The sequence below is a fragment of the Dryobates pubescens genome, chromosome 6, assembly GCF_014839835.1.
Source record: "Dryobates pubescens isolate bDryPub1 chromosome 6, bDryPub1.pri, whole genome shotgun sequence".
Taxonomy (NCBI): Eukaryota; Metazoa; Chordata; class Aves; order Piciformes; family Picidae; genus Dryobates; species Dryobates pubescens.
The window spans coordinates 9,322,421-9,394,509 of NC_071617.1; the positions used below are offsets into that span (position 1 = coordinate 9,322,421).

Below are 72,089 nucleotides of genomic sequence, written 5' to 3' on the forward strand. Positions count from 1 at the left end.
GAACAAATGCAGCAGACAGTGCCAGTATGCTGGGGTTTGGCTGTCCCCTCCTGAATTCAGTTGTGTTCGCTGAAACATCGCGAGACGCTCTGGCATTAATCTATCTTTTTGTTTGCTTGTTTGTGCCTTTTTCTTTTTCTTTCTTTCTTTTTTTTTTTGTTTTTAAAGAGAATTTGGCCCTATTTCTCAAGCCAAGTAGGCCACAGTTCTCTCAAAAAGATGGGCCTCCAGGGAGCCAAGAGAGCTAAGTCAAGAGACTAGGGAAAGTTATTACTTTGTAGAACCTTGAAGGGTTTTCTTGAGGTAGAAGAGAAACATGCATTTATTTAATTTGTTTGCTCTCTCCCTGGTGTCACCAGAAAGTAATGCATTTTTGTTTGTGGGTTTGCACTTACTGCTGGATTCGTAAAAGGAAGATGATCTTGCATTTCCTGTGTTCTAAATGTTCTTCTCGCCACTGCTGTACAGAAGAAAGAATTTGAGCCTGGTGAGAAATTATTTCTTATGAGCACTGCATGGGGAGATACAGCTTTCGGCACATTCTTTCCTAACTGCACAGCATTTGAATGTAATTAAACACAATCACTTGTGAGGAAGTGAAATGTCTGATATAAATAGCTCTCTGTTAATGTCTTACTTCAACAACAACAAAAAGAAGATATCACAAGTGAAAAATGGGTTTGCAGAATTTTTAGCAAGGCACAGTGTGCTTGGCTTACAATATTTTACTCTCGCCCTGAAATACGAAGTTCTTTCGGGCATTACCACAAAGTTATCTGTTAGGTTGGTTTATGTCATTAACAGTTACAACCCTGAGCGAGATTAAGCAGCTTCAGCTAGTCTGTGGCAAGCCCCAAACCCAGGGTCTTTCATTAAAAGCTTTTAGAGGTAGGAGACTCGTTATCTCATATTAAGATGCAATTTCATCACCCCGCTATGCATATCCAAAAGATTCATTCATTGCTATCCCACTTTCACAACAACAGCTGACCTGGTTTGTAATTGGTTTACTTCCACGTGTATCAGCCTAATCAACTTAGCTGCAAACAGCAGTGAAAAATAATAACAATAAAAATGTACCCAATCCTTGCTAAATAAAAAGATGCCAAGCATGCTCGAGCAGCTTTCCTGAATTGCACTGCTTAACTGATACTTAATTAGGGACAGAAGCACTGGAGCCCACTATATAAATTGCTAGATGGACAGGCAAGAAACTTGAATCTTATTCCCAACTTAGGTTTGGACCTTCTGGAAGGTCAGCTATGCTCCCTTGGGTCTCTATTTTCCTGTAACTGTGCTTTTTTGGAAAGCATTTTGAAGCCTTCATATGAGAAATACTCTACAAGTGGTCTGTATCTGTAATAAAAGTAGGCCTAATAATCACATCTTTTTCCCCGAAAGGCTTCCTATGGGGCCAGTATCACCCGTGGAGACTTCTGCAGCATTTTTCTCCCCCCTCTATGAATTGCTGCAAGATGAGCTCCAGTTCCTGGTTTATCATGATAAGCTTGTGCTGAGACTAATTGTGCATCTAACTACTGGTGAAAATGCAATCGCTGCTGTAGATTTTCTTATTGTCTGTTCTCTGTACATTGCCAAACAAGCTCCTGGCTCCTGGTTGCTGCAGTGCCATTTTTTACAAGACACTGCTGTCTGTGAGACCAGATTACAGTGTTAATGACCCATGTCCTTGTTCTTTGCTTCCCTTGCTTCTGCCTCTTGTTTCTCCACACTCAATTAAGGAAAGGAATTGAGGTTAATATTCCCGTCCTTGAAATTAAATCTATCCTTGCCCCACAGTGCAACTAATGAAAACAATTCGGATACAGAGCCTTTCATCTCTAGGTCACTGGTTTATTTAGCAGGAGTTGACAATGACTCACACCATTAATTTGTTTTGTCTGCTGGGTGGCAAACACAGAGCAATGTTAGCCTAGATTAGAGGCTTTCACCTTGCAAGACCAATGCCACAACTTAATACCTCTGACGCTCTTTGAGGTGAAGAGTTGTGGTGGCTACAAGACTTTTCCTCCTATCACAGGTCCTCCTGCAGCCTGCCTGTAGTCACAGAAAAGATACATATGGCTTATGCTGCTCTTGATATTACTAATTCTAGGGTTAACTAGGCAAGCCTGGCTGTTACATATCAAATATTAGCCTTGGTCCAAATAAAAGGGAGAGTTATACTACACACTTCTAGGGTGAAAACTGCAGGTTAAATATGTATTTGGATATTAAATGATTTTAAAGTCCAGAAAATGTTCAGCACAATCCAAACAGTACAGATGGGTCAAAATGGGTGTAGGAATCATTTCAGGTTTTCCTCATTGGCGGATGCTGACATGTGTGGACTCTTGGGGCATTCACAAATGCTAAAGGTATCTGAGAGTACTCTTGCCCACATCTACCTCTGTGTAGTCTATGCTGGGGGGGAAGTGGGCTGATTTGCCAGGCAGGACAGATGTAGGCCTGTGTTATCCATTTCAGGAGCCTGAACTAGGCTTGACATATTGCAGAGGAAAACATCTCTCTCTTGCCTTTAAAGCAAGTGGGAGAAAAGCATCTTTGTGAATAGTTCTACCACCACTACAGTTTGAGCTCTGACAAAATGGTCAGTACGGGAAGAATAGGCATATACAGAAGAGAGACAGCATCACCCCTTTATAGCCCTGATCCTTGGCACAGAGAAAGCTGCTTAAGATCACAGCAACAGGGAAGTCATTCATTCACTGCAGCCCTGATACACTGGGGCAGGTTTTCCAACCCTGGCAAGCATGCCTAGCCTGTGAAAACACAGAGAAAGCTGTCTTCTTTCCCACATCTTTTCAAAGTAAAACAAGAATGATCTCCAGAGTCGTGGCTTGATTACAGTCACACTGAAAATTTTTGAACTCTGCTGTGCCTGAAAGGAAAGGGGAGCCAGCATTAGGGCACTATCACTACTCACAGAACAACAATTAGGTATGAAGAGATACCGTGGGGAACATCAGTCCAAGTAAATACCAGCCACAGGATCATAACGGTTCAGGAGTGCTCAGAGTGCTTAGTGTTCATCATCTGATTCTTAAGGGATTTGTATCTATGCCAAGTTAGTAAGTGAACATCATAGCTTGTGATTCATTGCCATACTGTACAACAATATTTCTATGCAAGCAATTGAACACCGCTGATGCTGCATTCAATTTTTGACTGGCTTGTGGAGGTGGCCACTTTTCTTTTCTTGGCATGCTCAGGCTGGACCACAGGGCAGACAATGGAGGTGATAGCACTGAGATTTGAGAAATCTGTTGTGATGACCTTGCAAAATTCTTCACAATGCTGCTGTGGTGGCTTGAATACAGATGAATCAATGACTTGCCTGAACGCTTCTGTATTTCAAGGCGCTTTTTAGAGGTACTGCACACTTGTCCATTACACAGCAGGAAGGACGCTGAACCAGAACATAATCAGTCAGCACTTTTAAACTTCTTTAAAGCACTTTGTAAAACATTCAGCTTATTCATCCTGCAAACAAAAAGGGCTCTTGAGACTTGGCAGCACCATCTGACAGAGAGCTACTACAGATGATTTTACATTACACTGCCAGGGTGGACAGTTCTTTTGCTTTAACAAGTGATCTCAACCTCAGATTTCCAAAATTTTAGTTTATAGACAGCCTTTTAATTTATTCCAATGTTTTCTTTGGAGTGCAATAGGTAATTATGGGAAATGCTTTTAGGGCAAGAAGCCAGCTGAAACAAAGCAACCTTCAGCAGCAAACTGCTTATCACTATAAGCCATTTGGAAGAAACTTGGACGTTGCAGCTACTGCTATAGTCTTAGTGAGACTTGCCTGGGAAATGAAGAACATACCCTCTTCCTAGCCCTGCACACTGATTACCTATCAAGGACTGCACTGTCTTGGGAACCTGATGTTAAAGAACAAAGAATATGATACTGTTTGCACTTGTGATAGTGAAAAGGTTTCACCCAGGCATGGTTTGCTAGAAGAGTAACTACCTCTCAGACCAACTGATAGAGCTGGAAAAAGCAAAGATTTTGGAACACTGTCTCTCTCCTGCAGGTGTGAAGGTAATACATCATTTGCTTCCCTGCCCAGTTTTAGATATTTGCCAGTTTGCTTGCAAATCCATTTTTCTCACTTGCATTTCCCTTCATTTTTCTTCCAAAGTTTTGAGATTTCAACATTTGGTTTGATTTCAGAAATGGACTTTGCAAATTCACTTTCTGTGAACCCAAAGTTCTGTTTTCCCCCAGCCTGAGGTCCCAGATGACTGGAGCTTGGCCAATGTGATGCTCATCCACTAAAAGGGCCAAAAGGAGGATCTGGGGAACTACAGGCCTGTCAGCCTGACCTCAGTGCCTGGCAAGGTATGCAGCAGCTCATCCCAAGTGCCATCAAGCACTGGGATCAGGCCCAGCCAACATGGGCTTAGGAAAGGAAGGTCCTGCCTAACCAATCTGATCTCACCATGTGAGTGGGTGACCCACCTGGTAGATGAAGGGAGGGCTGTGGATGTGGTCTACCTAGACCTAGACTTCAGCAAAACAATTTCCCACAGCATCCTCCTGGAAAAGCTGGCAGCCCATGGCTTGGACAGGTGCAGCCTCTGCTGGGTTAAAAACTGGCACAGAGAGTGGTTGTGAATGGTGCAGCATCCAGTTGGTGTCTGGTGACCAGTGGTGAGCCCCAGGGATCAGTACTGGGCCCAGTTCTATTCAATATCTTTACTGGTGACTTGGATGAGGGGATCGAGTCTAGTGTTAGTAAATTCTCAGATGGCACCAAGTTGGGGTGAGTGTGGATCTGCTGGAAGGTAGGAAGACACTTCAGGAGAGACCTGGGCAGGCTGAGTTGATGGGCTGTGGCCAATGGTATGAGGTGTAACAAGGCCAATTGCAGGGTCCTACACTTCGGCCACAATAACCCCACGCAGTGCTACAGACTGGGGGATGAGTGGCTGGAGAGCAGCCTGGCTGAGAGGGACCTGGAAGTGCTTTTTGACAACCAACTGAACATGAGCCAGCACTGTGCCCAGCTGGCACAGAAGGCCTGTGGCATCTTGGCTTGTATCAGGAATAGTGTGGCCAGCAGGGCTAGGGATGGAATTCTGCCCCTGCACTCCCCCTGCACTGCTAAGGCCTCACCTCGAGTACTGTGTGCAGGTCTGGGTCCCTCGCTTCAAGAAAGATACTGAGGTGCTGGAGCAGGTCCTGAGGAGAGCAATGAGACTGGGGAAAGGACTGGAAGGAAAGTCTTATGAGGAGAGGCTGAGGGAGCTGGGGCTGTCTAGCCTGGAGAAGGATTTGGTGGGGGGAACCTTATCACACTCTAAAACTATCTGAAGGGAAGCTGTAGTAAGGTGGGGGTCTGCCTCTCCTCCCAGGCAACTTGTGACAGGACAAGAGGGCATGGCCTGAAGCCACACCATGGGAGGTTTAGGTTGGATGTTAGGAAGCACTTCCTCATGGAAAGGGTAATTAGAAACTGGAATGGACTACCCAGGGAGGTGTTGGAGTCACTGTCCCTGGAAGTGTTTAAAGAAAGATTGGATGTGGTACGTAGTGGCATGGTCTAGTCGATGTGGTGGTGTTAGGTCATAGGCTGGACTTCAGGATCTCAGAGGTCTGTTCCAGCCTCAATACTTCTGTGATTCAACTTCAATACCCAGACTGCAAGTAACCACTCAGGTAAAAATAGACAATGCTACTAAAAAACTTGTAACATCACCACCTGCCATTAGACTGATGTTCTTCCTACTAAAGATATCCTGAAAATTACTCATTTCATTGTTCCTAAGTCTGCTCCTGATTAAATCAAGTAAAGGCTAAACTTCTCTAGAGTCATTTTCTGTGTAATGAAGATTTTATGACCTTCTTTATCAAGTCTCTAATCTCTGTACATGGGTCTCACTGTCAGAGACTAAATTCGGAGGAGCTGAATAGAATACAGAAAATCTGTGTGCCCCTGGTTATATCAGCTAGTTCCTCTTCTAGCTCTGAGTCTGGGCACCAGGGAAGGAAAACCATTCCCAATATTTGAGCCCTCAGACACTTAAAGCCAAACCAGATTCTTAATGCTCATCCCTTTTCATCTTTCATGATTTATCACAGCAGGATTATATTAAAAAGAGATGCTCCAGTAGTAGTTAGACAAAAGCTTACGCTTTATGGAGGGGCAAATTCCTCTGCTCTTCTCACTTTGGCTCAAGTCCTGGAGAAAAGAAGTTGCTGCTGCTAGTGGCTCTGAGTATGCTGTCTCCTTCCACTTTTGAAAAGGAATAGCCTTCAGCTGTACCTGTTCAAAGCCAGTGAAAGCTGAGGCTTGCCCAGGAGGTGCAGGTTATGTGGCTCTAAAACCACAGAAGTAAAGCATTTGAGATTGACAACTCAGGTTGACTAATAGCACTTTTTTTTGGGTGGGGCATGCCTTAATATGCAAAATAAGAAGCCAGCCACACTTGGGTTCCCAGCTGTGTTGTTAAAGCTTTGTCCTCTTTCTCCTTTCAAGTCTGAGAAGATAGAGCACACAGAAAAGCAACCATGAAGCCTCTACCACACCACTTGTTTCACCACATGGTTCTTTTGGTAGTGCACTCGGGCAGGACTTGCGCTAAGGATATGGGTTCATTTCCCTGTTCCAGTGTGTGCTCAGTGACCCTCACCCTCATTTATTTTTGGGTTGTGTTGTCTTGTGGGTTTTTTTTTGTTTTTCAAAACAAATGAAACCAATCTCACCTCAGCCATCTCCTGGTTATCTATTTGATGAGCATAAAAAGATCACCATAAATCTCACCCTTTGCTACAGCTTCAGTGTCTGCCAGCATTCAAGGGACACCTGGAGTGGTGGCTGAAGACCTCTGGTGAAAACCAGCAGCATGGCTCTTATGGGCAGGCCTGCTACCATTCAGCTGCAGCACTGTGCTGATGTAAGGCACAGGTGCTCTGACCAAAACGGCTCCTTGCGCCGTCTCTGCCTCTTAGGTCCTGTCCAAGCACGTTACTGACAGAAGCAGTTTGTGCCCAGCAGACCCACACCCCAGGCAACCCTCAGAGGGCAAGCTAAATTAGCTTCACCTACCTCACGAACAATTCCCGGCTATGCTCTTGCCATGTTGCTAATGATGATGTAAGGAACTTAAATAAGAGTCTGATTTGCACGTACCAGGTTTAACTTTTTGGAGACAGCTGTTCGAGTCCTCCTCTGGTGATGGGCACAGGCAGGCTCTTCTGAAGCCTTGGAGAACAAAGATGTTCATGGCAACTCTTCTGTGGTGGCAGCTTGGCAAATACAGACATCCTCAGATGGCAGGAAAATGAATTTCCTCTCAGACCAAACTTTGTCCGTGTTTGGAGAGGAGTCTGCATAGTCTATCGTATTGGCACCAGCAATGCTGCATGAGAGGCTAATTGCAAACAACTCTCCTCATTTTCTTAAGCACCTTTTTGGCCACCCCTCTTTTCACATTGCAGGAACTACCAGGACAGTCATAGTAGCTTTGCAAGTAACTTGAAGTGGCCCAGTAGGCAAAGGACAACCTTACTGCTTCCTGTGAAAAAGGAGAGGCACAGACCCAGAGCTCTTAGGCTTGTCCACCTCATGTCATCATAAAAGTCTCTTACAAATAGGTATTTTTTCCTAAGTTCCTGCTGTAAGTTAAAATTGTGTCCCAACCCGCATCCTAAGCACCCAGGCTGTATAAGTACATGTCACTCCTTGGTCCTCTGCCTAAACATCACAGAAAAGCAGCCCATGTGCAGCTGCTCCATAGCCTGTCCTACTCAGCACCAGTGGGAGGGAAAAGCATGGCCAGGAAAAGAGGAGTGCATTTCCACCAGTCTGCACATCAGGGTTAGTGGGTTTGTGTTTACAAAGGGAGGACCCACTGTTAAAGGACACAAAAGAGGTCTGAGGGAAGCCACAACTCACAGAATCACAGAAACATTCAGGTTGGAAAAGACCCTCAGGATCACCAACTCACAGCTGCAGCCTGAGCATTGCTGCTGGGGAGCCACAGTTGGAGTGCACAATGTCACATCCATCTCCCCCAGCACTGGTGAAAAGCTCTAGTCTCACAGCAAGGAGGTAGGGACTCCCTTCTGCTTGTTTCCAGGTCTGCCTTTCCCAGTGCCTTTTGCTTCACAGGGCTGAGTATGTTTTTAACATCGCATAAGGCAGCGATTCGCTCCTCCCTATCCGTAAAAGGCAACAGCTGCCAAGCACAAGAGTAATTGGGCTGCCTTTATCCAAGTTACCAGGGGGGAACAGGCAAAGCATGTGTAATTATGTGAACACAAACCTATTCTATCCCTTGAGTATTTCAAATTTTTACTACTCAGTGCAAAGCACAAGGCTATAAAAAAAAAAAGGTTTCTTCATTAATGCTTGTTTGAAGTTCTAGCATGAGCAGTGCTTTTAAAGTACTTTAAGACAGTATTTCGCTGATAATCAAAAATGTAAAGTATTTGGTCTAAATTCCCTTTTGCTCTTTCATGAAGTACTCCTCCACAAGCAGAGTCAGGATACAGGTTCAAAATCTAAATGCTTGTAGCAACTCTGAATTGTCCCTGCAAGAAGCAGAAAAGGGTTAGATGGGCACGAAAATGTAACTGATGCACTCACATACCTCTACCTGTCTCTACAGAGCTTGATCCTCACAGGCCTAAAGCACCCCTCATCTAGTGATGTTATTGAAGGAAATAAAAACTAACTAGAGAAGGCTCAGATTTTGGAAATAAAAAGGGCATCATTCTCAGTTTTGATTTGCTGTATGCAGCTCTCCACACTTACACACCTAACTGTGTGTATACATACGAGCATACACATGCACAGGCTTACTTTCATCAGAACCTGCCCTTCAACCAGCTCACCACAGGGAAATCTGTATTTTGAGGAGCTGAGTGTGCTGCATCTTTTTTTTTTTTAAATTTCCCCTTAACCCTTCAAACTTTTCTGTAGCTTTGAGCACCTAAAACAGCTGAGTTGTTCGAAGCAGCTCAGGACAGATCTGAAGCACAATTTTGTGTTCTTCACAGGCAAGGAGACAGTTAAGAGCTGTCTCTGCCTGCGGTATGGCAGCAGAAACTCAAGCAGTAAAATCCATTATGAACAACATAGAAAAGTTCCAGGGATCCCTTTCCAGAATAACCCAATGAAAGATGTGGCATTCTTAAAACATCTTGACGCTCAGTTATGAGTGAGACTATTTATCCTACACCCTACTTCTGCACACAGGAAGGGAAGAGCTAATAGCAGAAGAATTTTCTTTCAGCGGTGGGAACAACTGCATGATGATCTATCCCCCACCCCATGTGGGATTCCATCAGGGATCAAGGATGCCCTGGCAGGCGCTGGGGCATTGCTACATATTTGTGGAAATCTCTCAGCTTTTATTCATTAGATTCCTGACAATGCAATAAAACCCTGTAGCAGAAAGCCACACTGCTCATTCCCAAATCACATGAAATCATTGTTTATGTACAACATTTGAATTACAATCTTCTACTTCTCCTCAGAAAAAAAAAAAACCCAAACAAACCACAAAACACCAAAAAAAGCCTAAAAATGGCATTTTTGGCAGAAGTGTACAGAAGCATACTTTCAATGACAATCTTTTACAGAACACGTACTTTAACAAAAAGCAGAGCCCGCTACCTTTTCTGAGAAGGCAGCGCCCAGACGAAAGTAGATGCTTCACCTCTGTTATTAGAGGAACAGCTTTAACTGGACAAAAGAGTACATGAAAAAAAATTCCTGAACACTCCAGATACTTTAACAGAAAAATAAAAGTACATTTGTAAACAACTTTAAAACAAGAGCCTTATGAAGATGCTAAAGGTCACTGAAAATTAAGCTGTTAAACTCTTCTTAGCCCAAACCACTATATTCTACCCATTACAGGGGGGTTTTGTTTTATGTTATACAGATTTTGCCACACAGAACACTTCACTGAGGAATCTGGGAAAATACTTCTAAACTTTGTGGTGGTTTAAGAAAGGGGCAATTTGAAGGCAAAAGGTTGAACTCTGAATTCCCTTTGAGAATTACAAAAGCAATATAACCTAACTACCGACTGGAGCCGAGTTCAGCAGCGCATGGTAGCACAGTACTTTACAATTTGAGACCCTATGCAATGTAAACCCTGGAAAGTCATAAGCAACTACTAGAACAGACTTCTACCATGTACCATTAAGTTAGCACTGCCTTCACTTCCATTATTCCAACTTTGCCACAAAGTGACTTCTCACATTCAATGCTGATTTACCTTTAGTGTTTCTATTCTATGACAAGGCGAACTTTCAAAAGCTGTCCTGGGAAATGATTTTGTGCATGTAATCATCAGCCATGCACCTGAAGTTGAGCATTAGTATTTATGTTGCTCTACTTCGTGCTTCAGTACATGCTAAGGAAGCTGCTGATCACTGAGCACGTCCATTTTGGTAGATGGACAGATGTATGTGAATGGCAACGCTCTGGATAACTTGTGCTATTCCTAATACTACAGTTATTTTCTCTGCCAATTACATTTTGCTATAAATATGTGTGCCCTTAAGCTGATCCCAATATCAGTTTCAGCTAACTAATCAAATTATCTGCTAAGGTTTTGGGAATGATAACCTTTCATTTATTTAAATAAAATGAGGGAAGGTTTTTTTTAACTCCCAGAGGTTTGCCACAAATAGATTTATTTTCCAGACAGGATGACACTGTTCAGTAAACTGTTTGTCACCTTTGTTCTGACAGATAAGCACAACAGTACTAATGCTTTTTATCAGGTAGGCAGGAAGAGGAAGAGAGAAGACTGGAAAGTTTTTGCCCTTACTGTTTTTTCACGCTCTGCTCATGGGCTCTTATGAATAATTATTCATTTGAAGTAAGTGCACACCAAATTCCAGACGATTCCTCTTGTATTTTGAGGGCTCAGCAGCAAAACTTCTTTTTTTTTTTTAATTTTCCTTCTGCAACAGAGTGTTATTAAAAACCCTGCCCACAAATGAGCACACCAAAAGCTTGTGTCAAGAACAAGTTCTCATTGTATTTAGAAATGCCTCGTTTTTGTACCAGTTAAAAAGTTAAGTCACAATCCATCAACAATGTAAACAAGTAGTTATTTTCTCCCACGTAATAATGGTAAGTAATGACACCAAACATTACATATTCTGCTTGAGTTCATGAAATGCAACTCTTCAGCCACAAAGGGAGCAACCATTCTGTGATGGACTTCCTTTGAACTGTGTTCAAGCGAGTGGAATAACTGAGAGTCCTGATGGAGGTCTAAGCCATTTCCCTAATTTTCTTAATAGTTTCCACTATTTGCATACTCAACTCCATTTCTTAATTTGCTATTTAAAGTAAGTTCATTTCCCCAAATCCTTCTCTCCCAATCTAAGCCAAACGTATTTGAATTTATGGTAAATGCTTCTCTGCAAATAAATTGTAAGGAAAAAAAAATAATAATCCAAGAAGTGGTATAAAGGGAGCAAGTATTTAAAGTTTTGTATCAATATGCTTCTGAATTTCCTTCCAAAGATACTACAGGGACAAAAGCTTCAGAGGTTTAAAACACACATTCACACATTTTTGATTCTCTCTTATATAAGGCATCAACCTTACCCAGTGAATCACTTTCATAAATTTTGCAGGAAACTGTATGTCATTCCCCCCACCCCCCAAGAAAGAAAATACAGCTTTTTACTTCAAATATTTTATGAATGCAAGATTACAAGAAATATATTAGTCAAAATGCAGGGCTATCAAGCACTGAACCAAGGATGCTGGCATCAGTTTGCATACCATTTTGCACGTGGAAAAAATACACTATGTCTACAGGTAAAAGGCATCCCTAATGCATCATGAATTGCTCTGGTCAGCCAGCATCACCTCTGCAGCTTGGTGCATGTTTAAGTCCTGAAAAGTAACCATCATATTAATAATTTGAGATGAGACACTGGAACAAAATCATTCTTAAACAGGAAAGTTTTTGTTTTGCTCGTTATCGAGGTAATACCAAAAACTAAACCCAAGATCTTACAACTTAGCAGCTGTTTGAACACGTGTTAGGCTAGCCTTCACACAAGGAGCATGCACACAGCCTCTGGGGGCTTGCTTTAAACTGAGGGCTGTTGGTTAATTCAAGTCACTGTTTTCTCACCTTCTTCGATTAACCTGTTGAACCGGATGTCCACCATTAGGAAAAAGAAAATTAAATGATGTTAAGTGTAGCAGACAAATACAGATCACACCAAGAAGCTAACACTCATGAGTTGTCATAATAAGGGATAGTAGTAACAATAAAAAAAAAATAATCAGTCTTTTTTTGTGCATATTTTTAATGTCAAAGGTCCCAGGAAATCATGATGTGCCTGGCCGTTTCTGTTGCTGATTTCTGATGACCTCTAATTGTTTTTTGCATTGCTGATAGTAAGTTGAGAGACTTTTGTTTTCGTCTAACAGCTTTTTATGCTCTTGTACCAGACGGGATGTGTTTTGCTGGTCTTTTTCATCCTGGTCCAGTTCTGCTATTAGCTCTTGTCTAAAATAGTAACAACAACAACAAAAGGTAATTGTCATTTATAATCTACTTCCATTTGTCTGCAAATGACTTCACACATTTCAAGTCAGTATTTGATTGTCAGTCTGATCCCATGGCTGAGGGTATTTTGTGAGGAAAATAAATAATCCTATTATTTACTGTAGTCTAGGGAAAAATTCTCTTCCAAATCTACATTTAAACTTTAAAATAGCTGCAAGTCTCCATCTCCCTAAAACTGTCCTTTGTATAACGTCCTTCAGACATAGTTTTACATGCCACAGTAAAACGTCTAAGAATCAACAAAGAATTTCAGAGACGTATTCAACTCCAATTTTGCTTAACTGTGTACATTTTAAAGCTCAAAAAACCGGGACAAAAATCACAACAATTCTGGTAATTTTTTTGGGGAAGTGCTGTTTTCTGTTTGGACTTGAACTTCTTAAACCAGTGGAAGAATCAAGCAACTTATTTTTGTAACTGTCATTTCACTTAATGTATGCCATAAGCATTCAAAACATGCTTTTTTAGCAACCGCTTTAGCGGAACAAACACACTGATAAACTTGCTATAAATTATCCTGCAAAACTGATGTGGCAGTTTGTTTTACTATTTGTTTATGAGGTGACAAGAAGGCAAGCTGCCAGCAACATTCTAGCAACAAAACAGTAGAGGAGGAAGTTCATGCTAATTGTGCCATATGTTTTTTAATTACAGTTTAAGAAAAACTTAATAATTCTATAGAGGATAAACTTTAACCGGCGTTAAATTCATCAATCACAACACTGTATTTTAATATCTATGGGGAGTTATGTTTTGACTGAAAAAAAAAACAATTTGGGAGAAATGGGTATTCATGCTTCCTAGATAAAAAGATAAAGTAGGAAGCTAAAGGTACAGATTTAGCAGTTTTGAAACACAAATTCACATAATTTATTTGCTGTTTGGGACAACAGAAATCAAATAAAAATGAAGATCTTCACACTAGCTTCAGTATCTCCTCATGAAAAACAGCTGCTTTTAGGATGCTAAGCCAAAAGCAAATAGATGATAGGAGGTTGATCTTAGAGCAGCATTGTTCTCCAGTCTGTATGCTACTTGTAATCTAGAAGAGGTAAATTTACGTACACTCTTTTCCCACTACCTTGCTCACCAAGGCAAGTTCCTCATTATCAACTACTTGCCTGCAGTGGGTCAGATGCTGGTGGCTAGGTAACAAGCTGGTTACTTGGTTGAGCATGGGAGTATATATGACCTCTCAGAATTCTACCCACCATGAGGAAACAGAAATTATGAGAAGCACAACACAACAGAATGCATTGCAAACTGAAGCTCTGAATCAGCAGTAACTTTGGCCCTAATTGAACAATACACTCAGTTGCTTCATTTATTTGTGCCCGCATGTAGCAGTTTGGGCTGGATGCCCTCTGCTGTGTCCACACATGGAGTGCTTCCTGCGTCCAAAAGTCCAGCCCAGTGGGTGGACACAGGAAACCAGGTATTTTGTACCATAATTCCCTGTGCCACCATAAGATCCAGTGCAGGGTCTGGCACTTCCTCTTTCTCCCCTCTCCACCACTTGGTAACTTGGGGAAGATGTCTCCCGGCCTTGGGCCTCACTAGGCCCAAGGCCAGGGGGACGGGCAGTCTCAGATCTGGCCAGCTGAGACTAGCCTAGCAGTGGGGGGGGAGGTGGGGAAGAAGGAGCCCTGGGTGTACCCTCAGGTGGGAATGGGATGTTTCTGGGTCTGCTTTGGGATTTTTTTGTCACTGCTCTTCTGTCTCTCTGTAAACGTTCACCGCTTTCATTTAAACTTTCCATCACTTTTGCAATCCGTTTGCCTGAGTCGTCATTTTTGGCCGGTGGTGGGGAGGGGATCTGCCTCAACCCATCACGCCACAATATGTGAGGAAAGAACTTATTTCCAGACCTCAAGGATAAGGAGGCACAAAATAACTTTTAAGTCCTAAACTCCTGATAGAAAACCAGAAGATCTAAAGTACAAACCAAGTTAAAAATGAGTAACACTGACATATTACTTAAAATTCTATAACCTATTATCCAAGAGATTACCTACAAATTACATCTTTTACTGGACATCGTTGGAAATAAGATTCCAAGGTTCGTCAACAGTCCAGATCTTTCATTTGAGATGACATACATTACATAAACAGATGTGCCACACTTTGAAGTAGAACCTGTCCAGAAGAAGAGCCTTGATATTGATTAAAACTTTCAATTACCTGCTTTATGTATCTGACCTGTCCTAAGCAGCTCAGTACTTCTGAGATTAAGGCTGGAAAATGATTATACCTTATGAAATGTTACTTCCTAAAGACAGAAATAATAGTCACAGAAGAACAGAAAAGGTTATAAAAATTTCTACTTACTTCCTCTGCAATAGCAATGCAATTTCTGTCTGAACTTTCATATATTCTTGTGCCATTTTGCAGTGCTGTTCAAACACAGCCATAGATTCTTTGGAGTTTGGGCATGGTGCTAGAGGCTGAAAATAAATCAGACATGTTAAAAACTAATGAACTGATATCTTAGTATATAGACTGTTAGAATGTCTCTGCAGTGTATTTATAACATCTTTTAAAAACCAGTAAGCTTTTAAAAATAAGTGCCCTGGAAAATGTTACAGCACTGTTGTCAAAGTTGACTGAAACATCAAATCTGCAGTTACTCTGTCACCAAAATCAAAGCAGTGTTTAATGTCAAACACAAAAAATGAAGTGTATGCAACAGTTTAATTCAGTAACACTCAAGTAAATACTCTATTACTTTGACAGTCAAACTCCGCTTACATTTGTTTTTAGGGATCATGTTTCTCAGGGTTTGTTTTTAATAGCTTCATCAAATCTGAGTCAACCAGTCTCATATTACATAATATGTTTTTTTAGCCTTGGTCAAAAGTTAAGACAGAATATAAACTCAGGTAAATATGTGACACTACATTTTTGCAGCCCCAAATTTACACAGTAGAATTAAAAGCATGATACATAATCTAATACAGCATATATTTATTACCTGTAACTGATGATCTAGTGTAAGATATGCCATTGGGATAGAGTTATCTGACCCATTGGTCTCTGTAACAATAAACAAGAGAAAATGTTAATGCATTTTCAGAGTTAGTTCTAATCTTACAGAACAAAACCAAGAATTCTAAATCATTCCACAGTACATCATCTGAATGTGGAAAGGCAAATGGAAACAGCACCATTCCAATTCCAAGGCAGATGCATCATTTTGCCTTTCTGATGAGAGGCCTCGAGCACAAGCCCTATGAGGAGAGGCTGACGGAGCTGGGATTGTTTAGCCTGGAGAAGAGGAGACCTTATTGCTGGCTACAACTACCTGAAGGGTGGTTGTAGCCAGGAGGGGATTAGTCTCTTCTCCCAGGCAGCCAGCACCAGAACTAGAACAGTCTCAAGCTGCGCCAGTGGAGGTTTAGGCTCGAGGTGAGGAGAAAGTTCTTCACTGAGAGGGTTGTTAGGCATTGGAATAGGCTGCCTAGGGAGGTGGTGGAGTCACCATCCCTGGAAGTGTTCAAGAGGGGACTGGACGTGGCACTTGGTGCCATGGTTTAGTCATGAGGTCTGTGGTGATGGGTTGAACTTGGTGGTCTGTGGTGATGAGTTGGACTTGGTGGTCTGTTCCAACCTTGGTGATTCTGTGAAAAGTAAGGTCTAGCACACCAAGAAGAAATATAGGTTAAGGTTAGCATCCTACACTTCGAGAAGCCATGTAAAAACAGAGATTTTTAAAATACTCTTTTTTTTTTCCAGTTTGCAATTCAGTTCTTGGTTAAAAAAAAAAAATAATTTGCCATTTCATTCTTGTTTATGAAGGATCAGCCAGCCTGCACATGCATCTAAGGATTTTAAAATTAGAAGCTGTGCAAACAACCTCTGCCAAAATAAAACAAGCACAACCTCCTGCTCAGTTTTGAAACCTGCTCCCAGTGAGGTCTATAAGTATCTTCCTCACAGCATGCTCTAGGACATCTTCTCTGCTCTGTAGAAATACTTTGTGGGTAGTGAGGAACCTGATAATCAATTTATCTCCTGGGCCTGGCTGCTCTCTTCTTACACTGTAGTTAGTCTGGATTTCTCTAGTGCTTTCATTCCAGATTTAACACGGTTCTGAATTCTTACAGATTCTGTCTTTTGGTAGCCCACAATCTGGGGATCACAAGGTTACTGTAAAGCTTTAAGAGATGTTGGAGTAAAAGATGCATGGAGAGACTACTGATTTTCTATCTGTATCATTGCTACTAGAGGATTACACAGAGGAGGGTAGGTGGGAAAAAAAACAACGGGGGTGCTGCTTACCCATACCTCAAAAGCACCTACCACAGAGTAGTTGTGGTAGAGAGACTAAGGTGTTGCTCTCAAAGACTAGGCTCGAGGTGAGGAGAAAGTTCTTCACTGAGAGAGTCCTTTGCCATTGGAATGGGCTGCCCAGGGAGGTGGTGGAGTCACCCTCCCTGGAAGTGTTCAAGAGGGGATTGGACGTGGCACTTGGTGCCATGGTTTAGTCATGTGGTCTGTGGTGACAGGTTGGACTTGATGATCTTTGAGGTCTCTTACAACCTTGGTGATTCTGTGATAAGGTAAAGGATTTCTGTGGGGCAGAAAATGGACCGGGCCTTTAGCTCTAGTGCTGTGCTGCATTTAAGGCCAAAGACCAGGGACAAACTGCCTTTGCACTGGCATATGACCAACAACTTTCAGTTCCCAATGAACTATCAACTGGGTAAGCACTTGTTTCTGTGTGAAACAGCCAACTCCCTTAAATGCTCACTGCCTAAAGCAACTCAGGACCCATGTTACACAAAAGAATGGGCTGCTCTTTGGGAGTGGGAAAAGGTTTTGGGAAATTATGAGAGACAAGGCATAGAGTGTGATCAGCCAAAGTGACAAGGGACAGAAAGAAGAAAGTACAAAAGCAAAGCACAGGAGTATGTTGTCCCTTCCCACTTAAATGAGGGGGAACCCCTTCCATCTCCATCTCATATACAGGATCATGTGCACAGACACACACACACACACAAATCTATAGGTACATATATACGCTTGTTCAAGAGTCAGTCCACAGGTGAGTTTCCAGTTTGCAGCTTGCTACAGGAAAAGAATGAGAGGCCTACCAGCCAAAGATGAAATGGACCACATGAAAAAGACTTCAGAATTTGAGGCACTATGAAGTACCAGCTTGAGACGAAGTTTAAGATTTAATGTGTATATTTTGGTAACAAAAGCGTACTTCTTATTTATAGTCTAAAGAGGAATTTGTAGGCATCCATTGTTTTCATGGTTCTTTTCATAATGGAGTGTAATACAGCCTCTAAAATGGAATTAAACTATTGTATTATGTTAGTTCTTAATCCTGTTTCACAACAAAAGAACAGTGATGTCACAGCAGAAGTGTATACAACACTTCTGAAGACGTGGTAGTTCATTTAAGAAAAGGAAGCCTGTGTGCACATGTGCATACTGCACAAAAAGCAAAATTACAGCAGATAAAAAAAATAGAATTGCTGTATTCCAGCTGATACCCACCTACCTAGCATTTTATTGCAGAAGTCAGAGCAATGAAGGCTGTAATACAAATGCACAAGACTAGAGCACTCTAAGATGTCTGTTTCCCTAATATCCTCAAACTACACCACAGTTAAAAACTGGTGCTAAAAGATATGCATTAAATGCTACTACCGTTGCATGTGTACAATAATTTCTTGCAAGCAAAATGCTTACAAGTTTATGTAACAAGGCAATGTGAAAAAAACAGTTCTTAAAGCCAGTGTGCGAAAGAAAACAATAATGACTTTATTTCAGCAGAACTAAAAAGGACTGACTTTCACTGCTTGCTTTTGTTAATGTCTGGGCACACACCCGGCACCATAACCAAACATTTGGGTTTTTTTCACTAGCACAAAGTTAACCAATGAATTAATCTTTTGATTACCTGCATCATCAGGTGTCCATGGATTACGAGTTGGCTTTTCAGAGGTTGGTCCCGAGGTAGTGATCATTCTCACACTAGGACTAGATGATCTACTGCTGTTTCTACTCTCCTGAAATGATAAAAAGATAATAACAAGAAAAGTTTACAAGATTTTTTTGAAGGCTTCATTTCGAAATACATCACTAAAAAGAAAAATATATGTGAAGAAATCTGAGCCTGTAATCCTCCCAAAACCTCTTTTTCTTGCTTTTATCCCCAAAGCTCTCCATCTAGTTTGCTAAACTTTACATGCACTGCAGGGGATAATCTCATCTCCATTTCTACTCCATTTCTCATCTCTGCCATATAAAGAGATGGATATAATTTGACTAAATAGCAACATAAAAAGATGCACTGAACAGTGTGCTCAAGACCTTTATAGAAAAGCATGACACTATATCTAGTAATATTCACACCAATATCCAGTGAAATCTAGCAGCTCCATAACACAAGGAAGAAATAAAGCTTATTTCCAATGTTTAACCAATAAATGGAGCTACCTTCAACTAAAGAAATGCAGCCTAGTAGCTGCACTAGACTGAGGTATATTAATCTACAGTTATCTTACAGTTCTTATGTTAGCTCACAAGACTATGAGATTCATCTTCAGAAAACATGAAAAAATGTGGTTCATCAGAAAGGATCAATTAAATAGCAAATGAGTACATTCTCTCTCACAAAGCAAATTAAGAACTGAAACAAAATTCTGTTCCTTTACATACAGCTTAAGGCCTCTGATCCTTTCGTTCATCAAAACACAAAACCGTAACACAATCTTCATTATTCCACTGAGGGCTTTTTTCAGAGTTATTATTTACAATGTATATTCTTGTATTTCATACACACACCCCCCACCTCAATGACAAGATTAACACAGTAAAGGACTTGAGACTATAAACCTCAGGGAGTTTTGCAAGACAAAAAAGAAAAGATGCTATTAAAAAGACAACTATTTTCAACAGGGTGCACTTACTATATAATTAATTTTTCAGAAGCACTCAAATGCACATTACTTGGACACTGTATTTCTTCATGACTCTAATTTCCAAATAACCTATCACAATTTTTAAAAGCTATGATTTCAGTCAAGTAAAATAAACCCCAAAACCTCCAAGATTCTACACACTGAAACATCCATTGCTGCAACTGCATTATGCTTCTCCTGTAATTTTTATTACCCACTTAGAGGCTTATGTTAGTAGCCAGAAATAGGGCAATAAACTGTTGCAGAAGTAATCTGACAGATGATATCATCAGGATGATGGCCTCAGACATTTTGAAAAATCTGTTGTGTTGGGAGTCTCTGCTGACATTAAGCAAAGTTTAAGTTGTTCAGCTTCGTGGTTTCTGTCAGTGTCCTCAGATACTAATCATGAACACAGCTTGCTTATGTGAAAGGTCAAAAGACAGAATAAGCACTTTTAACAATGTGTGTGTAAGTCATTTAAGCAAAGAGATTTATCAGGTATCTACAGCTGATAGCAAAAGGTGCCCGAGAAGCACTCCAGTTACAGTAACTTCTCAGTGCTGTACCAGACTGCTTGCTGTACCAGATTGTTTTCATCCATCAAGAGGAAAAGACACATTTCCTTTGTAACACTATTTAGACAAAAATTACTAAAGACAGAAATGAATTGTTTATATCTGAAGCCCATCTAAAAAGCATTGTGAAGTCCAAGGGAAATTCCCCAAATTGAACATATTTGATTGTAGTGTTTGAGCATGTGTTGAGAGATGCTTTAGGCTTCCTTTACGCCAGCCCTCTGACAAGTGAGCTAGTGACTACTAAACAGTTTCTGCTACTCTTTAACGAGTACCCATTTGTCCTTGTTTCCCTTAGGTGTCTCAAACAACTCTAAACCACATTACTCTCAAACCATCTTTTCCAAGTGGCCAAACCCTCATGATGTTGTTACCCTCTTAGCTTCCATTTCTCAAAGACTTGCAGCCTTGAAAAGCTGGCATGCTCTCAGGAATAATCCCCAACCCACATTTAATTTCGACAAGCAACACAGTTTAAAGAAATTGTCCTTTCTAGCCTTGTCTCCTCATCTGTGGATTTTATCTCTCTGTGAAAGGGGAGGAAAAAGAATTGTTATCTGTGACCAATTTCACAATCTCATGGGCAGGATGATTCATCTGTATATCAGATCTTCTAAATTATCACACTTCGTTTGCATGCACATGGGCATGCACATCCTGCCCCTACTCATCTGGTCAATATGGTACATACTTTCCTTTAATACAAGTATTTTTTTTCTCACTTCAATGTACTTGTACATGTCATGAAGGCCTAGGAACAGTTACTAACCAAAACTCAAAGGTTTAATAGAGGTAGCTTTGATATTACAATAGCATTGTGAAGGATGGTGTACCAAAACAACCAACTCAGCGAAAGATAAACAGGCAAGGACAGGGATACCTACTGCAGACCGCAGTTCTGCAGTGACTATGCCAAACACATTTCTTAGTACCTGTATGAAATATCAAATTCTGTAAAGATTCTATCCAGTAAACATAGCAGATTCTCTGTGTCCCTTGAAGCCCACAGAGGTTTTTGTGGCTGCAGTTCAGAGTCTGCACATCTTGTTTCTGTGTTGCAAAGGTGTTTAGGCAAGAGCAGTAGTGTGGGACAGAAGACACAACACAACATTTTAAAATGCATGTACAGGGAAATGGAAAAGCAGAAGGAACAATTGTTCAGTGCAAAAAAAGAAATTATGTGGAAAACTTAATACAGCATCACAGGACATGATTGGAAACAAACAGAAATGTAGCATTTGACTGCACAGAGAGGGTTGTGTCAGCAGACCTCGTGTTACTTGGTGTAAGGTCCAGTCTAAGGTCACTAAATCCTAGAGAAATCTGTGGAAGACTGGACTTAAAACATGTTCTCAATATTGAACCACTACAACAGCTAATCCAGTGATAGAAAATCTTTGGCTAAGCATATTTTCCTATCTAAATTGTTGATGTAAAAGGGCCAGTTGAATAGTAAGATCACCTGAAAAGCACTATTATACTGCTGTTGGTAACACCACTAAGAACAGTACTGGAAAAGGCCTTAAGGTTCTCAACACCACAAAAATAACGTAACGACATATAAACCACACAAAATATTCTTCTGATGTTGAACAGAAATAAAGTGTACCTACAACCATAAAAACATACAAGAGGGTCAGATTAAAACAGACCAGCAGTTAAGCAATGAGACAAGAATCTTGGTCTACCTTTCAGGTATGAATCCCAAACTTTGGTGTCGTTATTATTATCAAGTTCAGTGTTTTCCTCCACCTTAACAAACATTATTTTCTGAATTGGAAAAACATTCCCAATTAAGAAAATTAGTTATAATGGAATAATTTTCTATTCATACATAGCAACATTCAGGAGATCTGTATTTGGGCTGCCCAGGGAGGTGGTGGAGTCACCGTCCCTGGAGGCATTCAGGAGGGGACTGGATGTGGCACTTGGTGCCGTGGTTTAGTCATGAGGTCTGTGGGGACAGGCTGGACTTGATGATCTTTGAGGCCTCTTCCAACCTCGGTGATTCTGTGATTTAATGAAACAATTTCTGATCAGCTTTAGTGTGTCAGTCAAATAGTTTAATAAAAATAGTAAAAATAGTAAAAAAAAAAAAAAGGTGGCACTGTGGCAATCCTTCAGCTTAGAGCAGGACTGGGGCTCCCAAAGACTGGGAGCAGGAATGGAGGTATGCAGTGCCATGGCAGCTTGGTGAAGAAGTCTGTGCCACAGGGTGGGTATAAAGGAGAATGGAATGCAGGGAAGAAGGATGTTTGCAATGAAGGGAGGGAGGGGGAAGGGGATTTTCACATTAGAAAGGATAACCTATATATGGTATAGTCCATATGGAGAAATATGATAAACTGACCTGAGCTATGCTAGTCACAGATGGTTCTACTGTTTTGGCTAGTAGATTGCTTATATGGATAGCAGCTCAAGATTTGTCAAAAAAAATTCAGGGCAGTGAGGTCCAAAGCTATATAATCCCATGAAGACTAATGTTAAGCCTCTGGCCATAATTACATTCTGCCTGCTTGCTTTATTGCTTTTCATAATCGTAAACTCTAATTAAAAAAACAAACAAATGTATGTCAGAAATTCATTTCAGCAGACTTTTCTATCTCTTCTTACACCAAAAAGGGGATGAAAATTTCTAAATCATTTACATGGACAGTGCAAAAATTTCTTTCACACTGCATTTTTCATGCCTGTTAAAATATGTTTTCCAGATTTTATCACAGCATTTCCAAAAACTGTAAGAGAGAAGCAGACAAATATAATTCCTCCCCTTTGATTTCCAATATGTACACTATCAGAATCAAGAAAATAAAACATGAATCTCATGCCTCTGTAGACCTTCATCAGAAATTAGTGAGGTAAATAAAAAAACCTTTCCTGTATCCTAGCTAGAACATCCATACAAGCAGCAGAACAGCTTTCAAAGAAGATTATAATAGTAAGGTAGGAATGACATGCTGAAATTCTATATTTTTTTAAACACTCATCATTCATTAACATGAAATTTTAAACTAAAAAAAAAGCTACAATTAAATATATACATACATAAATCAGTGTAATTTGATATACCTGATGTACTGCCTCTTTTTCCCCCCAAGCCTTGAATAATTTTATTCTACAATTAACTGAAGAGGTTCATCTTTTCACTAAATTTGGCAGATTTGTTTCTTTCTAACAAACTTCTATTCTTTAAAGATATTAAAATGTATTTAAGACTCGCTTGCTATTTTCTGATAGATATACATAGTAAATTCTACTAATAACACCTGGAGGATTGATGAGGTTTCTGTGGCTATCACAGCCCATGGAATTAAAGAAGGATCAAAAACACATCCCCAGAATTACAAACTATTTCAGAATATTGCAGCAGGTTGTTTAATGTGGAAATCTGATGAATATGCTAAGCTCCAGTTTCCCACATTCCACTAACAGTAAAGATCTCAACATCGCCAGTTCACAGTAATGACCAAATGCCTCTGAGTTACTAACAGAGACAATGAAACAATTAAGAACACAAAATAAAACACATCTGAATGAAGCATTAGCTGTACTTTTCTCATTTAACATGTTCTTAGTTTACTGTCACTTTTATGTAGCATACCATCATGTCTGTTACCATGGCACTGATAGCAGACAAGAAGCTATGTTATTGTAAAATACCTTGAGGTAGGCTTTTCTTAAAAATTAAAAACAAACCAACTTTGTGACAGCACCCTCCTGTAAAGCTTTTATAAGAAAGATACTACTGTAAATTACTATTCAGAGTTCAGAGACTGATAATAAATACATTTAAAATACTCATGCACATGCTTTTTATTGTTATGCAGAAAGTGAGTCTAATGCATGTATAACTGCTTCAGACAATCACAAGTAGTTATTACCATTTTTTTTCCACATACAGAGAGGTGAAAAGGCTTTCCTGCAGAACACCTGCCCTCAATTTAATTAAGTGGTACACAATACCTATGTGTACATCAAAATGATAAAAGCTGCATGAACTATACAGAAAACACTTCTCATCTACAGCTCATTCATAGATTACCCTCATGGAATCTCATTTAAATGCAATACAAATGACACTACAGTCTGCCAGGCTTCTACATCACTTCTATGAAAGCATCAAAGGTGAAGATTTCCAGACCACCTTCCCTGTACAGATTCAGTGTTGACTGTAAGCTAAAGAAGAGATGAGAAAGACCTTACCTGACTGGACTCTGTTCCAGCAACACTGAGATCTTGAATGGATCTGCGCCTCTGCTGTCCGTTTCCTGCTGGGGAAAAAAGCCAAACAAAAACAAACCAGTGAAATTTATTCAGAACAAAATAAGCAGGGTGCGAATGTTGCAGAGGAGCTTGGAATTTGTACAAATCCACAGAGAGAAAGTGAGAGAGGGGGAGAGAGAGACAGCTGCAGAATTTTAACTCAAAACATGCTGGCCTGTCAACAAAAAGTATACCCTAATACAATAACCACTCCTACCACATGAATAGCTGCTGCACTCTACTCCACCATCTTCTGTCACATGTATTTGCTCAGGCTTAGTACTCAGGGCAGGAGCTGATGACGACATCTATTTCAAGTGTGTTACGTTATGGGGATTTCTAAAAGCTAGACCGCGAAGATAAGAGGCTGCCAGCTTTAACCTGTTGCTCTTTGGCGTGCTCAAGGAACACAGCAAGGACTTCTGCCTGCATGTTGCTCCTCTCCTGAGTAACCGAGTAGCGAAAGTGCTTCCTTCTGGTCTCTGTCTCCTTCAGATGAACTAAACTATGCCCTATTCTCATGCTCTAAGAAGTGTGAAAAGGGGACTGTTCAGCTAAATCTCATCTCACCACCAACCTCCTGAGCACAATGCTGTAATCTTTTCCTCTTCTCCTTCCACCTGTTAGCAATTATCCACCAGTGACAGCTCCATAAAACAGTTTAAAATTTAACACTGACATGCAATCAAAGGCATTTCCAGGAAACAAAGTCTCCTTAAAAATAAAAGAAGATTATGCAACAGAATCTCCCTGGCTACTTTGATTTTTATTGCGGCGATTGTTTATATTGTCTCTCAAGAGCAGGTCAGCTGTCCAAAAGGAAACACCAAAACGTCCTGAGTAACAGCTGACAATGCTCAAAATTCTTGCTCTTCGCTCTGTATTACGTAACTTCTCTACTGGAGGGGAGCATCTGAAACATGCCCAGCAGCCGTGGCAGCCCCTCACCCAGTGACCCTGCACACAACAGCCAACCCAGCTTGCTCAAGGACCGGGGAACAGGCATCGCATTTTTAACCTTTTAGATGCTTCTTATTCAGCATCATTTCCACATGGCTCCACAGCCTATCTTGACAGGTTTTGTGATTTGCAACGGTTACTACAGAAATGTAAGACTGCTTAATATGAATCAATACACTTAATGGCATCATACTTGACATTTTTAAATACAGGTACTGTTACATGGAGGAACACATTACCACAGGACAGCGATACGAAACTCGGTCTCACTTACCAAGTTCTCATGATATTTTATAGTCTAAAATTTATAGAAAGTATTATGAGAAACAAGCATGTAAGAAAAATCAAGAAGGATTCTAGGACAGGAATACATTCTTTGCTCTCACTACAAATGAACTTCAACTGCAACTTTTCTGCAGTCTTGATCTGTTCCTTCTGAAATTCATGGAAAGTATATACTTACCTAAGCAGGAATGGCTATGTTATGTTTAACATTGCAGTATTAGAAATCATGTGAATGGCAAATCTACATCAAAATTTATGTACATGTTCATTTGCAGCGAACTTTTTCACTACCTAATCATTTAAGGAGCAAGATATACATTTAATAGAATCCTGTGCTGTGGATACTTATCTGGCTGCCACAGCTCATCTCAATATTCAAGATATGGGCGATCCACCCACAACTGATACAAAATTATGTGCATGTTTCATTCAACAACACTGTTATAAAATTAGCTCAGCTGAAATAGGCTTGTAAAAATATCTGAAATTCTCATTTCAGATTAGCAACATTTGTGAATTTAAAGAACCCGGCACATGTGTTGCTGAAATATTAGAACATGGCTGCCAAAAAGTTAAAATAATCAGGGTGGGGTGCAAGAAAGAAAAGAAAATGCCTTCGGGGGGGAGGGGGGGGGTGGGGGAAAGAGAGAGGGGCCAAAACTACTGTGTTGTAATAAATGAACACCTTTACATGAAATACCTTCAAGTTAGTAGCATGAGGGAAGAGCAAGCTCTACTAGGCAATGCCATTTTAATTAGTGTAACTAGTGCAGACATCTGGCAAATTGCTTAGACAAAGCAGAAAGACTACAAATCAACAAATACTTATTGCTCCAGATTCAAGACAAATGTCAATGGAGAAAATACACTATACAATATATAATCTTTACTTGAACTGCTTCTTCTCTATGCTTTTCTCTCAGTTTTGATCTTGTTCTTACCTCTACAGCCAGTTAAAACTGATTTTTTTTCCTCATTATAGCAACTAAGAAATTTGTAAGTGAAATGAAAGTAAGTTAAATGCACTCTGTCAAGATTTCAGCAGTTTTCGGGATGTTAAGATTAAATATCCAATACCACAAAGACACTTCCTGGCCTGAAAAAAAAAGCCATTTCATACACTGCTGTTTATTTTCTGAACTGATACTTAAAAGGAACAGGAAACGTCCATCGTGTGCTGCCCCACATATTCCAGCAAAACCAAATTCCACACCCCTCTTCCCCCCCCCGCCAAATACCCAGACCAGCTATGAACTCTTCTCCCTGCCCTTTAGCAGACACTTGCGTCTCCTTTTACACTTTGTTTGCACACAGTACTCTCCTCCTCACACACCTACACACAAGGAACAAACTCCTCTCACAGTGCAGGATGATCAGTGAATGTAACAGTGCCAGAAAACATTTTAAAGAAGTTGAAACCTTGCTCTGAATTCCAGAAAAAAAGAAGTTATCTAGGGAGACAAGCGTAGGATTTCTGGCTTATATTGGTTTTAAAAGCAGATGGAAAAAATGACAGACCTAAAGCATCTGTAATTCCTATCCACTTTCTAAAGGCACTCAACAAACTGTGTCTGTCCCGAGTGATCATTTATGCAGTGTCAATGCTATAAAAATCTTAACGCTGTGGCAGTTTTCAGATGACAAAATGACAAAGCTAAATGCATGCACGTTGCTAGTGAAGAGAAGGCTGTACTTAAGATACATTTGCTAGATGCTGCTTGAATTGTTTGCATCAAAATGGTGTTCTGATTATTTTTCCTGATCATTTTACAAGCTATACTTTTTCTTTTGTTCTTTAAACATAGAGCTACTTAAGCCTTTTTTACTTATTAGGGCTTTTATTTTTTCATGTATGTATATATGTAATGTTGGTGCTTGTTATCTAGATGATACAGACTATACACTAGAAATTGAAAAAAATTCAACCTACCAATATTTCACTTGGTTATCTGGCTGCACGATTCTGCCACTGAAAACTCATTTATCAAGTTGTTACACACAACCAGCATTAGCTGATCTATTTTTCAAAGTTTTGAAAGCTAGCAAAACCCCAGCATCTTAAATGAAAACTAGTTCTAGCCACCCTTATTTACATCTATTAAAAAAGAAGAGCAAATATATATTAAAACCTTCCACTTCTGCCAATGTTTTACCTTCAACTGGTAAAAATTTGTATTTTAGGACCTCGGTAGCATAATCAATTCATGGATGAAAAGCAGCTGAGGCAACACATTATGAAAACCCCCAATGATAGCAGATGTAGTACTCATACTTCTAAAATAGCCCTGCCCCAAAGCAGCTGACTCATGGTAACATGACTGCATGGTGCCTCCCCTCTCTGGGAAGCAGCTGCTTCACCATGTGTTCAGCAGAACTTTAGGCAGCGGCACGGACTGGGTCGGCACTCGACTTGTCCTGAGGATGGAGATGGGCTGCTGGCTGCACTGCAGAAATGCCCAGGGAAGTTCGGAGGAGCTGGGTATGTGGCAGAAGTGCTAAGGAATGTAATGGGGTGGGATTAAGATGGAGATGCCAGTTTAGGGGTCTTGCAAATGTAAGGGGAAAAGCATGTTAAGAAGCCAGGACTGAAAGCATTGTGCTGAGAGAGTAAGGAACGGAAAGAGGTGAGAACCAGCCACATTGTGTTGTCGTTAAAAGCATAACTAAGCAAGGTAATTTTGGATAACTGCTTTAAGCATTCAGATAAATATAATTAGTTTACTGGACAGAGGATCACAGCCCTGTCATACAATGATTAATCTCTCTTTTTTTTTTAACCTGGCCTTGAGATTCTACCAGGAAAGCTCTTCTGACAAACAGAAAACTTTTATATAAAGCCCAGACTTATTTGCAGGCAATTTACGTGTGTTTTTTTTCCCCCCATAGTGTTAATATGGTCTTCTAATTTAGATTGTTCTCTCTTCCTAGTCTTTAGCTGCAGATTCACCTGTAGGAAATAATAGTTTCATTTCTCAGCTTTAATTATGTGGCCTAAAATAGCCATGCTTTCAGATTCTTCTTCATACCCTCCATACCATCCTAGTAGCTCCTCTTGCTATTATTTCAGATTACATGTATGTTTCTTTTGCATGGCTGCCCAGAACAGAATGTTAAATTCCTGATTAAACTTTGACAAGGGCCTGTAAATAGTGTCAGTGCTTCCTTAACCTTCCTTGAAATGAATCCTAAAATGTCACGGCTTTTCACAATTGCGTTACATTAGTGGCTTATACTACTTGGGCTTAGTCTGCATGCATCTGCTATGAATCACAGAATGTTAGGGGTTGGAAGGGACCTCAAAAGATTAAAATCCCCTGCCAGAGCAGGATCACCTATACCAGATCACACAGGAATGCATCCAGGAGGGTTTTGAATATCTCCAGAGAGGGAAACTACAAAACCCTGCTGGGCAGCCTGTTCCAGTGTTCCATCACCCTCACAGTGAAAAGATTTTTCCTCCTGTTTCCATGGAACTTCCTATGCCTCCACTTCCACCCATTGCCCCTTGTCCTGTCACTGGGCATAACTGAGAAGAGCCTGACTCCATCCTCTTGGCACTCACCCTTTATGTATTTATAAACATTAATGAGGTCACCCCTTAGTCTCCTTTTCTCCCTCAGTCTCTCCTCATAAGGATGTCCCACTGCCTTAATAATTTTTGTGGCTCTGTGCAGAACTCTTTCAAGTAGTTCCCTGAGGTCCTTCTTGAACTGAGGGACCAGAACTGGACATAATATTCCAGATGCAGCCTCACCAGGGCAGAGTAGAGGGGGAAAAGAACTTGTCTCAACCTACTAACTACACCCTTTCTAATCCACCCCAGAATGGCATTTTCCTTCCTGCCCACAAGAACACATTGCTGGCTCATGGTCAACCTCCCATCCACTAAGACCCCCTGGTCCTTTTTCTCTTAATGCTGTCCCACAGGTCAGTCCCCAACCTATAATGATCCATAGGGTTGTTCTTTCCCAGGTGCAAGACACATAACCTCACTGAAAAACTGTTGCTAGTATACGACCCACAGTGCTGACCCTAGCTGTTACCCTATTTTTATTCTTTTTACCTCCAGCCACCACAAAATTCACCCTATGTGATACTTCATACTGTTACCCTCTATGAATAGTCATGTCTGATAAAGCATTACCAACGAATTTCATTATTGTGTATTTAAGACTTAAACACCTTCAGAGTAAATTTTGAGACAAATCAGTAATACACTTGCCATAGTCCTATACCTTGTTTCATTTCTGCAGGTTGCTGTTTCTCTCGTATCTATTCCAAATTCACCTTGGAACTGCCATCCTGTCAAGCCAAATTAAACTAGCTCAGATGAAGAATATCTAATCGACTGCCTAAAGAAGTAAAACTAACAGACTAATACGATCTACTTTGTGAAAACAACATGGCATTTTATTTCACTGACTTCTTAGTATTCTCCCAAAGTTTCAAGGTTTCTTGGAAGGCTTAGTGCTGTTGATGCAGACTCTGCACAGAGGAAACACAGAGCCTCTAGAGCTTATTTACAGGCTCTCATCTGTTGACACTGCAGAACTTGACAGATCTCTTCACTTTCTCTTTCCTTGCTCTTTCAGGATTTCATTTATGTCATGCCTGGCCAGGACTGTTTGAAAATTACAGTAGAAAGCTACACCAGGAAACTTTCTTGCTGATTTGTTAGCCTCAAAACCAAACAGGTTTTAATTTCATGGGTTGTGCTATTTTTTGACAGCCTGTATTTTTATATGTAGACTTCAATAAAGTTACTTGAAAGAAACATTTGTACAAAATTATCTTTTGCATTCAAGTTTAAAATACCAAAGTGCTTATTTACAAAGAAACTGTCTCAGCTGACACAAATTTAGAGTAGAGGAGTCCAGTTTTTAATGGATCTCCCAATTAGTAGACACTATTACTTTGCATCTCCCGCCTCTGACAAATAATTTTGAAGCGATTTGCATACTGCTAATGGTATACCTATCACAGTTTGGGACTGATTATACTTATTTTTAGGCTTTGAGATGTGTGAAATGAAAGAAACAAATCCATTTTGATTGCCAAAAAGGACTGGGAAAGGAAAATGATATGCTGCTAACTAAATATAGACTTGGGATAGATAAGAATTATTCATTAAAGTCCCAAATGAAATCACCAGCTATGGTGCCTGATTATACTGATTTTCTTCCTGTCAGAAGCCTCTCCTAATAATTTTAGTTTGCATTAACTTCAACAGAACAGAAATACCGCATGCAGACACATTTTAGCCGTAGGAAAGTGTAGTCAAATATAAGAATTAAATGGGTTAAGGGTTTATTTTTTCTTTTAATTACAAGCATCACACGGATTTAAAGTTCTGTATGTAAATATATTTAAGTATTTTGTTCTACCAATATTTGATTGGATTAAAAATGGGAGCTCAAACAAACAACAAAGGAGGATCAAGGTAAGATAAGTTGAACAAAAATTCCTGTTGAGGAAGTTAAGTCCATTTTCATCAAATGGAATATTGTAACAAAAAGCCTGCACATTCAGTTTTGCTCTGAAGGAAAACTAAAGCTAAAAATTATTTATCAATCAAAGCCAACTTGAACTAGAAAGATCAAACCCTTTACAGGTAAGTTTGCTAAAGCTTTGTGCTCCTCTTTAAAGAGGCATTATGAATTTGGTGTTTGGTTGGGTTTTTTTTGGCTAATTTCTAGTTCTGTCCTAGAGCAACTGGAGCAAGAAGTATTTCTATCAGTCTGATCATTATTCCGGCATCTTAACCAACTGACCCGTTCACCTGGTCTGCGATACCTGGTATGATGATCTCAGGGACATCCAGAATGTTGCCAAATGAAGCAGTTTTACGATGGCCTCGTTTAGGCTTGGAATAGGCTGAAAAAATACACACATACAATACACATGCAAAACACTAAAATAGCAATAGCAAAAATTATTAAATTCCTAATACTGCATCTTTCATAAACTTGGTTAAACCATAGTTCATGCAAAAAAAGGTGTCATGCAGAATAAACTGCATTGCCTTCCACTCATGCTTACACATAGTAAAGCAACTGTTAAAAAGCAAAAAATGCAGAAGTAGCCATCATTACAACACCGTGTCATTAGTTATAGTTAGCAACACAAAAGTCAAACACAGAAAGCAGCATGGCAAAAAGAAAGGGAAAAATCAAATGGAACTATCCAAACAAAGAACAAGTTAAATTATTCCAGATCACCCTGTATATTCAACGTAAATTCTTAATTGTCTGAATTTACATAACATTTTCACCTTAGTGTTGGGTACAAGCTACTTTATAAACAAGATTGATAGTTGGGTTATCCTGATTCTTGAAATCCCCTCCTTTTAAAGGAAATCACATTTGTCTCTGAAAAAACTGCTAGCTCTTATTACACCTGACAGTCACTCCTGCCTTCCATTCTTTTGTCCTTTTAGGGATTTTTTTCCCTCCTGCAAACTGAGTATCACTACCGACCTTTCTATCATTGATGCTCAGCAAACATTGTGTACTTTGGAAACGAATCTATAATCTAATACTTTTTTTAGTTTTAATCCTTGTGTAGTTTAAGATGAACAATTCCCATTTAGAGAAATATGTGAATACAAGGTGGAACATCACAGATTTTCCATCTCAAACTTAAGTAATGGTGACGTGCACTGTGATTTAAACTTAAACTAGCAATAGATGGAACAACAGGATTAAATAATTCTTGACTTGATTTACTCTTAACCAACTGCTCAATTCTTGCTCAGACACACTTTTTTCTTTCAGATCCACAGTGTATTTCTTTTACAGTCAACAAGATTAAAAACCAAAGCAAACCAATACAGTGCTGATTCATCTCTCTCTGAAAAATTTACGGTCAGATGAGTTTGACCTCATTTCTAGTAGTCCAGTGCTGCCTGAAGTGATTTATTAAAACCCCCTGCCTAATATGTCAAATATATACTTTTGTTTCAAGAAAAGGAAGCCCTACAGTCATAAAAACAAGAAAAAAAGTCTTAGGAATAGTCTGAAATAATAATTACTATTCAGATCACAGTACTTAAGGAAGACAAACCAGGAAAATTAAAAACTCACACAAAGGAGGGCCAGGATATCTCCACTAACATAAAAAAACTTACATTCACTTTAGAGTGTCAGTGACCAAAGTGAGTCCTGACATATTTTAAAATAAAACCAACATGTTATTATTATCACATCAGTACACAGCTGCCTTCTGTGTTAGGAAACCTTTAGAGATATTCAGGGTGAGATGTGCTACACAATCCGAAGACTGACAATACAAAAGACAAAATATTGGAGTAAGGCTTTAAAATAAGAACATAAAAATAAAATGTGTTTAGGGCAAGATAAATATTATTTCATGAGTGACTTCAGCATTTAGTGAAACAAGATCCTGGAGTAATAATAATACAATGAAGAACAAAAATAAAATGATCATGGTGCACAAGAAAGCCAGAATATGATGCATATTTTTAATTATAGCTACTCAACTACCCTCATTTTCAAATGGGAAGAAGACCATTAGAAGAGCTAAATAACCCTAGGACTAACCAAGTTCATTTGGCATGGTTATTTACATCTCTGGTTATATACCATAAGCAACCAGAGTTTCACATACGAAACTTAAAAGCTGAAGTTCACACAGATTAACAAACAATCTCTCTGATGAAGAAAAGAGACAGGAAAGTTTGCCAAGTATACACATTTTTATTAATTTGCTCTTCTGGGAAGAATAAAGACTGCTTTCATCATAAATGTATTTATACTTACATATGAATTCCAGTTCACTCAAGGGTGAGATGTTTAGGCACAACAGTTTACAGCTACCTGAAGCAAACCTGGCAAAACACCTCTACCTTTTCTTTTTTCTAAAATTTTTATTTTAACCCAAAAGATACCAATGCTTTGTTAATCTGATTAATAAAAAATATAACTATGTTTCTCTTTCTGAAACTTGTCAAAGGAGATTGGAAAATCCTTTTTGGGAACAAGACGAACTTTAAAGCCATCTCTCAATTTGAGGATTATTCCTATAATATTTTTGAAGGAAACATCATTTCAGAAATAGTGATGCTAGCAAAGATGGAATAGCATTATTTGAGATGTAAAGGAGAAAGCTGTGCATTGGGAATAGGACTAATATTTAGAAGTCTTATCATATTTTTTAAAAAGGTAGAAGTCTAATTCAACAAAAGTAAGCTCTTCCACAGCCTTAAAAGTACCCAATTAAAATAATCAACCTCGTTGAGTGTACAACCAAGAATGAAGCCATTTTTCCTCCTCAGTTAATAAAGGACAATAAAGACTACATGACTTTAAGTATTTTCACATGCTTAGTGGTACTAACCTTCTGCAAGACTATGCATATTCTACATCTTCCTTTCTCCTTTCCTTCCTTCCTTCTAATTTCTTACTCTATCCCCCAAACATCCTTTAGTTTTACCTGTGATGGAAGCTATTCTTGCTTCTATTTCAGACATGTCAGCACTCATCCTTTTGGCCTCTCCTGAAACAAGGGCTGACTGTGGTCGTGCACGAACATCTGACAGGCTCTCCACACTGCTCCCACGAGATGGGGGTAAACTCAAGCGGCCAGGATCACCCTGTTTCAACAGTCACATTTTTATAAAGAAAACATTTGCAGATGCCCCTCTCTGATACTCACAGTATGTGGGTTAAAAAATAGTTTTATAAGGGGCATTAGAAAAGTGACTTTTTAAGCACATGTAATTCGATAATTGGTAGTAATTTAGCTATTATTGGCATTCAAGAACCAAGTATCTGCAACTTTCAAAAGTATCTAACAGCATGCAGATAAAAATTGAGTAGAATTAGGCCAATAGTGTCACAATAATAAAATCTCTGCATTTTCTCATCCTACTTGAAATAAAATAGAGCATTTTCAAAATTCACATAAATGTTTAATCCTTTCATGACATCATAATATTTTGATTCTAAATTAAGGAAGCAATTTTCCAGTATATATTTTTTTTAACCTAATGATTCCCTTTTAATAAAATGAACTACTCTTTGCCCATCTTTGTCTGTTTCATTATTATAGCTCAAAATTGCACACGTTGGCTTACCGGCTGCTTGGCTGTATTTTTCATTTGCTGGGCTAATTTTGACTCTAAACGTTTAATAGTGTCATTGGTAGAAGCTCCTTGGAAGTCACTTGGCTCCATGTTAGCATCACTTTTGTTACTTGTGTTTGTAGAAGTGATGTCCATGAATGAACCTATAAATCAGTAACAAGGAAAAACATTTGTAAGTTTCCATTCAAAATACTGAAGTGCATCTCTTCGCTTTGCTTTAAAGCAACACTGTTTGAAATTTTCTAGTGAAAGACAAGATGCAAGTTGCAACAGATCCATCAATGCAGAAAGGAGTGAAGAAGACAGAATATACCACTAAGTACTATGATGACATTTTGAAGTCAGTCTTTAGCTTGTACTAAATCTGTTGGGGTAGATGTTGTATTAACAACACAACCAGCAAACCTATACACAATTAAGGATAAAGTCCATCACTAACCATAAAGGAACAAAACTACCTGAAAAATATCACACAATATATAGGCACAATTTCATGTGATAAAAAAAAATAATCTTACAATAATTTGCTGAGGGGTGGAGAACAGCAGTTCAAGTCAACACAATGCTACAGCTGAAAAGATTTTGTAATATAAATGTCACTAACGTGCAAATTAGCAAAGGAAACTTTAACCACAATAACAGCGATTTGTTTGGAGGTAGAAAACAAATCAACCAAGCAGCTAGTTTGAAAAACACTGAAGTGGGAGAACTGTGCCCTAAAAAAAATGAGGAGACCAAATATCTTTATTTTCTTTTACTAAAAGTATGTCTCTGAGGGCAGGTCTACCTGAAAGCCTACCCCACATTTTATTCCATTCACCTTTCTAGTGATTTCTGTAGGCTGAATTTAAATTACTGTACTTAACTGCATCTTAACATAAAAGAACTGAAAGTTTAAGTTGTGAAGTTCATAACTGAAAGCAGGTGCAGCTTTCAAGAATAGTCAAAAATCTAAAAATGCCAACTCCTGGACATTATCTATGAGTGAAAGAGTGTCAACTGCTAGAAACCTTCTTGAGGAAAAAAGGAAGAGACCTTAAACATGGGCATTTAGAGACATCTTTTACTATATGCTTGTCCTCCATTAAAGGCACCCTTCAGCAAAACTATTGCCTGAGAACAGTAAATACAATGTGGCATGAGGTCCTAATAACAAAAAAAGGTTCCTGCCAATGCTGAAGATTTGGAAAGGTTTCTTTCCCAATATGAGTTTAAAATCAATATGACAACGTGCTTTATCATCCATCTGTGTAATTTCACATTGCCATTCTTTCCCCTTACTTATCCAACTGTACCTGTACTGGTGGCAGAGTTGCTTTGGCCTTCATCTGAATACTGGCAAGGATACTGTAGAGGTTCATCAGCTCCTGGAAAGTACTGTGAAAAAACAGCAATGATTTGCTTAAAAAAAGTAATTAAAAATTGGTTTGAAATTATTTAAATAAAGTAAGTTATAACTGCAAATTATATATTATAGAATAGAATACATAGAATAAACCAGGTTGGAAGAGACCTTCAAGATCATCACGTCCAACCCATCAACCAATCCAACCCACCTAAACAACTAACCCATGGCACCAAGCACCCCATCAAGTCTCCTCCTGAACACCTTCAATGATGGTGACTCCACCACCTCCCCAGGCAGCCCATTCCAATGGGCAATCACTCTCTCTGTACAGAACTTCTTCCTAACATCCAACCTAAACCTCCCCTGGCGCAGCCTGAGACTGTGTTATGTTTATCATAACTTATTTGGAATATCCAATTATTTTTAGTAATACATTAAAACACATATATGAGTATTTTCATTAATTTCCTCAAATCTGCTATGAGCAAGTACACCTCTCCCATAAGAGATTTCCTTTTCCACTGTAATAATTTGTTCATTTTTATCAACTAGAAAGAGAAGGCAAGAGAAAACATGCAAGCCTGCCTTTAGAGTGTGATAAAAGGCATACCTTTGATCATTCCCTTTCCCAATTTAACAGGTCAAAAAAAATGATTAAGATACTAAAATAAAAGTTCATACCCGCATCAAGTGTGTCATTATTTTAACAATTTCCTCCATGGATGGTCGTTGCGAGGGATCTTTGGACCAACAACGGGTCATTAAACTCTCAATTGGTTTAGGTAAGTTTTTGATCAGTGGTGGCCTAGTACCTGCAATTGAAATTAGAAAAAGCCTTTTATTTGTTAAACAGATTCAAAGATGAATGACAACAACCGATCTTTCTCCAGTATTTAGCTAAGTAAATACAGGATAATATGTAGTTAACTGCGGCCTTGAAAGAACCAGCCTCCACTTTATTTTCTTTCTTACAAGCAAGAAACTGACAAAGAAAGTTCCTTTGCACTACATACAAGTTACAAATACACAGAAACAAACAGAAAGGAAATTAAACTTTTCCTTCAGTAGTGCATTGAATAAATTCAATGATTGACCTAATACAACATATTATAATGCCTAATGAATGTGTTACCAGTTTCTGAAGAATAAAGCTCTAGACCAAACCATGAGGTAAGTAGTAACAAGTAGTAATAGGATTTGCTTATACTACTCACAAATTTTGAGGGCTGATTTGCTCTTATGAACTTCCAGAAAAATTTTTAAGCATGGGAAATACCAATTTTGTGTGCCTTTTTCATAGCCTATAGACATTCTTATTTATGTATTTTACTTCAACTGTTTTCTTAATTCAAGTTTCTACTCCTTCAACAATGGGCACAAACAATGGACATTCAGTTGTGTTGAATATGAGGTGTAGTGACATTCTGCATATAAAGCAGCAAGTACTAAAAAATGTTATTAACCATAACAAGTAACACATCAACTAAGAGTGGTTTCAAGTGAGATGATGTGCACTAACGCTTCCTTCCAATAACAATCCTTCTCCTACAGTGAAGAAAAAAAATAAATTAAGTTTTTAAAGCAATTAGGGATAGATAGGGAATCTCTCTTCCCCTAAAAGCTGCTCTCACTGAGGATTTCTGACTCCTGACCATTACATTTATGCTTACTTTTACAATTAATGTTTTTATGCAGGAAACTCATTGCTCCTAATCTCAATGACTTGTGTCCTTGAAAAACTGAAATGAAGAATCTTTTTCTTCCTTCAAAAATGTCATCTGAAAACATCTACCTTTGAGTTTTATTATGACTATAATGCTCATCCATCCTATCACTGTCTGCACCCTTTCTCTTCAGCAAACAGGATGCCTGTGCTCACCTTAAGCATCTATCATTTATTACTGAAGCAATGACACTCAGAGTACCAGCCTTCATTGATTGTTAATTACATCTTTCAAACAAGTTCATGCCTCCTTTGATATCTTTCACAAATGGCAGAAACTCTTTGCAGACATTCAATGAACTACTTCACTATCACTACTTTATTCTTAAAACTCTGCTTTGCCATGGTACTGTTAAATTTACACCACTAGCAGGAAAATACTACACTCTTTTATTCTGACCAGTGCTGTACCACTGCGTTGTCTATTTGAATCCAACCATCCTGTGTATATCCTAAGCTCCTGAGAATCTGTACTGTATAGTATAGCACAGTAGTGCCCTGTTCCACAACTGCAGGTACCTAGACATAAAGGTAAAATAATTCAAACAGCAGATAAAAAAAAAACACCCTACCAAAAGCCACAAAAAAACCTCAGACCAAAACAGATGAAAAACAAAGCAACATTTTTAATGTCTAATGGTCCTGCAGGAGTTTGACAGTTTTGAGCATTTCCAAAGACATGTCAAGTTATCTACACTCACACATTTACTGTAGACACCCAATTTAAATAAACCAAAACAACCAACCTGACTAATAAAATTGTCATTGATCCAGCCTGAAGGGTTGTGGGTTTTACTGTAGCACATAATTCAGATCACTTTTAAAATGGGAGTGTCTTTAACAAAAAGAACATGGCTCTTTTCCCTTGTTTGTTCATATGCTAGGTTATGTATAGCAGGAAATGCAAACACTGTAGCAGCCAAATAACACAAACCCAATAGTGACACGAAAGTAAGCGTCAATTTTAAGGCTTTGTGACAAAAATGCACATTTAATGAAGTATAAAACAGGAAAACTAGTGATTTAAAGCTGTGTGGTTTAGAGTCTTTAGCAAATTTATAGCTTGAACACACGACTTCAAATGCAACAAAGCATTTTCAACTCACCATTGTGAACTGCCCACATTATGCGGAACGCTGGACCACCGATCTCATCAAAAGGTTTCCTACGGGTGATTACCTCCCAGAGAATAATACCCCAACTGAAAACGTCACATTTTTCACTGTAATTGCTACCTGGAAGAAAGCCATCATTATAATTTGTCTCTTTTCTATATAACATATAAAAAGAAGTACAGCTTGAGCTGATAAATAGCTCTATATGGTTCCTTTCACTTCACATTTGTTTTGCTGAGAAGAAACAGTTTTCTAAATGTGGCTGATTCACACTAACTTAAGTCTGAAATCATTTGACAGCAGTGTTGTTAAGGATGTCTCTCTCTCTGGAAATCAATCCTTTTCACCTGGAGTCATCCTGAAATGATAAAATGCATCATTTTTCTTATATAATATAAAATGCAATTTGGTAAGCTTTGAAGATCTCTTTTATTCGGGATTTAACTCACTACACTTGCTTGCTCTATATTTTCTTCAACTCACCTTTTCCGTGCAAGTCACAATATGCCAGCCATTAACATCTCTGTTGTGTCAACTGCTCTTTATTAATTACAGGTCTTTAGCAGAACTATGATATGAACAAACCAGCAGATTCCTCAGTTCCTCACCATCTTATTTTCTCCTTGCTTATTATTATTTTGTCTTGTCATTACTTAACTAACACTCTTTAACTGTAGGTTCAATAATTCTAAAACTTCTGTTAAAGGCGTAGAAAAACACATGGGGATATACAATGATGGATAAAAATATTCAGAGACTGCAAAGAAAGAATGGATACTCTGTATCCATTGCTCATGAAAACACTAAATGAAAATGGAAAAGACTGGGACAATGCCACTGGGAAGGAAAACATGAGAGAAGGAAAAGACCAGGGCAATGCTGCTCTGAAGAAAAACACAAAGAATACCAGGAGAGAAAAATCACAGAGACCCTGGAAGAAGCAGACCAAGAGGAACCCTCTCTCCATGTCCTAAGTTCTGCCTGCTACCAGTCATGGAGCTGAAGAGGCTGCTCAGAGGACAGCACAGCCAACAAGGACATCTCCTCCATGTCAAAGCTGCAGCAGCCTTCCTCCACAGACCCAAACCATCTTGGGGGGTGAGTGGTGTGGTAATATAATTCCTTTCCTCTTCTCTCTCCCTCTTCTTTCTCTCCCTCAATATTTTCTCACTCTCTCCTTCTGATCCAGCCACTTTATTCTGTTAATAAATAGCCTCACTGTTGATATTTTGGCCTCATTTGTGCCTCTAATTTTGTAACATGAGAATCTTCAAAAGAACTGAGTTCTTTCCCTCTCTGGACCAGGACATATGATAAATGTGTCAAGAAAGATGACAGATTTGCTTATTGGTCTTCAAACAACGATCAAAATTGGCATAGAGCAGCCAAGAGGTGTATTGTTAACCTGTAACCAGAAACTATAATTGAGACAAATAATTTCCCAAGTAGTGGAATTAAGGAAGCCTAGTTTCCATGTGAACACCCATCATACAGCATCCAAGTTACAACAGGCTCCACTCTATCAGCCATCTTCCTTTGCCCCATACCTCTGAGAAATTGTGCAAAGAAAGCAGCATGGCTCGGGGGCTGCAGCACAAACCACAAGTCCTCTGTATGTGAAGGTATTGATTTGCACTTCTCCCAGCTACTGATTTTACAAAACTCTTTAAGAACTTAGCATCTCTAGAACCCTTGACATCTGTATCAAAGTAGCTGAATGTGGCTAATGAGTTCAAAAGTTACTGAAGGTGAATAACAGTCAGCTTTATCAGTCAGTTTATTTTCAAAGGTGCTGAAAAACACCCCACAACTGTAAGCAATGGCAGATTGCTAAGGAAAGCAAAAAAAATCTCTCTCATCTACGCAGCCACAGCACTTCTGTGACACAGGTTATAACAGGAATTAGTGTTATTCTCCTGTTCAATCAAGAAAATTCAGTTTTGTGGCTGAGAAGTCTTGGACTAATTCTGCAAACTGAGAACCCAAAAGAAATGAGAGAATATCCTCTATGGTTTCATTACGTAACAGATCAAGTTAGGACAAACACATTCATTCCTGGATTTATCCAGTTATCCCAAAGGAATTTTAAAACACTTTCCTCTGAAGAGAGTTCTGAGCTTAGAGCACTTGCTTTCTTTCACTTTGTTGTGGTCTAAATGATACTATTTTCCTTTAGATTGTTTTAGCTGTACAGAAGACTTCAAGGTGCCTTAATGTTTAAAATGGGGGGGGAAATGTTAGGGCAATTATTTCAATGAGAACTCTGCCACCTACAACAGATGTCTGTTGCATCTCTTGTAAAAAGAATCTCTTATAAAAAGAATTCAGCATTTATGCCATAGCTGAATTCTAATGCAGTAGCATAACAAATGTTTAGCAATTCTGAAATTAGACATGATTATTTTAGTAGTTTAACGACGGTTTCAACAGTAACTCGATATGCTGCATTGTAGAAGCTATCTTTCTTTCCTTAATACTTGTTCTTTTATAAATATTTGTGTCATTATCAGTAAATGCTTTCAGATAAAAGTAGATAAAACCACCTGTAAACTGAAGGCTTTCACTACTGCCAATAAATTTGCAATACAAGTTTTCTTTGCTCTGCCTTGCTGAATCCATGCACCAGAATTGTATGTCAGATGCACCATAAATCCCTACTACAATTCTTAATTCAAAATCTGGTCTAGTCTAAGGTTTTTCCACTGAAAACACTTTTAGCTTTAACACTGATTGTCCAATTGATTATTTCTAAAAGAAAAAAAAAAAGTGTCTTTTATTTGTATGATTAAAAAATAAATGTATGTTAAGGAAAGCAGCATTCCTAGCTAAACAAATAGAGTAGGTGTCTCAATACAAAACGACGTGATAGAAAATCTTTAAGCACAAAACAGGTGACCCTTGGGTGAGCCCTCTAAGCACTATGCTGGAGAAAATAGTACCTTCAAAACAAATGCTCCAAAGGTGATTTTCAGTAAGAAACACCTCCTAAAACTGTATATGGATATATATAATTCACTTCTCCTCTCTGGAATAAGAAAAATAAAAGAGGCCACTAGGATCCTGAATCTGTGAAACCACTGCCGAACACAGGCACTTGCCAAATATATCAAAACCAGGATGCTTGCTTCTTAAAGCAGGAAGATTACTTCTCCAGACCACTGTGTTAATCACAATGATAATTTAAGGTACTGACTGGCTAAAAGGTATACAATCTGCAATCTAATTTTCCCTGGATTATTTCTTTGATAATCATGCAGCAATTATACCTATCTAATTATCAAGTGTCATCAATCTTTCTCAAGAAATAATTTAGTTAAGTAGGAAAACAAGATAACTATTAATAACAAGTTCCTTACTATGTAAGAAAGGGGAAGTACATCAAATCTCTAGATTACACAAAAAAGCAGACAAAGATGGAGCTACAAGAAAGTGGGGGATTGAAAAATGAAGGCAATTATGTTCAATTTAGAGACACTAACAGGGCAATTCTAAAGATAAAAGCTAGCAGTGAAAGTAATGACAGCATATTTAAATGTCAGAAGAGTTTGAAATTACTTAAGAATCTCAGAAACAGCACAATCCTGGGGAAAAAGCCCTCTGGCTGTGTTTTACTTATTTTATAAGAAACAGCAAGGTGTTTAAAGGTAGTCCTTATGCAAATTTCAGCAATGACACAAATAAAGGTTCCACTTCATGTAATTAACTGTCTAATACTAATATGATAGTCAGTTCAGTGCTACCTTCCAAAATGCTGCAAAATAATTGGCAATGTACAATCCTACAGATTACAAAATAAATGTTAGACTTCTGTAAAGACTCATTGAAATAAACTGAGCTTACACAATGCTCTTATTTCCTGTATCAAATTCATGCACAGCTGCATCTCTAGAAAGAAAATATCATATTGACACTGCAAATTATTGTTACCTTCAAAAACTTCAGGTGCCATCCAAGCAGCACTTCCCTTATTGTTGGTCATGTGTGTTTGAATATCACAAGCTGTACCAAAATCACAGATTTTTAGAACTGTCCCCCCAGCTACCAAGAGCAAACTGTCAAAGAAAAAAAACAACAATTAAAATTGAAGGATGAAACAGTCTGGTAATAAACCACTGATTTTTTTTATCTCAAAAGCATTCAGTAGAGTTGAATATCTAAGGCTTTGCTTCTCAGTGCTTGAGTCTTACAATGTGAGAAATAAGTAAGGTCACTGGTGCCTAATTTGATCATACAAAATACTTTAAAATAATCCAAAATATGTTGTAATTTATTAATATCCCTAGATGTTACACTATAAGTAAATATACTGAGCCATAAGAAGCTACCAAGCATGTATTGACAAAAGGAGTCTTTCAGATGGGAGGCTGAAACCCAACAAGTGCTGTAACAATTTTACCAGAAGAAAAATGATCAAGACTCCCATTAATGTCAGTCACTGTAGCTATTTATTTAAATGAAAGCACTTGAAGCTATATCTTAACAGCTGTCTAAATCAAAACTGGGGATACAAGAAAGAATCCAAGATTTAAAGTGTGGCTTCAAGTTATAATTTTAGCTGGTAATAATTGCAGGCTGCCAACAAAAGGGGATGATCTTGCTGATCCCCAAACCTCTGTTTCCATCTAATCTGTGCAGCCAGACCTGAAGCAGTAAAATGAGCCAGATCAACAAATTATCTGGGCAGAAAACTACTAATTTTTGTTTCAGTGGAAAGCAATGGGATATTTTGTCAGTGGTAGTGGAACAGGAAGATGGAAGGGATAAAGGGGATGGCCATACAGAGAAAGAACTTCAATATATCAGATTAAATATGATGTTAAAAATCAAGCAATCTAGCCTACCCATGTAACATTCTGTTATTGAACATCACATCCCACTGTGAAATTGGGACATTTAAAATGCCTCTGATTAGAAACCCTATCCTTATCAAAATCCTCTTCCATGAAACAGGACAGGAGAAGGATGTTTTCTCCGTTTTACAGAGAGTAATTGAGTACAGCTAACTTCCTGTGCCATGCACCATCATTTTGTAACAGAAGGTTTTTTTAAAGGCATAGCTTTCACTTAGAAAACAGTACATCCAAAAGAAGTATCAACTAAAGGTGTTTATTTCAAATGTAATGAAATCATTATAAATGACCTTAAATAAAAAAAAAAAAAAAAAAAAAAAAAAAAAGAAATATGAATCAGAAACTTACTTTGGTGGTTTCAGGTCTCTGTGAATTAGAGCCTTTGGTTTCATACTGTGGAGATATGCCACTCCTTGGGAACATTGTAAACACCAACTCATGGCATGTGCAGCACTATAATGAGGCAGAGGTTCAGCACCATGCAGCACTGCAAAACAAAGGCACAAACTAAAAAGAACTTTATTGCATATTACAACAGATACAAAGGAGTTAACAACATACCAGTCACAAAGCTCTACGCAATCTAAGTAATTATCAAAGCCTTATTTCTGCAATTCATGATATCCTTCTGTGGACTGTTAAAATAATGGAAAGGTCAAAATATTTTCCAGTTGTTAGTGTGTTTTCCACCGGTTTTGGTGTTAAAATTCAATATGAAAGGTGTTGCCTGTTCTCAGCTATCCTGGTAATGTCTAGAGGGAATTTACAAGTTAAGTAAGAACCTCTTCAAATGTTCCACTGGCAAACCTTAAACAACTTGTATAAAACAGAGCAAACTGATACCAAGAATCAAGCCAGTGGAGTGGAAAGTTATTTTTAAAAAAGCACATTCCTTTCTCTTTAAAATTATTTTTAGAATTTCAAAGAATAGTTAGTGTTGGAAGGACCTCCGGAGGTCCACCAGGCAGTGGCTGCCTACAGCCGTTTGCCCAGGACATTGTCTCAGTGTCTCTGGCATTATCTTCAAGGATGGAGACATATATAGGAAGCAACCTTGCATTTTGGGTGTTTGCCCTAACACTAGCACTTCAGCTCCAGGAAGACACTATGTTGAAATGATACTCACCATTGTATAGGGAACCTCCTTCAGCATACTCCATAACAAGACACACCTTTGGGGGTGGGGAGGGGACAAAAAATAGGGATGTTTTAAATGTAGGGGTGGAAAACAGCTTTTGTAAACTGAAAGCTCTTTGAGAGGAGCTGCAAAGTCCCCATAGCTAAGCTAATGGAAAATTTCTCTATGAGGTAAAGAGTCAGTTTTATAGGTACATATTTACACACAAGAAATGGAAATCAGTTTGATACTTAAGCTCCCATTGCAAGTCAAGAAAGAGACTGACCTCCCTCCCCTCAGTGTTGAAAAACAATGCTGTCTTCAAAGTGCAATTAATTAGCCTTTGTCTTTTTTTTTTTTTTTGTGGCTTACAAAAAAGTTAAAATTGATGTCAAAAGAATTTCAATAGTACTAAAAAAAGGGGGATGAAGCATTATTTGAACCAATTAAACAACCATACTAGAAGCAGCTAGGGATTTATCTGTTACTGTCACAGTACTTGCTTTCCTCTTTTGAGAATTTCTGTGATTATTTGCAGCTCTGGAAGCAGTTTTTGAAGATTGCATATTTGAGAATAGGAACTGATTCACAAGCTATGAATCATGTATTGCTGATGTATATTCTTTTTGTGCTGCTGATTGGCAATTAATAGGATAACAGGTATGAAGGACACTATGTATGTACTACACCAGACTCCACTCTGACAAATTGAGGTGTTCAGAAATAAATTGGGCGGTTTTCTTGAAAGAATTTCTTTCTCATAGCAGGGAAAAGGAAAAACAAAACCCTGAAAATATAAACCAACCTACGTATCTGTGTATTTCCTTACTACAATTTAAACAGTCGACATATATGAACCATATGGTTTTGTATATAAAATACACATTTTGTGCATTGATGCTTGCATATGTTAAGCTCCTTTTCTCATACTGACAAAGCTGTAACTTACAGGATTTAGACAGGCTCCATATAACTTCACGATATTGGGATGGTTTACTCGTGACAGTTGTCGAAGCTGCAATACAAACCAAAATTCACTTCAAACCATGAAGAAAACAAAAAGGCTAATGCTTTATTTTCAGATCTGTAATTCATATGCTACAACCATTATAACAATATACCACAGCAATTTTACAAGTTTTACATTTCTGCATAACCCTAGAGGGTGTATTTAAGAAATAGAAGACTGATGTCCCTGTTTGCATTTTAATTTATGTAATTAGGTTTATGTCTAACTGGAGCTGTATTTTAAAAGAAATTAAATGCAAAGAAAGCATTTTTTCCATGGTGCACTAAAATGACTCAGGACTTAAGCACTGTTCAACTAAGGCATCTGTAGGTTCAGCGCTTTCCATGGAGCCTCTAGTTTTGGAATCCTGATTGTCTTCACTATATAAACAATCCAAATATCATTGACTTTATTCACAAAATAGAAAATAAGTGTTCTTTAAAAACTCAAACCCCACAACTCTAATGTTAAACTGGCTGGCTTATTTTGCAATGTGATGGTTCCAAGAACCCACCACTGTTTCTGTTGATTAATGATCAGACTATTTTGCACTGAAATTTTCTTTACTAGCAGGTAGTAGAAGGGAAGGAAAAAGAGAGATTTCTTCCTTTTGCACAGACTTCTGAGGCAGCATATCCTGTTCAGTGTTTAGGAAGCTAATACTACTCTTTTGTGAATACCTTACAAGTCCTAAAGAAACCATAATGGAACATTACAACTGATGCTTACATAGCTCAGGAGTTCCTGACCCCCAGTCATTACTGAAGTATTTTTGGAACTATCTTCTCAGATCTCTTTCAACCACAAAAATGCTAGGAAACTGATCAGGTGTACTCATTAAATTAGGCTCAGTTTAATAACACTAAAAATTTTCTATAGTAATGAACAATACCTAAATATTTACACAGAGAGACCTATTACAAATATGTCTCCTTTTAATGTTCAATGTGCTACATTTTCAGTTCCAAAATTAAGAGATTTTTTTTTTTTTAACATGTTTTGTTTACCTGGAACATCCTAGATTCTTAGTGACTAAATACTAAGCAGCACATCACAAAATATCTAATTTAAATTACACAGCAAACTTCTGATTCCAGAATGTTACACTGATAAACTTCTCAAGATACGTATCTGAACTACTCAAAGTCCTTCTGCAGCAGACAATGAATGGAATGATTGCCTTTACATGAGTTACATGTATTAAACTTCTATGTAAGTAAAAGCTAGAACTGCTGAAAAAACTAAGTTTCTAATATGAACTTCATTGCATGAAGCAAGTACACTTGTAGCTCCTGGAAGTGATAGTCAGCTCCAAGGTTTTGGTGGGTAATTCTGCTGCACTCTCACTCTATTCTGGGACAGAATCTAGGAACTGGTGTTTCACTGACCATATGCCCTCTTCTCTCCTTCCTTGTCTTTCACTTTTTATGAGAAGCAAAATATGCTGTGACAACTGTATTACAGAATTAAGCAGGCTGGAAAAGGCCTTTGAGATCATCAAATCCCACCTATCACCCAACACCATCTAATCAACTAAGCCATGGTGCTAAGTGCCTCATCCGGTCTCTTTTTAAAACACTTCCAGTGATGGTGACTCCACCACCTCCATGGGCAGCCCATTCCAATGGCCAATCACTCTTTCAGTGAAGAATTTCATCCTAACATCCAGCCTAAACCTCCCCTGGCTCAGCCTGAGACTGTGTTATCTTGTTCTGTCACAGGTTGCCTGGGAGAAGAGACCGACCCCCACCTGGCTACAACCACCCTTCAGGTAGTTGTAGGTTGGCAATAAGGTCTCCCCTGAACCTCCTCTTCTCCAGGCTATGGTCATCTTCTACAAGACAAGGGACCCAGCCTTGTACTTGGTACCAGAAGCTGCATTTACTTTACAATGCAGACACAGCTTTTAGAATACCAAATGCATTCACAAATGTAAGAAAACAAGCTCTACCAAAGCCCTTATTTTCCAGCAAACTTACTGTACCTCTACAATGAAGGCTTTTCTTTCAGATTCACTTTCTATTTGTTTAATGGCTACATCTTTAGCTCGCCATTTTGCTTTGCAGACCACACCAAAGGCTCCTCTTCCAACAACCTACAACAAAACACAGAAACACTTGAGTTAAAACTGTAAATATTTAATTTGCTCTGCAAGACTTCAGAAACATAAATTTAACTCGGAAAAACGAAGACACAGGTTCAAGTTTTACAGCAGCAATTTAATACTATGTCATCAAAGCATAGCTGGTGCTTAGTTAAGTTTCTTTCAGAGAACATTTACAGAAGAACTGGAAAACACACATACAGAACTCCCTGCTACCTGAATGCTCATCCTTGGAGGAAAGAACATTTAACAATTTTACATTCCTACTTTATGATGAATATGAGAAAGTCTGCAATGAGGGGACAAATAGAAACAAAAAAATGAAACCAGGACTTTGCATTAAAAAAGATGAGGAAAGGGGAAATATGCTAAATATTTATGAAAGGTTACACATGGATATGAGAGATGGCTGCTCAGCAATGGTGATCAGTGAAATTCTCTTCTAGTTTCCTTAAGACACACAGAAAAGTATATTCCCCTTTTACATTACAGCACATACATACTTTTCCAGGGGTTCCTGGCTTCTCACCTTTACACTACACAACAGTAATTCATAGATTGAATCGACAAGATATCCACAGAACATGCCCTATTCTGCCGATGTAAAAAGGAATCTTTAGGTTATAACCTCCTCCCACAACTACAGTATAAGCCCTTGGCTCTTCTCTTAATAAAACACACACCAACTATTTTCTTGCAGTCCACAATAGAGGTTGGAAACACCAAACCATACGAATGATAGTCAAGCAGTCTACGAAAATAGTACATATAAACAAATTGGAAACTGTGAGTCACTGGAAGAGCTAAAAATCCCAGATAATCTCCCTTGGTATTTCCTCTTCTCTTTCAGACCATGTTTTGAATAAAATCACATAATTTCTTGGGGTTTTCAGGCCCCAACTTCTTCTAATGGCACAAGAGTTATCCACTGCAGCTTCTCTGCCTACATCACATAGTGCATTTTATTTAGCTTGAATCATTTAAAACAGATTGAGATGGATTAGGCTTACTTTTTTTGGCTAGTCATATATTTCCTTACAGAAAAGGCTTGTATATGTCCATATGTGCAAATATATGTATTATGGATATATTTTAATACTATGGCTATGTAATACATACTATCTATATCCTTATATACTAAATTTATTTTTCACTTGTATATAAAAATAAAATCACTTCTATAACAACAAAAGAAGCCCAAGTATCTCAAACATTTGATTCAACATTGTCAAATTCAGCCCAGTTGCATACTGGTCCCCTGAAGATAAATCTAATACCAAGAACTGCTGCATATGTTTCTGGTTCATATACCACAGAAATCATTATTTTTCCATTTTGATGCATTTTACAACAATATTCGGTGAAGAAATTAAGATAAATAAATATATTGCCCAGTGCAATATTTTTTATTATGCCATGCCCTAGCTGATAAATGGAATAAATTCCACAAATCAGATGTACTTCATGGAGGGGGGTGGGAGAAGAATTTAAAAAAAAAAATAATTAAAAATAAAAATATCAGTGTCAGGCACAAAGAAGAAGAGTTTAGCAGATGATCTAAATCTTAATCGTGTAATAGAAAGCTGTAAGAGACCATCAGGTGGGTACATGACTTTTATGGTTGGTGAAAAGAGTTTGATAAATGACTATGCAGTCAAGGTTTCATAACAATTTATCAGTGACTTGGTGCCTGCTTAGGCAGAGGGTTGAACTTGAGAAGAGGACACAAATGCACTGAATATTTACCTAGGATACAGGGAAAACAGAGAAGAGCCCATCCTCCATTAAAGCAGCTCAGTCTCTTGGACAGCATACGAAAGGAGCAAGTGTCAGAAGCAATGACGGATCTGATACAAACTTGACGTTTACTGTATGTGAAAGACCGGTATATCTTTCCTACTTAATCTGGAAAAAGTATCTTACTCATGGTAAAAACATCCTTTATAATCAACAGAATGTAGCTTGTGATGGATTCCTCTTACATTTTGTTTCCTTCTGTTAAGTTTTCACTGAATGTATTCTTTAAAGGAGTAAGTCTTAGAATTTGTCATAAGAATTTAAACACTACGCAGTTTCCTTCAGCACCGTGTTCTGGAACTAAGTAACCTAATAGCACAGGAGGGAGGCACTGCCTGAACTTTAGTTTCTTCACACTCATTCCTTCTTGTCCCTGCTGCTGATGCCACACCATATGTTTGGGCAGTAGTGCATATTCTGAATTATATGAAGCACAGTTAATGGAATTATTGACACAACAAATCAATAAACAGCAGTTGATCTGTAGCACCGTGTATGTTTGGAAAATGATCTAAAAATAAACACATTCTTTTGGTAAAAGATTTTGGCTCTCTACGTATCTTCTGGGAGAAAAAAAGGAAAATATAGGGCAAATGACACATTTGTAAATAGAGCATGAGTGCTTCTACTTTTCCACAGAATAAAGTTTGTCAAGAACCACTTGGTTAGTAACTAACACAGACACATTTTAAACTGGCAGAAATGCTTAAAGAGCTTTTAACGGTCAGAAAGTATTTACAAATTTATTCTTCTCCTTGTAAAATTTTTACCAGTAAAAAGATATGTTTGACTGTGCAACAAAGTGATGTGGTGAAAGAAAGAGACATTTGCATGTTTTCCAGATAATGTATTTCAAGTCTTATTTAAAGAATATGAACCATACAAGAGCCCTGGAACAAACATTACCTCTGCCACTGTGTACAAATAGTATCAAATGCTGTACATAAACAAAGATACATGATACTGACTTGTAAGTACATGAACTATACTGACTGATAAGTATGTAGACTAGAAATCATGCAGGAAATAAAAGACTGCAGATACCTTAAAATCTTAAAGATGTATTTTGTCTTAAGGAATCAAAGCAATAATTCCCCACCCCATTGTAAAACAAGGGGGAAAAAAGAGCAAGAAAAAAAGCACCTCTGTTTATTCCATTGGACCCTATCCCTGTATCAAATTCCTGTATCAAACTTTGGAAGAATTAATTGCAACTTTGCATTAACTGCCCAGGCTTTTTGTTCACTCAAAAGCATAAAGATGCAAAGTTTTCATCTGTCCATGAAGTTTCCATGTTAGTTAGCTCTGCATATTGGATACCTAGTGAATCTCTTCCATAAAAAAAACCCCTTGCTGGATATATAATACAGCAATAAAATATAATAGCTCCCTGGTTGCAGTGGTAGTATTCCTTGGAGAATTATCTTCATAATTTGCAGTATCTATGTGACACATTAGTTTACAATTTTGGGGAGCAAGACAAATAGTTAAAAAACCCAAACCCCAAAAGCCACAACCACAATAAAACCAACACATTCAACAAAGCTTGTGCTTCCAAACAGACAGCAGTCTCTACCATTAATATCTGTCCATTTAGTTACTGGTATATTTACAAATGAAAGGCTTATAGGAACCGAACTCTTGCATCTCTCAAGCTTCAGACAGATGGAAGGGGAAAGACCAAAAGAAAGAAAGATGGAAAAGACAGAAAGACAGACAAAAAGACAGAGATGTTCTACAATGCTTTGTAAAAGCAGAAACAAATTTTTAAATTTAGTTGGTTCTATTCTTTCTATGTACCAGAGTTCCATCAGTACCAATAAACCATGCAAATAGTTTCAGGTTTTCATACATCTGCCCATGACACATGGAAAGCATAGAGATAAAAAAATAAAAATGAAGTGCCAAAAGAAGCCATGAACAACAGTTTACAAGCCCCTAAAAATACGTGCCTACATTTTCTATCATTCATTCAACCAGCCTCAAATTCCAGCTTTGGTTTCTCTGTGTGTGCTATGCTTTCTTAAGCAGGTTGAAGCAAATCGGCCTCGTGCCACAAATGACTGCGGCCAATACCCTGGCAGCACTTTTAGGAAGGACTTCAGATCTGCCAATTCTTACAGTCACATTCTTTGACTGGTTAAGTTTATTTGTGCTGGTGCTCAACCCAATTCTAAATGTTGCTTTCCCTTTCTGGGATTCATACGGCAATATAAAAAAAACCCAATCCCCAAAACTGCTCTGGATCACCTCCCTGCCACCCTCCAGGGAAAAGAAATACCATATACAATCACACTAATATTAAGTAAATGAAATAATTTGGATCAGATTTAGTATCCAAGTTTAAACTTTAAAATTCTATTTAAAAAAAAATGAAAAAAAATAAATCACTTACTATAAATCAACTTATATTCTTAATAAACATACATAACTTGGCACAAACTAATACAGTTGGTACATATTTAGGTCATCATCTGTTAGAGTTGCACAACACTGTACAGCTATTATATAGTGAGTTTGCTATCTGAATTTAGTTCTATTTTTAAGAAACCATTCCCTTTTCAACTTCTTCAGAACACATTCAGAAATAGTGCAGCCAGCGGGACCAGGGAAGTGACTGTCCCCCTGTACTCTTAACAGGTGAGGTCACACCCTAAGTAATGTGTTCAGTTTTGTGGCCCTCATGACAAAAAAGAAAGATGTTGAGGTGCTGGAGCAGGTTCAGCAAAGGGCATGAAGCTGGTGAAGGGTCTGAAGAGCAGGTCTTGTAACATGTGGCTGAGGGAACAGGGGTTGTCTAACCCAGAGGAGGCTGAGGGGAGACCTTATAGCTCTGTACAGCTATCTGAAAAATGATTGTAGTGAGGTGGGTGCTGGTCAGTTCTCTGTAGTAACAAGAGATAGAAGGATAGGAAATGGTTTCAAGTTGCACCAGGAAAGGTTTAGATTGGACATTAAAAGAAATCTTTTCACTGAACAGGTTATCAAAGACTGGAATAGGCTCCTTAGGAGGTGGTTGAATCATCATCCTTGAAGATATTTGAAAGACACGTAGATGTGGTGCTACGTGACACGTTTAGCACCAGATTTCATAGAGTTAGGTGCCAAACAGGTGGGACTCAACGATCAAAGGTCTCAGGTTTTTTCCAAAGAAAATGAGTCTACGATTATGCAGAATTAAAGTACCATCATAGATCTTGCTAAAATTATGGGTGTTTCCAGAAATTCTTCCTTTGCTCTAAACACACAACCAACCCCCTTGGCATTTTGATAGCTTGGCCATTCCAAGAAATGTGTGCATCTTGAGCAAGATAATGGTTTATCAGGTTACGATTTTGTTCCAGCTTTTTACATACTGATAGCTTTTTGCACATCTGTCCCAGGAACTCATCTTAATTACCAATAATGTGAAAACATTAACAAAACAGTTATCTGATGGTCTAATATGAATCAATTTATTCTGTTACAGCAGCCCAGATGGAGAATTCTAGTTTTAGACACAAAATGCTGTGTAATAAGGCACTCAGGGTGAGAGACACCAACATGAATTGGGCTTGCTGGGCTGGCAGTCTAAAATTACTGGTCTTTATAAAACAAAGAATCATTCTGCAGTCAGTAAAATACTGAGTGGGCTAAGTAAGGGACATATGAAGCTTATTCTGCTATTTTAGTTTTTTTTTCTTTCCTTAGAGAAAGGCCTTCACAATTTCTGATAGCAGTTAACACTGTCACCCAATTGTGACCTTAGCTGCAGCATTAGACATGAAACGTTATTATTACCTCACCCAAACTTCTTCCAGTTTTGCAGACTGGTGTTCTACAACTGGACACAATCCCCCAGGATGTAAAAAACAATGTAGATAGTAACAATCCATGTTCATCAGCAGCTTACACAAATCTGCTTTACCTTGTAGTGTAAGGGACCTTATTGGTCACTACATCTCATTAACTTTAAAAAACTTAACTACTACAAAGGGCAGCAAAATCCAACTCCCTCACTGTGTTCTGCATTTTCTTTTCTATGAACATCTCTGCTCTGTAATTGCAAGGAACACATGGAGTTCTCAGCACACTTCTCAGACAGTTAATGAAATTATTAAGCTATTTTAGAAATGTCAAAGGTAGGTGAACATGCCATAAATTGCATCTCCATTGTTGCAGGCACCTTAAGTGGGTTTTCCAAATAAATATTTAGAAAGCTTAGCGGTTCATTATAGAGAAGGCATTACCCTGAATCCCTAACAGCCACTTCAGTGTATACTACAGTATACCAGCAGAGCACTGAACAACTGTTTTCATATAATTTATGCTTTCAGACTTTTCCAAAGTTACTCGCAACTATGCAAATATGGCAATGGTTTTCAACCTGGCTACATGAGTGACTGGGCAGGGACACAGCATACATTACTAAACATGAATCTTTTGGCTGTGTGATCCAAGGCATACACACATCATGTGATGAAGAGGTCTGTGGTTTGGTCATGTATGGGACTGTTATCAGGTTACATGATGGAAGAACAGCTATGGGATTTTCAGGAAAGAGTGGCAGGGAGCAGGTTGCCAGAACAACTCAAACCCAGTCTGCTCATTGCTTACATGTGAAAGCTCCTCTAGGAAGACAAGACAGCAGTATTTCAGCTAGATTTAAAGATCAGATTTAAAATAGGACTGTAAGGATTTTTATTGTTAATTTTATTTCAGTTATATCCAAGTTTTCAGGTAAATTCTGTAGTTATATTTACTCAGTTTCTAATGATTTGTCCAATATCTAAAAACTTGATAGGACATTCTCACAGTCTGATATTTGCACAGTTCAAGTAAGGAGACTTTCTGTTGAATCCAAGTTGTACAATGTTTTCCCTTTTTAGTTTTGAAGATTCACAGATCGCATCAGGTTGGAAGGGACCCTCAAAGGTCATCCTATCCATCTCCCTGCAGTGAGCAGAGACACCCTCCAACTAGATCAGGCTGCCCATGGCTACATCAAGTTTGGTACTGAATAACTCCAGGGATGGGTCTCAACCACATCCTTGGGCAACCTACTCCCACTTCATCATGTCAATTCTCATTCAAAAGAATTATCTCTATATTTACTTCCATCTAAGCATTTTAGATAATGAAAGGGCATTTTGAAGTTAGAGACATGTTTGACTAGTGAGAAGTAACACAATGTTACAGTTAGTCATATGCATGGTAGTTAAAACAAACTGTGGCATATTCTTGATACTATTCAGTAGAGTTCAACCAAACTTTAATGAAAGCACACTTATAGATCTCACATTTATTAGCATGGACTTGGGGCCTGAAAGTATTCCAGAACTTCAAATATCTATTAATAAACCAGCAGCAGAGTGGGACTGCTATCTGCTGACAAGACAGCCTTGATAATACAACAGCAAAGCTATGATTATACTAGCATTCATCTGAGTTCCCAGTGTAGATCTGTTGACACTCCATTTTGAAGCATCTGACATTTGCCAAGCATATTAAAATCTAACCATTTTTAGTCCTTACAGCCATCTCAAAATACCTAAAGTCTTCTAAGCCTGAAGTGAGAGCACAAAATCTATAAGGAGAGTTGATTTGTGCTGAAGCTACATCGTGAGAAATACAAGGCCTAAGCATGGCCTCTATTTCACTTATTTTATTGTAAAGTAGATCTTATTTCTTCCTCCACATAATGATGTTTAGACTGTTGAGCACTATGATAACCCTATTGCCTACAATAATTTCTGGTAGGGCAGGTACAGTGTGCATAACTCAAAGTACTACATCAGCTGTTACTGGATTTTCTTAGAGAGAACACTTCATCAAAGTTCCCCTGCTTGTATCACATGAGCTTTGTCATCCTTAACAGAAACACTACTTTGAGGATAGTGCAACAATCACATCAAGTAAAGCACAAATCAGGCACCATCTCGACATACATTTTTAAAAGTCCTGTCTCAACGGGTGCTAGGCAGGTATGCAGGACACAGACAAGCTCTGAATACTAACCTTAGAATGATAAATTCTAGTTACACCAATTACCCACTATGCAGCTCCACATTTCTGTCATGTCAAATAGCAACAGAATCCTTGCTAACAGTCTTCCCAAGGGTGTCATGAGGATTAAAGGTTTGCATAGTGTTTTTTTCATTCAAAGTGCTATGTGTAACATATTGACGGGATACTCACTTCTATGAGTCATCAGAGCACACCTTTTTGTGATGGATAAATTCCTGTCAAATTTGTTTTCTTCTTTGGGTGAGAAAAGTAATTTCTCTCAAAGCATGGGACTTGATCTCTGTCCTTTAGTTAAGTATTGCAAAACCATCAGCACGCTATGAAGTGCAAAAATACTTTTGGTTCTCAAATGCTATAAAATTTTCTCTCTTCAGAGCAAAAGAGTCAAAGATCTTCATGACTGTCATACTCATAGAAAATGGAAAAGGCAATCTTTTGGGAGATGGTATCTGAGAATTGCCAGTGTCTGCTATGGCAATAGCCAAAGTTACCAGAATACTTCTTGAACACAGGAGAAACAATGCATGAAACTATTTCTTTTCCTATAGAGACACTGGCAGGGGATTCCGGGAGTTAAACATTGTGGTATATTACTGAGCCTTTTAGTGAAGCATGCAAGCTATCCTATATCACATCCATCCTACTTTTACAGGAAATCCAGACAGATGAAAAGTATTCATAACATTCTGTACTTCACCCATCCACACCCTTCCAGCCTCAATGATTTTAAGGTGAGGATTTTAACTATGAAACTTTCAACAGAAGAAATACTTGTTTCCAACTATGTTATACAGTAATTGCATGTAACTTCCTGGGTAACCGTGCACAGGTCATAAATGAAATGTTACAGATACGAGTGCAACATTACTCTTCTATGCTAACACAAAATAATAAGAAAGATCTGTAAGCCGTTACGGCAAACAAAGCTGTAAATGTAGCTCATACTTTACACCGCTATGATGATTAAATACACAATGGTTCAGTTTGGTGGCTGAAGGAGAAAGCAGGGACATACAGAAATAGAGATCCGAAAGAAACATCAGAATTAACCGTTCCCTGTTGTGACAGCGTTTGACAACTGTGTTTGCCACCAACACTAAAGTGGGTGGCAAAATGGGCGGCTAAACTTCATTTTTTAAAGTTCCAAATGATCTATCCCGCTTAAATACAATCCAATATACAATACAGTACCCAGCACCTCTGCTACCAGCCACACCACCTTTGTTCTCTGGTGCCAACCGCTGCAGCATCCAGTGCAGAAAGGGAACCCGCGGGCAGGTACACTCGTGGTGGCTAGGGGAGGGTACCGGCAGCCCCGCGCACCACGGAAGCCTTCACGGCCCCTTCCGCAGCAGGGGGATGGCGCCGGGGAGGGCAAGTGCGGGGGCCTTCGGGGGCTGCGCAGGGGCATGCGCCGCGACGGAGGCCGGCGCCAGGCGGGGGCCAGGCTGGTACCTCCGGCCCGCCGCAAGCCGAGCACGGTAGTGGGGTGGGGGTGTGTGTGCGGAGCGACCGCCCGGCGGCGGGGCCCTCACTCACCTCTTCCACCTCGATCTCTTTGTAGTCGATTTCTTCGAAGTTGAGGACCGGGGGGGTTTCAATCATTTCAGCGGAGGCGGCAGCGGACATCCCTCTGCTTTCACCTGGGGGAGGAGAGGCCAGGGCAGGCCAGAGACGGAGGGGCCTGGCGCCGGGCAGCCGAGAACCTGGGCCTGGGCTACGTGGGGCGCGGAGGAGGCTCCTGCCCTCCGCGCGGGCGCAAGGCGGGGAGGGCCTGGCCTAGGCGCCCCCTGGGCCGCTGCGCGGGGCGAGGCCGCATCCGCGGCGGCCGCGGGCCTCAGTGGCGCCGGGCGAAGGCCCCGCCGGCGGCACCACCACTCCGCATCCCGCGCCCTCCCGCCCTCCCGCGGAGCGCTGCGCTGGCTGCCCTAGGCCGCGGCTTCTGCGGAGCCCGAGAGCCGCGTCTGCCGCTAGCCTCCGGCTGAGGGAAGGGGTCGCCCCCGGGGCCGAAGCTGGCCGCCTCCGCCAGCGGCGGCGGGCGAGGGAACGGCAGCGGGGGTGAGTGAGCCGCTCAGAGCCGCGCCGCGGCCGCCGCCGCTGACATCAGACCCGCTTCCTGCTGCCCTGGCGGGGGAGGGACGGGGCGGGAACGGGAAAGGCGCCGGCAGCGGCTGCTCCACAGGCGGCCGCGGCAGGGCCACGGCCTGGCGGCAGCAACCCCGCCCCCGCCGCGCCCCGCCCCTCCGCCCGCCTCCGCTAGAGGGAGCCACCGCCACCGCGGCACCGCTTCCTCTTCCTGCTGCCTCAGCCGGGGCCGAATCGGGAGCTGCGGGAGCTGTGCGACGCCTGCGCCCCCCGAAGCCTGAAAGATTGCTGCCGTCTCGGCGGTGCGACTGCGCTTCGCTCCGTTGGAGCCAGAGGGACAGAAACAGGCGGTTCTTTTCGGGCTGCGGGCACCTGCGCCGTCAGTTCTCCGCGACTGCACGGTGCCTTTGCTCTGCAGGAAGCAGGCGAGGCAATGGGGCACCGGCCGTGCCAGCTGCCCGCGCTGCGTTACCACGTTGCGAGTGCGGGGTAGCGCGCCTCGAATGCTGAATTGTACTAAAATATATATGTTTCTTCAGAAAAAAAGAAACATGGGGCACATGGGTCTTGAGATGCGTTTTCTCTGAATGCAGAAGCATCGCGTTGCGTTCGCTATGCTGTTTTCTGAGGGAGAAGCGTATGTAGCTCGGGAGTGGAGAGGAATTCAGCAAATGTGCAAACGCATAGCAACAAGGGAATGGGGCTTGGTGATGAATGGGTACCTTAACCACCCTCTTCCCCGTCTTCAGGTAATGGGACTCTTGCCCACTCTTCCAAGAGCTAGCACCTGCTCCCGCATATAACTGGAGCATCACATCGGCATTTTGGTGGTGAATCTCCCAAATACCACAGTCTTGACTCAAATTTGCTTCACCAAGCAATGGGATTATTCAGAGCCTCTAGTTTCTCAGAGCCTGTATATGGGCTTGCATGTTCATACTGACCCTGGTGTTCTCCAGATAGGGTGCTAGATCCATATCATTCAGAAACTACATGTTATACACAGAGGTGCATTTGAGTTTAGTTTTCATGAAAGTCACTGTTAGTACATGTCGTGATGATACTGTGACATGGCGTCACAAAATACCATGTTTGTACCTGGACCTGACAGTGTATCACTTCTGTGTAAGCAGCTGCTACTGCCTCAGCTGCTGAGAGTGCAGTATATTGGTTTATGGAAGATGAAGAATATGGATTTCTGAGGTATTGAGAAACTGCAAATTAGATCAGAACCAGACAACTCTCACAAGTTCATAGTGCTGGATGAATTGTGTCAGTTCTCTAAACACATTTCCGATGAGGATTCAAGGCAGCTAACACATAAAGTCAGATGAATTTAAGGAAAAGGAGTGAATGGAAAGATTATCACACATCCTTTATCTCACTGCCAGTCTTCATACTTGGTTGCAATCGTGAGCATAGTGTGTGAGAGAGTTCTGAACTTAAAAAAAAATATTTTATTTGGACACATAGGCTATGCATTATTAGTAAAGGTGCTTTTTGGAAAGCTGCCTAGGTGGTGGTACCTTAGGTGCCAGTTAATGGTCTCCAGTGAAAGTAACTGAATATTTTACTTTTTGTTAGGCTTCATAGACCTCTCTTGAGGATATATATCAGGTAATTGACAATTGCAGTTTTAGATGTTTTAGTGGTGAGATTCTTGTTACCTTTTTTTGTTGTTGTTGATGATGAGAATTACGAGCACAGAGGAGAGCATTCCAATTATAGTTGCTTGTAAGATTCATTTCCTTTCCAAAATTGATGTAGGAATAGGTATCTCAAAAATAATGAGTTCTATCTTTGTGAAGGCAGAATCAGCATCGTTATCAAAATGTCACTGTCAGGAAGATGAGGTGGGGCTTGAAAGATGTAATTTTGATGTTACTTCTTTTTGTTTTCCAACTGACATAGTTGTAATTAGCTGTGTGCTGGGGACTGGGTACAACTTGTGCACCCCCAAAATAGAACATTTGAAATATTTATTAGAAGAACACATTTGAAAGGTGAAGGAAAAAGCTGCATCCTCCACAGACTGTGCTTATCTGGGGGAAATAACAGCTCTAATGTGCAGGAGGAAAACCTAGAGCCTGGGAAGGCCATGTTCTGGATCTCAATCGCCTGTCTCTAATGTAGGAAAGAGGTTATGTTGCTGGGAAAGTGAGCACTTCAGGATTGTTGGAAATCTCAGGATACCATGGTGAGATCACACACAAATGCACAAAATTGAGCTAACTCCAGTGGAGCAGGGTTAAGAGCTATATTTTTTTCAGAAATAGGCGGTAGGTCTTGTGCAAACTTTAAAGCAAGACTTTGTGGGCAGCTTTAGACACCTGAGACTTAGCTCTAACATTTAGATTTCTGGTATCTTTGCTAAAATTTATCCAGCATACACAGAATCTTACAGCTTGGAATTTGACCACATTTGCATAAGTACAACTGAAGGCCCAGCCATATTATCATGGCTACCCTCTGTCCAGCTCCCTTAAAATTATTCCATGCAACAAGTGTAGGAGTTTTTCAAGAAAACCAGACCAGATTTTTTTTTTCCTAACTTAATTTAGAAGAAAGCTAAGTGATTTTTTTTTTTTTTTTTTTTAATATTTCAACTCTTATTTTCAGTATATGCACTTCTCCACCCTCCCTCAATTGATTAAAATATCTCCCCATGAGGAGAGGCTGAGGCACCTGGGTCCTTTTAGTCTGGAGAAGAGAAGACTGAGAGGGGATTTAATGAATGTGTATGAATATCTGAGGGCTGGGTGTCAAGAGGGAGGGGACAGGCTCTTTGCTGCAGCCTGTGATAGGATGAGGGGCAATGGATATAAATTACAGCACAGGCAGTTCCACCTCAACATGAGGAGGAACTTCACTGTGAGGGTCACAGAGCACTGGAACAGGCTCCCCAGAGAGGTTGGGGAGTCCCATTCTCTGGAGACTTTCAAGACCCATCTGGATGTGTTCCTGTGCCACCTGTGCTACATTCTATGGTCCTGCCCTGGCAGGGGGATGGGACTCAAAGATCTTTGGAGGTCCCTTCCAACCCCTGACATCCTGTGATTTTAAGTACTGAAAGAATAATACTATAAAGCAGGGGTGGAAGGTGTTGGATGGTCTCAACAAGTGGCATTCCTACAACAAGAAAGGATCCCTCCTAGCTTTAAGCAGGTTTCTGACAAGGCTGGCACTTTATTTTATTTTTTTTTTCGGTATTAAATATTGTCATGTAAATATGAAGTTTTGTCCCTTCAGTTTGTGGGAACCCTGTGTGATTAAGGACCTTGACACTAGCTATAGAGCTGGTGATGATTCATCAGCCTCATCACATCTGTGTGTTGGAAAGTGTTGGCATGTATGCTATTTGTAGGAAACCCGCAGGAATTACAAGGAGAGGACTAGTGGGTGAACTGTCTTGTTCATTGCCTTGCAAGTGTGAGACCAGAGCAGGTTCCTGCTGACCGGTAGTGTGAAGCACACAATGAAACGTGTCCTACAAATCCAGGTCCCAGCTGGGAGGGATGTTGTTTGGTTGGTTTTTTTTTCTGTTGTTCCAGTGTAGGTATAGTGAAAATATCTCATGAGGACGAATCACTGTGATCATATGGAAAGATTTCTGTTGCTCAGCATCGTAGAGTTGTTGCCTAATCCACTCTTGTCATGTAGCTTCTCAGCTCCTATGTTAAGATTTCCCAAGAATAGGTTGCAACGTTTTGTGTGTCAGATATCACTATGAACATCAATGATTTCACCAATTCTAGCTCACATTAGTGGGTTTGCAGACTCTTACAAAGCAGCACAAAGGTGTCTTCTGCCAAATACCCTGAGATAGCATCTGCAATGTGCTTCATTATGACCTACGAATTCCTTCAATTGTAATGTGCCTTATAATTAGCAATAAAAATATATATTAAATAAATAAATAAATAGAAGCCTTGCAAAATAATGCATGAGCTGTTTTGCTAAGTACCAACAGAATTGTATGTGAGGACCTGTATTCACAGAACAGAATCACTGAACTGTCGGGGTTGGAAGGGACCTCAAAGATCACCCGGTTCTAACCCCCCTGCCATGGGACGGGTAAAAGGAAAAATGGTATCCTGTATGAATGTTACAGAACTCAGACGGTCTCAGTTGTTTCTGATCCTCACTTTGCCTGCTAATCTGGGGTGTGTTAGATCTCTCAAAATTTTCTAGCAACCAGGTGAAAGGTGTTTAATGGAGCCAGTGTGCAGTAAGGGCATAGTAAAGGGGAGGCATCACCTAGATGCAGTCCCAAAACTAACCTGATGCTTTTTTCCCTGTTGCAACTATTGGCAGCTAGGATTGACTAAGTAGCTAGTGGGAAAAAGATACAAAATAGTTTGGCACATAAGAAAGAGAGACAGCAGTAGACTGGCAGATCTTCAGCTCCGAGGTCTGAAAGACTCGATACAGGAAACTTCTAACTTCTTGGTCTGGAGAGGGAAAGAGACTCAGTTATTTTGAATATTCCCTTGTTATGAAATTAAAGGCACAAATGAGGCCAAAATATCAACAGCTAGGCTATTTATTACACAAATAAAGTGGATGGATCAGAAGGAGAGAGAGAATAGAGAGTGAGAGGGAGAATAGGGAGAGAGAAGAGGAAAGGAATTGTATTACCACACCCCTCGCCTCCCAAGACTGTTTGGGTCTGTGGAGGAAGGCTGCTGTAGCTTTCGCTGTAGAGGAGAGGTCATCCTTGTTGGCTGTGCTGTCCTCTGAGCAGCCTCTTCAGCTCCATGAGTTGTAGCAGGCAGAACTTAAGACACGGAGAGAGGGTTTCTCTTGGTCTGCTTCTTCCAGGCTCCATGGTGATGTCTCTGTCATTTTTTTGGTCTCTTCTGGTATTCTCTCCGTTTTTCTTCAGAGCAGCATTGCCCCGGGCTTTGCCTTCTCATGTGTTTTCCTTCTCAGTGGCATTGTCCAGGTCTTTTCCTTCTGTGTTTTCCTTCTCCTGTGTTTTCCTTCTTCTGAGCCAGTAGTTGCTCAGATCTTTTGTACAGGTTTTAGGTAGAGTCCAGGTGGTGAATATGCATATTCCAGAGAGCATCGATAGCAGTGGCCTCTGCCCCTTATTTCAGGGCAATTGCAGTCTGGTGAGCAACCTTTATCCTTGCATCTTCCTGAGAATCTTTCCACTGGCTCTGTCCAATACATATCAGCTATTGTCTGGGCAAGCAGCAAAGGTGATTTTATCTTTGTTGAGTCACATCAAGAGAGAGACAAGATTTAGTCTCTCACAAAGGTGTATTAGAAAAGGCCAGAAATGCTACCAGGTAACTATAAGCATCAAAGGTGTTTTAGAAAGGTGCAAATTGATGCAGGCTTCTAAATGCATGTTGGTCTGCTTTCAGTAGGCTTAAAGCAAGGCTTTAAAACAGAATGTGAATAATAAAGAGCATGGAGGTAAATGGAATGAAATGTCACATCTTTTTAATCAAAGGTAGATTATCTCAGATTAACAAAAGATCATTTTTGATAAATTCTGTGATATTTTTAGGCAAAGGGGGAGTAGATAGAACTATTCTGTCTTGATTGTATGTGATATATTGCCTTGTGGGAAATTATTAATTAAGCAGGATGTGATAAGAATCATTAAAAGAACTGAAAATGGGTAAGGAGAGTAGGGGAGTAGTCAGAAGACAATGAGAACTATCAAAAAGGAAGTACTGTAATGAAGTTACTAATAGATTTTTAAGATTCAGTTTTGAGATCAACCTTGTTAATCTTAATAATTTCATTAATGATGTTGACAAGAGAATTAGGAGGGTGACAGTATTCTGGTAACGGTAGTTTAGACAGCATAGTTAATGGAAAGTTGGATAAAAATATCAAATGGGAAAAAGAAGGACACTCAAAGGACATGAGAAATAATGTGGCTAATATTTAAAATATTAGAGTGCAAGTTCATTAATTAATTTGAGAACTTACATAGAATACATACATAGAATAAACCAGGTTGGAAGAGACCTTCAAGATCATCGCATCCAACCCATCAACCAATCCAACACCACCTAAACAACTAACCCATGGCACCAAGCACCCCGTCAAGTCTTCTCCTGAAAACCTCCAATGATGGCGACTCCACCACCTCCCCAGGCAGCCCATTCCAATGGGCAATCACTCTTTCTGTATAGAACTTTTTCCTATCATCTAGCCTGAACCTCCCCTGGCGCAGCCTGAGACTGTGTCCTCTTGTCCTGGTACTGGCTGCCTGGGAGAAGAGACCAACATCCGTCTGTCTACAACCTCCCTTCATGTAGTTGTAGAGAGTAATAAGGTCTCCCCTGAGTCTCCTCTTCCCCAGGCTAAGCAACCCCAGCTCCCTCAGCCTCTCCTCACAGGGCTTGTGTTCCAAACCCCTCACCAACTTTGTTGCTCTTCTCTGGACTCGTTCCAGCAAGTCAACCTCCTTCCTAAACTGAGGGGCCCAGAACTGGACACAGTACTTGAGGTGCGGCCTAACCAGTGCAGTGTACAGGGGCAGAATGACCTCCCTGCTCCTGCTGGCCACACTGTTCCTGATGCAGGCCAGGATGCCATTGGCCCTCTTAGCTGCCTGGGCACACTGCAGGCTCATGTTCAGTCTACCGTCGACCAGCACCCCCAGGTCCCTCTCTACCTGGCTGTTCTTCAGCCACTCTGACCCCAGAACTTGAAACATCTCTTTATCCTATAACAGACTTAGTGGGAAGAGATGAAGAAGAATACAGCTGATATGTTTTAACTGTTCTTAGGAGATATCTTGTAGATATCTCACCTGGAAAGAAGTCTGCACTTATATATCCTGTATGGTATGTTCTATAAAGTTGTACAAGGTTATGCAGACCTCATCTGAAAGACTCTACAGTGTGGGTTATCTGCATTCCAAGAAAAATGAACTGAGGCAGAGAACTGGCTGCAGAGAAAAGCTACAAAGCTGGTCAAGATAAGAGAGGGCTTACCACAGAAGGGAAAATAAAACAACCTGGCACGTTTAATCCTGCAAAACAAATAGGATATATGTTGCCTCTTTTTAAAGAGATTGTGAAGATAAAGATATTAGGGAGGTAAACTACTGAGGGAAAAGTGATGTCCAAGCAAAAAGAAACTTCTTTTGGCATAAGAATCCTGTTAATGCATGCAGATTGGAAACCTGAAAAAAGTTTCTTGCCATCAGGGCAAAAGTCGCTTAGCTGGGTGATGCCTAATCAGTGAAATAATTTGTCATAACTATCTGTGAGAGCAGAGAACTGTATTAATTGACTAAAGAGGTCTCTTCCAATCACATTAGCCAAACGAGTGCTATTCAAAGTCTAAATACTATAATTCATATTTTTTTTGTGGTCTTTCTTTAGCTGAGCATACATTGAAATGAATTGATATATTCTGAGTTGAAGTAAAAATTGTATTGATAAAAGTATATGAGTAAGGCCTTGTTCTGAAGTATGAGGTGAAGTTCAGAGGGAACAGGAATGTTTATTGTTTTAATTTTTGGAAGTTTCATCTTGATATAAGAAATATTTTATTTTTTTTTTTACAGTGAGAGCAATCATTCACAGGAACAACCTTCCCAAAGTTGTGGTGGTGTCCCTGTCAATGGAGGTTTTCAAGACATAGAATTATAGAATCATAGAATTGTTAGGGTTGGAACTCTAGTTCCAAACCCCCTGCCATGGGCAGGGACTCCTCACACTAGATCAGGTTGCTTAGAGCCACACCCAGCCTGGCCTTAAAAACTTCCAGGGATGAGGCTTCTACCACCTCCCTGGGCAACCTGTTCCAGTGTCTCACCACCCTCATGATGAAGAACTTCTTCCTAACATCCAATCTGAATCTACCCATTTCTATTTTTCTTCTGTTCCCCCTAGTCCTATCATTACCTGACACCCTAGAAAGTCCCTCACCAGCTTTCTTGTAGGCCCCCTTTCAGATACTGGAAGACCACAATTAGGTCTCCTAGGAGCCTTCTCTTCTCTAGACTGAATAGTCCCAACTCTCTCAGTCTGTCTCCATAGGAGAGGTGCTTCAGCCCTCTGATCATCCTTGTGGCCCTTCTTTGGACATGTTCCAGCATGTCCAGGTCCGTGACTTGTCAGGGTGCCAGATAATCTCATATGGGCTCCCTTTCTCACATAAGGTAGGACCAGATGATCTTTCAATATCCCTAGGCTGTTCTGTGTTTCTAGGGAATACACTGTCAGGCTAGAAACATTTGGCAAACAGCCTGTGTGTGCATGTGGGAGACACAAAGGCCACAAAATATTTACATTTCTAGCCGATACATGATTCACACAATACATAATGAATGTGCTAGAAGTCAGGGTTTTATAATGTACCATAAAACCCACAAAGATTTGGCTATTTTTAAAGAGGTTCTTAATGATGTGGTTTGCTCTATGTCATTAGGATGGTGTATCTTTGTAGAAAGTATCTTAAAGCATGGTCAGTCAAAATCATCTGTAATGGAGATAACATGTTCTTACCAGTGAAAGACTAAAGCAAATACAATCACAGAAGAAGGAAGTAAGTGGTTTATATCATTGTGTCAGTTGTTTGATAATAAAATCTGGGCATTGCCTTCTGATTTGCTGGGAGCACAAGAGGTGTGATCTTGTCAATAAAATGTGATAGAAGCAAAAGTCACAGTAAACCTGCAAGTGACAAATCACCAGAACTTTTTCTGTCTCCGCTAGAAACATCCAGTCAGATAGTACTTGACCACTGCCAGTAGCTGAGTGTTTCATAAAGGTAGTGGCTCTTCAATAGCCAGATCAATGTAATAGAAGTGCTGAGCCAATTAACTTGCTAAGGCCTAATTTTTGGCATTTCCTCCACAAGTTACAGTATCTAAGCATATCATTCTTCAGTAATCACAAATATATCTATCTCTTAGTATCAGACTAGTAGGTTAGATGCTAATAACACTGAGAATTTCTTCTTGGTGAAGGTCAAGCTGCTGAATGTGAAATCTTTCTTCTCTTTTATACCTAGAACTTCATAAATTTACTCCCTGCAACAAGGCTCAATGTCTTTAAAATCTGAGAATTTTAAATCTGCAGATTCTAGTGGAGAATCCAGCACCAAAGACACTGAATATTTTACATGGGAGGTGCTTGCTGTCATACCCCTTGAAACTCTTCCATCTCATGGGTCACTGTTTACTGGAGTGAGAAAAGAAGTCTAAAGAATCAGAGAATCACAGAATGGCAGGGGTGGAAGGGACCTCATGCATTGTTACTCTTGATTTGATTGATTTTTAAGTATTTTATGCAAAGTGGAACAAGACAAGATGAAGGACACTCAATTCATAATGCCCTGAAAATGATATTTAATGACATCTTTAGGAGATGAATATTTGATGGATAGTTGAATCCCCTCAGGCAGGGAAGGATTTGAATGGTGGTCCGTTGCACAGTGACTGAACTGTGGCATAAGAAGTGCTTCTAACAGTGATCTTTCTTCTTTCCCATCTCCTATTGGTCAATCCAGCACAGAATTTGGTTTGATTTTCCTACTCTAAAGCTCTAACTTAAAACATTAAAGATGAGTAATTAAAAAAATGAAGATAACACAGCATGCAAATGTTTCAGACTGGAGGTATATTTGTCAAGATGAGAAGCTTGTGCTTGTTGCCATGGTTGAGTTGATTAGATATTGTTGGGTGATAGGTTGAACTCAATGATCTCAAAGGTCTTTTCCAACCTGGTCTATTCTATTCTATTCTATTCTATTCTATTCTATTCTATTCTATTCTATTCTATTCTATTCTATTCTATTCTATTCTATTCTATTCTATTCTATTCTATTCTATATTGTGTTGGGTGATGAAGGAGTGGTGGCACAGCTGCAAAGCCTCTTTACCACTGCATGGATTGTGTGGTGCTCTGCATCCCACTACCTACATTGCTTCCTTTTGGGGTCAGGTAGATTGAATTCTAAAAGATATTTCTTTGTGTTGATGAGGACCAGAGGCCTGGGCTCTCTTGGAAATCTAAATCTGTGCCAGTTGAGTTCTGCTTGTGAAGAGGAAGAAATAGGAGCTTTTGCAAAAAGAAATTTGCATACATAGGTCTCATTACTATGGGCCAAAACTCCAAACCTAGCCAATGTCTAGATTCACAGCCAGCCTGAAATGGTAACTTTTGAGACTTGATTATTTTTTCCCTGACAAAGTCTGTTGACCTTCCAGTCTAGGTGGGACATATTGACTAGTGGCACAGCAGGCACTCCAAGGTAAGTGTGCTGAATGATGGCAGAAGCCATAGCTCTGCATTTTGTAGAACTGTATCTGTTCCTGGGATGTGTGACAGATCCACACAGATGGAGACTCGAGATGTAGGGATTGAACCTGGGGAATTTGAAGGAGATCACGAATTCAAGGTGTTGGTTTGTGAATGTGGGGAGCAGAGTGAGAGTGAGACACAGAACAGGCATCTGTTTTGAAGTCTTTCTGCCAGCTGAAATGCTGTAGAAGAGAGGTGCTGCCTACTTGGGGAGGAGAGCAGGGAAGGCTGGCCTGTAGAGCATGGAATCCTAAAACACCAGCTAAGTGTGGAGGCATTGCTTCTGCATACAAATACTACCTGGCAATCAGACTACAATTGCAGCTGCTGCTTCTGATTAAGGCAGGATTTACTGCCACCACTAATGATGGGACCTGAGCTGCCTGTTTGGTGTCCTTCCTCTGAGGCTTGTGGCACGATGTGTATGGTATAATTCAGATCACGTTATCCATATTGTATGTATAATGTGCAACATGGAATGTATTATCAGGATGCAAAAATAGGGAGAAAGTCTAGAATCTGTTGTACATGAAGACTCAAATTCATTTCCCCAGAATGTGATCACCTGAAAGTTAGATATCTGGATTGCAAGAGCCTTCTTTGGTCAGTAAGGAGAGATAGACATCTTCTGAGAGTATTTATGCCTGTGTGTCATAGTTATACATGCTAGGATGTGGTGAATTATTGTTTGGAAATGTCTCTTTTTCTACTGACTGTAAAAGGAGCCTCTATAACAAACTTCAATTAGACATCTAGTGCTTAAGTCATCTTCCCACAGATAGCTATCTAGTGGCTTTGGAGGCCCCCAAAGATTTCTGAGACCTCTGCATGGGGTTGGTAAATGTGATGCAGGTCACAAGCTGATGGCCCAGGAAGCATATGCCAGGGAGTCTGACATAACACTAGATAGGTATGAGTGGGCAACTGGACTTACTGTCTAATTTCCAGTTACGTAAAGTGATCCACTGCTGAGATCTGACCCTAGACCAACTAAAGCCAGTGACAATCTCTCAGCAGAACACAGCTGCAGGACCAGCCCTCAAAATCTAGGTGTCTGAACTCAGAGCCTAGCTTTGTGTGAAGAGTAAACTTGAAAGCAATTTTGTTTTGTTTCTTGTGAGTTTGATCCTGCACTATTTCTGTTGATGGGAAGTTTTCCAAAGCAGGAATGCAAACAGGTTTAACCTTTATTTTTGAAAGAAAACAAAACAAACCACAGCCAAACAAAAAAATCCCTCAAAATAATGCTCCTCTCCTTCTGTCCCCTGACAATATTATATTAAAGGCTGTTATCCGTGCTTTGGCACAGTTTGTCTCATTTTGACCTGACTGTTGGTCTCCAGCAAATTAAACTCCAAATGAAATGTTGGGAGGAGCTGATATTAAGACTGCTGCCTGTTAGTAAAATGCAGAGGGAAGCCTGGTTGTTGGTTTGGGTGACATTAAACCCATTTAGGAAAGACAGGATGAGTTGCTCTGCTTTGTTATGGGGCATTAAATTCAGAGATGCCTCCAAGAAGTTATATTTGTAAGTGTGAAAATTACATTTAATGGAGCACTTAAAATATAATGACTGGGCAACTGTTTCTTCTGACAGCCAGCAATTACTTAATCATACAAATTTCTTTCAGTATGTAAGAGAAATAGAGAAAAGCAGGTGATAGTTCCCTTTGGGCATCTGAGGATTTGATAACCTTATTTCTTCAGATGTACTCAGGAATATTACTGTCTCTAATCTCTGCATCAGTTACAGAAAAGCAATAAAAAAGTCATCTCAAAGATCCTGGCATTAATTTGTTTATGTCATAGCCTTTAGCTTTATGAAGAATTTTGTAGGGGTGGAATTTGACACGCCTGCTGCAATTGTTCTCGTGATTCAGTGTAGCTAGAGAAATAAATTTGCCGCAAATGGTAGCGGAGAAAGAAATGCAAGCAAATGTAAAAGGAGACATTTTTCTCCCAGGAAGTTTTTACATTAGACTTCTGAAAGGTTTTGACTGGAACACAGATTCTTCAAAAAAAGTAATTTGACACTGTGAGAAATCACGCATTGCATACATTGCTGGTGCCTGAATCTGTTTCATTTGTCTTAGAGTTTTATGTTTATGTGATGAGTATTTCCTGAAACTCTTCAGTGGAAGTCGATACTGAGGCTATTTCTGTTTCCCCACAAGGTGGTACTGTGGGACTGGCGATAGAACTCCTGTTTTGGCTAGTTGCTTCATTTCTATAACCCTTCTGTGTATGTTTTAAAGACAGATTTTGGTCGGTGAAGAAGGCGGTTTCAGTGTTAGAACCAAATTTCTTAGCTGAATGGTCCTAAGACAATTTTAGTGTACTTCCTCTTCCTAACTTGTTTCATTAAAAGTAGTGGGGTTTTTTTTTGCAAGTTGTGATTGTCAGAAAAACTCTTGTTATTGCTGGTGGGAGTTTTTTTCACCTTTTATTGGAATTTTAAAACCTATTTCAGTCTATTTCAGGCTCCCTTGTTTTTCAAACTAGATAAAGAGCTCTTGTAAGTTTATTCAGAAATTCATCTCTCATTTTTTTCCCCTTTAGTTACATGCAAGTATAAAGACACCTACAATGAATCACAGAAATGAAAGAATAAATAAGAAACATTAAATATTCAGGAGAATGCAATTCCCTCTCTCTTACCCCCAAAAAACAGTTTAACCACTATTAGGCACAAAACCAAACCATAATTAATTACTTAAATCAACTTCTGTGGTAGTACCTGAGGTTCTTCCAGTTGCTTGTGGAGATCTGCAGATTGATCATAGAATAGAATAGAATAGAATAGAATAGAATAGAATAGAATAGAATAAACCAGGTTGGAAGAGACCTTCAAGATCATCGTGTCCAACCCATCATCCAACACTGTCCAACACCATCTAATCAACTAAACCATGGCACCAAGCACCCCATCAACTTTCCTCCTAAACACCTCCAAAGATGGCAACTCAACCACCTCCATGTGTTTGTGTACCCACTGTCCCATCTGAGAACTTGTACATCTTCTGTGGTTGTGTCCATGCTATTACACTACCATAGTTTATAGCATATAATGGAATCAGGCAAAGGTACAGGCCTGAGTAGTAGTCTAGGGATCTGCATGCTGTTAAATGGTCAACATAGTCCTTGTCAGGGCTTTGTCCCAGGACACTGAGTATTCCCCCAACCAGAGGTTATCTGGGTTTGACTGTAGTTTATTCTATGTATTCTATTCTATGTATTCTATGTAGTCTGTGCTTTACAGAAGGAGAGTTAAGCTATAATGATATTTACTGTGGAATAACTATTGGTCTCAACACCGGTATCAATGTAGCTGCTAGGACCCACTGAATCATGCTTGTGCTCCAACCTTCCGAGGTAGGTTTGGGGCTGCTCAGCTTTACAAATGTGATCTCCTGTTTTTGTGATCTAGCTTTTCCATCATTATTTTTCTGTGTGTGGTCTGTTTTTATTCACCCCACATCCGTGGATACACCATAGCTACCTTGAAAAAGCAGTCACTCTACAGAGGCTGGTTGTACAAGATGTAAAGCATAATGCAAAATCTGTAGTTGAAAGTGAAGGGAGTGCATCAAAGTAGGTTCCAGTTATATAAAATGCAGTTTTGTAATACATTTGGAGGCTCACATTTAACTGTTATTTTAAAAAGTGTGATATTGGAAACTAGTGATCTGTATCTCATGTAGTGATATGTAATGGCTTTTAAAAAAATACATGTTCTTTTTCTATAGGTTTTCTGTATATTCTTCAGGAGTTGAAGAAATATACTTGAGAGCTGACTATGGCTATCATCTTTTAATGCTCCCTTTCAAAGAGCATCCCATTCCAGGTTCTTGTGCTTCATGGCAAGCCAGGGACTACAATGTGCATCACACAAGTGAGTTTAGAATTAAAGGGGTACATCTCTTTGCTGATGCCCAGTGACAGGACAAGGGGCAAAG

At 39.6% G+C, this 72,089-nt stretch overlaps 1 protein-coding gene across 6 annotated transcripts; it reads right to left on the reverse strand.

The window, feature by feature from the left end:
* Nucleotides 1-11,672: 11,672 nt before the first annotated feature.
* MAP3K7 (mitogen-activated protein kinase kinase kinase 7) lies at nt 11,673-57,958 on the reverse strand. 6 transcript variants are annotated; one of them, XM_054162585.1, is made up of 17 exons: nt 57,305-57,958; nt 47,843-47,953; nt 45,799-45,864; nt 44,859-44,904; nt 44,081-44,219; nt 42,810-42,934; nt 38,874-39,002; nt 36,726-36,856; nt 35,992-36,073; nt 34,688-34,839; nt 34,045-34,204; nt 31,387-31,467; nt 24,289-24,353; nt 18,505-18,613; nt 15,565-15,626; nt 14,922-15,037; nt 11,673-12,533 (listed from the first exon to the last, which is right to left on the reverse strand). In XM_054162585.1, exons 1-17 carry the CDS (start codon nt 57,392-57,394, stop codon nt 12,353-12,355), a joined length of 1,845 nt encoding a protein of 614 aa, XP_054018560.1. In that variant the 5' UTR covers nt 57,395-57,958; the 3' UTR covers nt 11,673-12,352. The 6 variants fall into 6 exon arrangements, with proteins under 6 accessions (XP_054018560.1, XP_054018559.1, XP_054018562.1 ...); XM_054162584.1 differs by having other exon boundaries at nt 24,289-24,356; XM_054162587.1 differs by lacking the exon at nt 31,387-31,467.
* Between the last annotated feature and the right edge of the window lie 14,131 nt (nt 57,959-72,089).

Bases quoted from the DNA above. Each gene is read 5' to 3' on its own strand.
- MAP3K7 (XM_054162584.1), bottom strand. From the start codon at position 57,394: ATGTCCGCTGCCGCCTCCGCTGAAATGATTGAAACCCCCCCGGTCCTC. The intron at 18,614-24,288 runs GTAAGGTCTTTC...TTATCATTTCAG, and splicing joins CTGGAACAGAGTCCAGTCAG to GAGAGTAGAAACAGCAGTAG. The intron at 15,038-15,564 runs GTAATAAATATA...ATTTATTTTCAG, and splicing joins CACTAGATCATCAGTTACAG to CCTCTAGCACCATGCCCAAA.